The following is a 71,394-nucleotide window of genomic DNA, read 5'->3' on the forward strand; positions in this document are numbered from 1 at the left end:
CATGTTACCATATATTTTAACTTTTTTTACCTGTTTTGAATGCTTAGTTTATCTTGTTGGTCAGTGTTTATTGATGGATAAAGTGGCTATTGCTTCCTAAATAATAACTTCCATTGGGATTGTACGACAGTTCTCTCATACTTTTATCTATGGCGAGATTGCACTCACTGCTTATTAGGGGTGTGTGAAATGGGCCATATTCGATTTGGATTCAGGTTCGGCCTCAATCAGGGACAGTAATTCGATTTGGCCCAATCTGAATCTGAAGATTCGATGCTGATTCGGAGAATCAGAGATTCGGCCATAGACACAGCTTTAAATGTTTTTTCTACATACCTCGAGGTACCAGGTGCAGCTCATGAATGCTGCGATGCTGGGGCAGATGGAGTGTCCCACAGGACCTTGGGTGGGCGGGCGCGTGCTTGATGGCAAACCTGGAAGTGGACTGGAAGGACTTCTGGTCCACTTCCAGGTCTCCTGGGGAGTGCGTGCTCCCCCCCCCCCCAGCTTGGCAGTTGGCCATGGAGGGAGCCAGAATGCCCCCTGCAAGCCAGGAGGCACAAGTCGCTGAGCCGGGAGGGTGTGGGGGGCCCCCCAGCACACTCCCCGCAGACCCAGAAGTGCTTCTGGTCCACTTCCGGGTCTGCTGCTGAGCGCGCTGGGGACCCCCCCATGCTCCTGTGGGATGCTCCATCCACCCCACCATCACAGCATTCATGAGCCACCTGCTACCTTGAGGTATGTAGAAAAAACATTTAAAGCTGTGTCTATGTCCGAATCACCGAATCTTTCCAAATGGATTTGGAGCATTCTAATTCGATTTGGAGGGATTAAAGGGTCTCCTGATTCAATTCAGATTCAGGGATTTGGCCACCAAATTGGGCCAAACCTCTGCTGAATTAATCAGGAACCGAAGCTTCACACAGCCCTAGTGCTTATATGGGTGAGCTATATGCATGTCAGTGAAAACACTTTGTACACTTTACAAAAGTGCATGGTAAAGTTGCAGTTCCTGTTTATCTAGAAGGGTCTATAAGAGAAGGGATATAATAGCTTTGCACTATCCCTCACCTGTGAGCAGAAGGGAAAAAGTGGTACTCACAAAAGTGTCTAGTGGCAGGTATGCAATTTCAGTGCAACCATTTTCAATCATGACTAATGATTTTGGGTGTCTCCATTTTGTGATATCTGACTTGCAACATCTCAGCAGTCACCATTAGAAGAGCAGGCAAGCTCTTTCCTAGTATTGCAGGTATGAACTATTCCCCAATCAGGCCTGTTGATAAATGGAATATTTTAGTCCCAAGGTACTTAGTTTTCCTAAGTGCTGTGTCATTTTTCTCTTATTTCTCAACATACGCCTTACGAACACGTACTCTGTTAATTTTATGGAAACCTGCTGTGAAGTACATTTGTAATATTTATATTAGACCCATTAGTTTTGTCTTTCATGCAGTTTATTTCAAACAAGCTTTTCTCTTAACTTGTTTGTGTATAGTAGCAAGCCTGATTCTCATTTTCAGTTAAACCCCTCTGGCCTTGTAGAGAGGTCTAAATATAGCCATAAATGATGTTTTCATTCTGCATTTTGTGAGATGCTGCACTCTTGTATTTTGTCTGAAGTGCCCTTAGTGTAACTAAGAGTTGGTTCCATTAATGTCTACAAATAAAGACAAGGAGCATCAGTAGGTTTTCACACTGCTGTTTCCTAAGCACCTGGCTTTGCTATTCCTCCCCCTTCTATTCGGCACAGATTAGTGCCTTCAGGAAATGCTGAATATTTTCTTTTCCTTTTCTTCTGTGGTAGTTGTTGTGCCTTTTGAAAGTTTTCAGCTGCTAAAGGTATAGAACTATTAGATAGCTTAATATGTTTTCCCTGTTTCCTACTCCAGTTACTTTTCAGCATTATTTGTCCAAGATATGTTTAAAAAAATCCTTTAAAATTAAAAAAAAAAAAAATGTGTGTGAAATGAAAACATCGGACCTTCAACTTTATTTATGAACATTCTGGTGTGATTTTGATGGTGAGTGCTGTGCTTTCGGGCAGGATTTGCTCAATTAACTCTCACTCACTAGATTTTCTTGAATATATATGTGGCCCATATTCACAGATTCACAGAAGTTTAGGGCTGGAAGGGACAGTATTGCCAACCCCACTGTGCCAAAAATCATGAGATGAACTCTTAAAAAAACAAGAAGACTTGCATGTAAATCATGAGATGTTACTTTTGAACTGTGGGGGGGGCGGTATTTGTGAGGGTGTGGGGGTGTGTGGGGTTTGGAGCCTGGAGAGGGAGGTCCCCGCACACCCTGGCAGGATGCGGGTACTGCGGGTTAGGAGTGTGAGGCAGCAGCAGGGCTGGGGGAGGGGGTGCTGCAGCTTGGGAGTGAGGAGCAGACACACAGAGACAGCACCCAGCTGGTAAGTGGAGAGGAAGGGGCAGGGGGAGAGGGAAGGGGCGGGGGCAGATTGAGGCCCCCACAGTGAGGGAGGGAGTAGGGCAGGAGCAGGGGCTGGGATAAATGGAGCCCCAGGGCCGGGGCCGGTTGTCCAGAAGCAGAGAGGGGGAGGGGTTGGTGTACATCTCCCCACAGCAGCATGTACCCCTGGGGGAGGGAGCAAGTTTGACAAAATTTACTCTAGTATTTAATAACATTAATGTACAGTAGGACATTAACCCCCATTTCATGCAATATATTAGTACAGGCAGTCCTCAGACTTATGACACAATTGATTCCTGAAAACTGCATCTTAAGTCGAAACGTTGTAACTCAGAACTAATTTTCTCATAAGAAATAATGTTATAAATGTGGGATTAGTTCCTGAACCAAGGCCTGATACCCTATTTTCACCAAAAATACCCCAGAATTTTGCACTCGATCAAATGTAGATGAGTAATATAGCTACATTAATGTATTTATATTGTAAATATCAATCATATTGATTTGGTGACTTTGCTGGACATTTTGAAAGGCTCTTTGCTGGACTTTTTGAAGGGTTCTTGGCTGGAGTCTTCTCAGGAGTCTTGGCTGCAGGTTTTTCTGGAGTCTTGTCTGCTTTCTTAAAGAAAGTGTCCAAGGAAGTTTGGACAGATGTTCTCCAGGGAGGTGAGTGATGCAGAGAACTTGTTTGCTGATGTGGTGTCACGTTAGATCAGGCATTGTAAAGTCAAAACTGATGTCATAAAGTCAAAACAGGCTGTCAATTTATAAATATAAGTGTGAAATGTTGTAATTTGAAACGTTGTAAGTTGAGGATTGCCTGTAATTGATCAAGAGATAATAATATTCAATAAATATTGAATGACACTCAATAGAAGTAATACGCAATTTACCACATATTTAGTGTTATCGACAAGTGATATGTACATAAAAAGCTACATAAAGGCATCTGGAACATGAATCTATAAACACAAGTATAACTGAAACATGATAACAGAGGCTCTTCGATCTAGCAGACAATGGTACAAGAAGAACCAATGGCTAGAAAGTAAAGGTAGACAAACTCAGAAAAAAGGCCTAGTTCTTTAACTTGAAAAACATTTCCAAGGATTGCGGTGGATTTTCAGTCACTGGAAATTTTCAGATCAGGACTTCATGGTTTTCTGAAAACTATGCTCAGGTTTGATCACAACTACTGTATCTGGAACAAGAGTTAATTCAAGGAAGTCCTAAGGGGAGAGTTTCGCAGGATCACGACAATGGCGATCATCACAATATATCATCACAATGGCACCATCTGATCTTAAAATCTATTAACTTAATAGTTGAAACTATTTTGAGAAATTATTCAAAATTCTGATGGCCCAACCAACATGGTAGTAGCTTTGGGATGTTTTTAATTTTACTCCTAGATACTTTTGAATTTGGAACTGCAGTTAATGCTCTTGTATCACTGGTGGTTACCGCTCTATTTTCTATAACAGCTGCTTTTTCTTGCATCTTTTTTTGTTTCCTGAAGTTGAGACCCTGTTGAGCAAGGTAAGTTTGAGGAGAAGGGCTAGATTTGGAAGCTGCTCTTCAGCTATCTAACAAGAAAAATGTGTGTAGTCTGAAAAAGGAATGATTGATCTAGATCCACTTCACAGATTGATTACACTGAGAAGATCTCAGCTGATCTTCAACTACTGAACAAGGACTAGAGTGTAATCAAGGGCATATTTTAGGAAAGCCTTCAGGACAAAAAAATGCTAACAGATACTGTGGGTGGGAGCCAAGTGCTATACTTTGGGTAGTACTTGTTTGCTACTTCGACACCCATTAGCTATTTAGGGATTTTCGCTTTGTAACCCTTTTACTGACAGGTTTGGAAGACAAATGTTATAGGAGGGTCAGAATTAGTGAATGGAACTGTCACTGTCACAAGATTTCCCCTGGCTTCGAATTGTTCATTTCCATCATGCCAAAAGCAAGAATGAGTCTTGAAATCCCATTTTAACTGTTCACAGCATTTGTGATGTCCATCTGTTCTTAATGCAGTAGGAGTTATTGCTTCTTGAGAGTCTCATTGAGCTGCTTTGCCTGTGAGATTCCTTCTTGTTACATATTTTGTATAAAATGTAAAAGACACAAAAGGCCTACTTGTGACTTAGTGTAAAAATAGAGATCTCCTTGTGTAGTAGAGGGGTGTAGGTTGTGCCGTGTTGGTCTAAGGACATAGGCAGACAAGGTTCTTTGGGTGAATCTGGGATCTTTTATTAGACCAACTGAATAGTTGGAAAAAAATATTTAAGCAAGCTTTTGAGTTCAAAAACCCTTCGTCAGGCTGAGGAAGTTTCAGCAGTTGGAGTGTGCTCTTCCTGGATGGAATGACAAGTAAAGGAGCCAGAGGCTGGGCTGGTGTGCATACATCTGCACTAACTGCCTATCTTGTATGCACACCAGCCCAGCCTCTGGCTCCTTTACTTTTCATTCCATCCAGGAAGAGCACACACCAACTGCTGAAACTTCCTCAGCCTGACGAAGGGTTTTTGAACTCAAAAGCTTGCTTGATTTTTTTTTTCCCCCCAACTACTTAAGTTGATCTAATAAAAGATATCAGATTCACCCAAATAACCTTGTCTGCCTTGTGTAGTAGAGAGCACTTTTGGTAGCAGACTTCAGAGCAAACATTTTCTAAGGTAGCTCACAACTCTGGGTGTGTGTCAAGCTTTGGGCGTCCAACTGAAAAGATTGTACAGGGCCTGATTTTAGAAGGCATTGGATATCCACCTTCTGAAAAATGTTGAAGGTGATTCCACTTGGGCACTAGTTGTTTTTGAAAACCTCAGTCTGGGTTTCTGACAGCTTTTTTTTTGTAAGTGACCTTTACAACAAATTGGAGCATACTCAAATAAGAAGCCAGTGGCAGTCTGAAACTAAGCAGGCAATCTATATAGCGAAAAAGACCACTCTGGGGACCCAGTCCTCAGGCATATCATCTATCACTCTAATCCTTGCTCCCCACATCCATACTTTGTTTTGAGCTAGCCCTTGCAAGCCATGGCACACATTGAATTCCCTAGTTTTACTCCAAGCTCACTGATTGCATTCCTCTCCTTATTGTACCTTTCCCTTGCTCATCTTATTTCCTGGTTTCCAGATCTATTTGTGTAAGCATCTGAGGCTGCAAAGCCTCCAAAACTGGGACATTAACCACAGCCTACAGGTGCAAAGTCAGAGGCAGGTGATGGGAGGCAGAATAGGGTTTATTGTGGACATGCAGAGGTGGGGGTGTCATAGGGGAGAAAGCTGGATGGAGGCTTGTATTACACAGTATTCTTGCCCAGGTTTCGACAGAAATAAGTGTCAGTCCTGTTAGGACCTGCAACCACTAACGGAAATAGTTCTGTATATTTAAAAAAAATACAGGATGTGCTGAGATCCTAGGGATTAATAAATTTGTACTGTGCCCTAAATTTAAAAGAAAGTTAAAAAAATGCAAATTCAAAAGCCACTCTGGATGGAATACCACCAGTGAACATGCTAATGTCATCACTAGTTAGAGCTAGAAGGCACCTCTGTACAAAATACTGGTAATTCTTGAAGGTTTGTGGATTTCCCCCTTTCTCTCTTTTTCCTTTTGTGTGTGGCTGAGTGAATGTAGTAGTGGTAAAGCATTGTATTGACAAGCGTAGGGACCAAGTCCATTGTTTCTCTACAGAGTACATACAGCAGAGAAAATAGATCAAGTTTCTGCACCTCTTCCTAACTGATGCACTGCTACTCAAAACTACAAGAGCAATGTCACTTGGGTGCACTGGTTGTCTGCATGTACAGAATAGGAAGATTGTTGAAGTCAATGGAAATATATGGGCTCCTATACATGTACAGGGAGGCTGCTCTGACTCACTGTAATTACAGCACATTGGAGCAGACTCAATTAACTGAGTCTGCTGGAGTGTGGTAATTACCACACTCCAGAAGACTCCAGCATCATGTGGATCAGTGTCCCCATGCTGAAAATGGCTGTGGGGTACTTTAAACTAAAGCTCATTCCATGAGCTTTAGTTTAAAGCGTCCTGCCACCGTGATTTCAGCACGGGGATGCTGACACATGTGATGCTCCAGGCACTTTAAGTAATGCGACTCTCGCAGCTTCACTAATTAAAGGCCCCCCCCACCTCCTGGAGCATGTCTATAAATGCCCTTTGTGTTGACTTTCTGCTGATGCTGATGCTGTTGCCATCAAAGGCTGACAATTAAGGTAGGGTTTTCTGTCACGTGGACTGGCAGTTAGACTGAAAACATGATGTTATATCACATTGGCCAGCAACTAGTCATTATATATGTCAAGACAAGTTTTCAGTCTGCACCAGCCTGAATCAGATTCAGTTTACCATTTTTTCTGATAATACCCATTATTATTATTTTTTACCATTTTGCATTTTCTCAGAGATTATCCACATTGCAGTTGATTAACCAGCTTTTAAGATTTGTGTTAAGAACCTTATGTTTTGTATTTGCTCCAATAGAAGGTCCTGATTTTGTTCTTATTGAAGTTACACCAAAATGCCTATTTACTTCATTGAAATCAATAGCAGGAGCATATCAGATCAGCAAGCACATGGGGGGAGAAAATGATTCAACTTGACAGTTTACTAGTAGTATGAAAAAGACATACAGGAGCAAGGTATTTCTTTGTTTCCTAATCTCAAGAAGACATGACAGTAGCCTAGTTGTTTTTCAAGCTTATACAGTTTTTTTTTATAAAGGGTTCGCTTGCGTCTAGTTGAAAAAAAAAAACTTGTCTGACATGCCTGGGCTAAGCTGACAAGCATGCTGCATGGGTGATTTATATTTAGAGCAGAGCCCCAAGGTGTCCAGAGAAATCTAGTTTCAAAAGTAAATATTGTCATATTTCTGAACTGGTCCTTAAAGAAAAAAATGGACTTCAGTTTTCTGGGAAAAGGTACAATAAAGAAAACTATGACGGTCACAGGGGAAGATATGTATGACATTTAATGTTACTGTCAGTAGTAATTTTAAACCATGGTGCGGTTAATATTCATGGTTGAACAGGTATTACAATCTTAATTTAATAAGCAAATTGGGAATTTATTTTCTGCAAGAGATTGATGCTTTCCTACAGGTTACTGACAACTGTACTGTTCCCAGGTTGCTGGCTGTTCATGTATGTGAATCATCTCTATCTTGTTTTTCATATACTGCTCATGGCAGAGCTGTGATGCTGCGTGTTTTTCTGAAAGACCAGTGTTGTCATCACAGTTCTCAGAACCATATGTCCCTGGGGCACAATGTCTAGCTAAGCCCTTCTCCTGGTTCTTTATTAATCTGTAATTACTGTCATTTCAAGGACTTCATGTCACAGTACATGGGGAAGGAGGGAGATGAAAGGGCCTCCTCATAGGACATTGGATTGCTTGAGGTTAGATTTTTTTTCCCTTAAAAAAATGTATATCCTGGCTGGATGTCTGTTCAAAGATTCTTAAGTTTCAAAGACTGATGTGTTGTCTATCCATTCATCTTAGATTTTGGGGATCTTCCAGTGGCAAAAGAGGTTTTTACATTATTGTAGGAGTGGGGTGAGGCAAGGGGAAAATGTTTTTACTTCCCTGACATTAGTTCCTCTTATAAAATTCTAATCACTTACAGCTTTCTCTTTATGCAATATCCAGTGTTCATGACTCAAGAAAGGATTCATCATCTTTTAGGGGTGGACTTCAAAGATCTTGTCAAGAGTGTTTTTTTTCTATTTCCTTAGGCCTACTGCATGATATATGAATGCCTCCTCAGAAACTCCTCTCTTCTCCGAAATCATGTTCTTTCAAAAGATCAACTTTGCCTGGTAATTCACTTCTCCTTTTATTAAACAAATATATGGAGTGAAACAGGGTGAAACCAGGGATATGTCTTAGCCCCCATGCTCTTTAATATCTACTTTTCATTCCTGCTTCTTCATTCAAGGACAGCAATGATGGCATTTATCTTTGAATCAGACTAGATGGAGGCTTATGATTACAAAGTTTAGAGTGCAAACCAAGGTGAAAGAGCTTGTTCTGCGAGATTTCCTGTTTGTGGATGATGCAACTTTGGTTGCCAACAGTGAATCTTTCCTGCAAAATTTCTTAGACAGATTTTCTGAGTCACGCAAGAGCTTTGGGTTGACAACTGGTCTCAAGAAGACTGTGATTGTGTACCAAGGGGTGGCAGAACCAATACTTGACATCACTCTGGAGAGCAAATCTTTTGGTGTCGTTGACAGCTTTTTCAATTTGGGTTTTATGATCAGCAGAAATCTTGGCCTTCAGACTGAACTGACTAAAAGAATTGGAAAAGCAGCTAAGAATTTTGGGCTATTACAGAAATTTGCATGGAATAACAGCAAGCTGTTAAATGTGAATCTATGAGACTTGCATGTTGGTTCAGAAATATGGACTACATATGCTAGGCACATCAGGGGATTAAACAGCTTCCACATGAGATGCTGGTATAGGATCCTGAAAATAAAGTGGGAAGACAAAATACCAAACACAGGTGCTAGAGTGCACAGGACTGTCAGACTTAGACACCACTGTCAAGAAGAGGTTGTGATGGCTTGGCCCTGTCAGGAGCATGGGAGAAGGCTGTATCCCCAGTGGCAACGCGTAGAGGGTACACAGGGATGCGCGTGCACCCCCTGAGAGTGCTGGTGCACCCCCTGAACGGCCATGCTCCCTGCTTATGCGATGGGTAGTGGGGATGCCCCCACCTGTGAGTGCTGGCCGGGAAGTGTGAGAGCCAGATGTAGGCTGCAGCTGCTTTTGGGGGCAGCACAGCCGCTCGCTGTACGGTAAGTTTTGCCATGGGGGGACCCTTTCCCCCCTCAGCGAGATTGGCTATGCCCCCCCCCGTCACTGACTGGTTGCTAAGGTGGAACCAGTCGCCCATGTGTATCCCTATGACAATTTTGTACAGTGAGATTTGAGGTGGCTCCAGAAAGTTGTATTGCCCTCTCGGGTGGTGTCCCTGTGCAAAAATGATGATATAAAGTAATTCAACTTCAATGTAGAAAGCTGCAAGGAGTCTGTGGAATCCCATCTGATTTGGTGGGAACATCTGGCACTGGGTGCAGCTCAACATGAAGCGGCTTTCATCCAGAGGGTGGAACCAAAGGGAGAAAGAAGAAAGCAGCAAGCTGTAAACTTGGATTCCAACTTAGACAACACTTGTAACAAGCTGTGGCACTCCTGCATTGGGCATGTCAAGCAGATTCATCAGGCATCTGACTAGACCCCTTACACAGAGATTTCAAATAGGAATCTATAGTCTCAAAAGCATTCAGATCTGGTGTGGTCTTTCTGAGCTCTTTGCAAAAGAAGAATTGCTCCATAATTTTTCCATAGTCAAAAAAACAAGTGAAAACCAATAGCTGGCATTTTCCAGCCTTGAGCATGTCGAGGGAGTGCCTTGAGTCTGAAAAGGTGGAGAACCACTGTTTGCCATGAACAATTTCCGTAAAATGTCCAAGGAGAAATTTTGGACAGGGTGGGGTAAAAAGAGTGCAACAACTCCATTTTAAAGTATTGGGTCCTGGAAGCAGCCATAACTGTTTGACTGAAAGCTGGAAACAAACAAACAAACCTCTTTAGAAGTTGATTCAATTCTTCATTAACCTCTATACTGCTGAGGCCACAGTCTATCTGCTATGCAGCTGGCACTATAGTGATGATGACTTTCATAACAAAAATGAAAACTAAGTTAAGCCCAGATTTCTGTGCTGAATTGATCCCAATATCCAGCCTGTGAGGGACCTTTGTCAGAGAAAAAAAAATGTATCTAACCATTTTAAAAATACAAATTCCCCCTCTGTCACTGACACTTCATACTATTCTGATGATAGCTCAGAATGCAGTGTGTGAAATTATCTCATATATCACATGGGCTACCCTGAGACTTCTGTAAAATGGAGCCATTCAGCATGCTATATTTACTCACATACCACATGTTCCTCTTTCCCAAAATCAACCATTCAGAAAACTGGGATGTGTCTTAAGTGGGAAAGCTGATTTTTCCTAGTTAGAATAGGTAGACCCCTGCGTAGAGAGGAATCCCAAATGCTGTAGAGGCAACTCAAGGCCCATACAGCAGTTGCAACACAGAGCTGTTCTAAAGCCATGTTTACAAAATTGATTTACCGTTCTTTGCAGCAGCTCCCTGCAGCTCACAGCAATGCTCCACAGAGACAGTGGCTGGGGTGGAAGCTGTTACTGCCCCCTCTATTTGGGCAGCTGGGGCTGGGGCCCCAGTCACCCACTGTTTATTATGCTACTGCTGCTCTGCATAGCCTGGTTCCTAAGCAGGAAGCTAACTATATCTACAGAACAAAGTAAGCAGGTGAATTTGCACTCGTTCAGCATTGCTTCTTTTCGTGCTCAAAGTATCACACTATACTTCCAGTGCAGAGACAGCTTATTCAAAACAGTGCGGTTTGCTTGAGCATGCCACTGCCAGGAATCACAATTTACAAGGCTGATGTATCCTAATTTGTGCTGGGATCAAATTGCTGTCTGGCCATCCCCAAATTATGTGGAGGAAGTATAGAGAAGAGATAAAGTTACCTCTGATCAGTCCCCCTTAGTTCCTACCCTAAGATGCCAAAAACCTGGGTCTATGTTAAGGCATGTAACATTGCCTACCACCACAGGAGGTCTGTGAGACAGTGAAAATATATATATATTGTATACACACGTGCGCGCACACACACACACACACACACTCATAAGTGCTTCACTGGTATAAGAATACCAGTACACTCTTAGTTTGAATGCAGCTCTACTACTGAATCTTTACTTTATACCTCTATAGTAAAACTACCACCATCTCTCTGAAGAAAACAAGCTACACCAATACAAGCCTCATTTTGCTTTTATAATTGCAATAAGTGCTTCTGCCAGCACAACTGTGTTGCTCAGGGAATGATCATGACCCATGTAGCTACATTGATAGAAGCCTGTAGTTTAGGTCTGGCCTGACATAGTTCAATTATAAGTGCTATTGAAGTGTCCAGAAAGGAAATATAAAAAATTGCAATATAGGGAGATGCACAAAACCTATAGGTTACAGAATTCTACATGATAAAGTATTAAATAGCTGTATCCAAGGTTTCTAAACAGAGTCAATAATAAATATGTTGCAGAAATTTAACTATTGGGAGACTATTAAGAACCCCAGACTTTGCTCCTTGGAAATTTTGAGACATTTCCCTTGCTTTTTACTGATACCCCTCTAGAGCTGGGGTGCAGTTATTTGGGCTGGTGGGCCACTTAATAAGTTGTAGTGACCTGTTGAGGGTAACACCTCTCCCCCCTCCTCCCTCTCCCCTCTTTCTTGCTGGAAGCTTTGCTGGTCCCTTGTGTCCAGCCTGGAAGCCTGAACCTGCTTGCAGTTTTAGCATGCCTCCCCACCCATGGCTGGAGTCCACCCACCCACAGCTTTACTGAGCCCCACACCTTCCTGAGTTTGAACCTGGCCACTGCCAGCCATGTCCAAAGCTGTCCAAATGCAGCTGGCAGCTTCCAGGTCAGGGCCCTAGATGTGGAGTGGGTCAGGGTGAGCTATATCTATGGGCTGTGACCAGCGTGGAAGCCTGAATCCACCTGTAGCTATAGCACATCCCACTGTATCCCCACCCCACTCTCCCCCTGTGCACCCAGAGCCCTGACCTGAAAGCTACCAGTTGTGTTTGGGCAGCTGTGGACATGGTGGGCAGCCACCAGATCCAGACTGGGCGGTGGGGGGGGAGGCGGACAAGGGAGGAGGGGAAGAGTGGCCATGCTACACCTATGGGCAGGTTCACACTTCCATTCTGGTGGCAGCCTTGATCCAAAGAGAAAGAGAAAGCGTTCCCAACATGTTGGAAGGAGCTCTGGCCACCTGGCATAACATGGCTACTGAAGCTGGAGTCATCACCCATCTGTGGGCAGGATCCATTTACTTGGTGGGTACCCACCCCCTGGCCAGATCCAATCAGCTGGCAGGCTGAATCCGGTCTGTGGGCCAGATTTTGCCCACCCCTGTGTTAGAGAGTTAGGAATCTGGACAGTAGCATCAGCAGAGTTTGAACTGTCTCTGTTGCAGTGAAAAAAATCAGAAAAAATTCCTGGAGTGGAAAGGTTGTACATTGTGGGAAGGAGTGTTTGGTTTTGGGGTGGTGTTATGTTTTTTACTTCTGGGAGATTTATAGAGACATGGAATAATAAGTACAGGTTGGTAAAACATCCTTCCAGATTCCTCAGCTTTACTCAGATTCTTGTTCCCAATCATTTGCATACAAGACATGAGCACTCCTTATTACACATCACCTCTGAGTTTGGCTCACTGAGTATATAGCTAAGTTAAATGGAATCTAGCTCAGTGTAATGCCAGGAAAAGGGATATGGTAAGAAAAACAAAATAGGATATGTAAGATAGTGTAAATTAAAGCCAGACAGCCTTTTCTTTACTACCCATGTTGTTACTCCTCCTTCCTCTTCCTCAGTGTACACAGTACACTAACTTAGCCTGCTTTACACTCATGTACAATCTAGTAAATGGGCTTAACAGAGTATAAAGGGGTAAAGTTTAATGTACAACACCTTGAAGCTCATTTTTGAATGTGCCTCCTTAGAGCATTTACATTGATTGCACATGACACCAGAGTCTTCTGGAACTTGTTTATTTCTGTGCTCCAGCAGACCAAATTAATTGAGTCTGCTCCAACGCACTAGATTTCCAGTGTGTCTGAGCCAGCTCCCTGCATGTGTGTAGGAGCCCAAAGACAGTGAATTCAGAAGCACACTAATGGCCAGTGCAAATAATGGAGAATTGATATAGGGAAATGGCAGGATAGGTATGGGGGCATCATTCTTAATAATGATATACAAATCAGTCATTATTTCCATGTATATATAACTGGAGTATATGCAAATAGCATAGAATGATGTATGTACAACATTTCCAGTCTATGGTTCAACTCTGCACAGTTCTGTTTCCTGCATCATTCTCCTTTGCTGAGTCATGACATGGGTAGAAGCTGCAGACTGAAATTTGCCAGAATCCTGATTTTTGAGTGGCCAGAACTAACAACCAATTGATGCTTTTCTGATGGAATGTTTTCCACTGGAAAATGCTGTCCCATCAATACTTAATTTTCCAAAGGAATGTAAATAACAGAGCCTTTCCATTTTCAAAAAAAATAATTGAACTAAATATTTTGATGATGTTAAAGTATTCCCTGTTCAGAATGGAATATTCTGAGTTTTCATTTTGAAATGACTTTTCATTTAAAAATGCTCTTATTTATTTATTAAACCTTCTGATTGACCTGAGATTTATTGTGTCACAGAAATGTCAACATTCTAAGAATGAAAATAAATTTTGAAATCGCCATCTTTTTTTCCTGCAATAGAAATTCTAGTTCTGGCAGAGCTCTAGACAGTGCTCCAATACAAGGACTCATTTCTGCCTTCACTTATCAAGGATAACAAAAAATCCTTTTTCAGGTATGTAGGAGTTAGAACAGAAACAAGGCTAACATTGGACCCTTGCTGAACCAAATGGAACAGCTGACACCCAGGAAAAGGCCAGTCTCCTTAATGGGTACTTTATGTCCGTCTTTCATTAGTCCAATGGGACCACCCTGCCTAGCAAGATGTGGGACGGCCAGAGTGAGGGCGTAGTTATACCCAGGATCGGTGTTGATCTAGTAAAGGATCACCTTGAGAGGCTGGACACTTTCAAGTCAGCTGGTCCTGACAGATTACACCCTAGAATAGCCCAACCATTGGCAAAAATATTTGAAAACTCGTGGCACTCAGGTGAAGTACCTGAAGACTGGAAGAAGGCCAATGTGGTACCCATCTTTAAGAAAGGGCGAAAAGTAAATCCTGGGAATTACAGGCCAATCTGTTTGACCTCAATCCCCGGTAAGATTCTGGAGAAAATGATCAAGAAAACCCTTCTGCATAAGCTGATTGAGGGAAACATCCTGAGGGTCAGCCAGCATGGGTTTATCACAGGTAGGTCTTGCCTGACCAATCTCATCTCCTTCTATGACTAAATGACATATCACTTGGACAAGCGAGAAGAGATTGACGCCATATATCTGGACTTTAAAAAAGCTTTTGATCTGGTGTCCCATGACCTCCTCATAGAAAAATTGGCCAACTGTGGCCTCGGCTTCACCACAGTCCGACAGCTGGGTAATTGGCTCCGAGGTTGGACCCAGAGAGTAGTAGTTGATAGTAGTGAATCATCATGGCACCCCATGTCCAGTGGCATCCCCCAAGGCTCTGTCCTTGGACCAGTTCTTTTTAACATCTTTATCAATGATGTGGACATTGGTGTCAGAAGCGCACTGGCTAAGTTCGCCAATGACACTGAACTTTGGGGCATAGTGTCCACACCAGAGGGCAGGCTAGCAATCCAGGATGACTTGGATAAACTTAGTAAGCGGGAGGGTACAAACCTGATGACGTTTAATATTGATAAATGTAAGTTACTCCACCTTGGGGGAGGTGTGTGGGGGGAAACCCACAGCATGCTTATAGGCTCGGCAGTGCTATGCTTGCTAGCACTATAGCTGAAGGAGACTTGGGGGTCATGATTGACCACAAGATGCACATGAGCCATCAATGCAATGTCGCAGCTGGGAAAGCAAACAAAACTCTGGCTTGCATCCATAGATGTTTCTCAAGTAAATCTCAGGATGTCATCATCCCGCTGTACTCAGCCTTGGTGAGGCCGCAGCTGGAGTACTGCATTCAAGTCTGGGCTCCACAATTCAAGAAAGTTGTCAAAAAGCTTGAGAGAGTCCAGAGGAGAGCCACATGCATGATCAGAGGGCAAGAGAATAGGCCTTCTGAAGAGAGGCTGAGAGCCATGGGACTCTTCAGCCTGGAAAAGCACAGGCTCAGGGGAGACCTGGTGTCTGCTTATAAGTACATAAGGGGTGTACATCAGGATCTGGGACAATGTCTGTTTACCAGAGTGCCCCAAGGAAAAACAAGGACCAATGGTCATAAACTCCTCCAAGACCATTTTAGGTTGGACATAAGGAAAAATTTCTTTACTGTCTGAGCCTCCAAGACCTAGAATAGACTTCCTCCAGAAGTGGTGCAGGCACCTAGCCTGGACTCATTCAAGAAACGCTTGGATGCTTATCTTGCTGGGATCCTTTGACCCTAGCTGACTTCCTGCCCCTGGGGCAGGGGGCTGGACTTGATGATCTTTGAGGTCCCTTCCAGCTCTAACATCTATGAAATCTATGAATTTGAATTAATAGAAGGGGAGACTCTTCAATTTCTAAGAAACCATTTTGTTTATGCCACTCTTCTCAGATTTTACATTATTAGGTAGATTTTAGTATGTTCCACAATGCCCCTAGCACCTTCTCAGGTGGACTCTTTTACAGGTAAAGTCATTCTAATTGGAACCCTGAATACACCTGAAATCGGAAAGGATGCCAGCATTACCCCTATGTGCGTTTGATTTTCACAGCACTATCTTGTACCACTTTGCCAAGGCTCTGTATCCACCAGCCAGACCACTGTTTCTTTGAGTTAGTGTCCCTTCTCATCACTGCTAGACCCCTGAATTTTCAGAGAGTATCAGGTAGCTGTCTCCTCTTTCTTTAGCTATGATGGGGATTGCTGTTGTCTGGCTAAGTCCACCAGCTCTTTTAGGATGTCAGAAATCAGAGTAAACCCCCCTCTGACAGAGGGAGAAGGAAAAAAGAGAGAAATAGAAATCACGGAAATGTAGAACTGTAATAGACCACCTGGTTCATCAAGTCCAGTTCTGTGCCATCTGAGGCAATTGTAATTTACATTTAGTCATGAAAGGTCTGCCAGAATATTTACTTTGCCTTATTTCACTATCATTGCCCAGGACAAACATAGAGCCTTTAGTGCAAAAAACTCCTGAGCCTTGAAAAACTATCATGTCCTACAGGAAGAGCGCAGAAGACCAGGGTATGACCAAGGCCTTGGACCCCTGCAGTGGCAGGGAATTTGTTGGGCAAAAGATGCTTAGATGGTTCTAGGAAATGGATCACGTCCCCTGCTGTTGACAGGCAACCCCTTGCTCCTCCTGCCCTTGTCTTTGACACCCTGATCATGGGGAAAATTATTTCCTGTCCCCAAATGTGGTGATTGTTTAACCTTGACTGTGAGTGCTAGGTATCTGTGAGATTGCTTAGTAACTCTAGAAGTACTAATCCTTAAATTAACTGGAGATACAATTGTACTTGTTCTGAGGGCTTCCTCTAGAATTATTTGCTGATCTGAATGTGATAACACACAAGTCATCTAGTCCAACTCCCAGGTAGATGCATGAGGCGCTGTTTCTAATCCATCCTGGATATAGATGTCTGTCCAGCCTCTTCTTGAAAATCGCCAGTGAAGGAGATTCAGCTATTCCTGCAGATAGTTGAGGAGTGCAGTGCTGTAGGAAAAGAACATTTCTTCTTTCCTGTTGTTTCTCCAGGCTGTTTCCTCTCAAGTCCTATAGCTCTTTGGATGCTGGAATAAAGTAACCAAGGTGAAGTGGACTCCCACAGCTAGATGGAGAAGGCAGCCACCTGGTACATCATGAAATCAACAGAGATTGGGCACTGGTGTTCAGTAGCAGCCCAGCAGGAAGGGAAGGTCCTCCCCAGAAGGCAAGAAAAGTAAGAATTGGGAGTCCTAAGGCCTGGGTGGCTAGGGACCTCTGAATAGTGAGGTTCCTGTGGGATGCAGCTTCCAGAAGATTCAGGTTCTCTAGAACAGTGGTTCTCAACCTTTTGCACCTTATGTCCCATCTACTTAAGGTAAAAAAATCCTGGTCCCATCGGTCAATTGGGGGAGGGGGAAGGGGGAAGGGGAAAAGGAAGGGGAGGAATTCCCCTACAGCCGATTGAAGAGCACAAAACCAAAACCAGAAGTCCTGCTGTGGCACTTCCAGTCTTGCCGCCACAACCTGAGTCCCACCTAGAAGATGAGTCCCACTGGTTGAGAAACGCTGCTCTAGAACACATACCTCCAAGTGAGCTACAGCATGTCCGAGAAACCCCGCACACTTCTCAGCTATATTAGCAGGAGCTCAGCTGGGAACTCTCCAAGTTCCAGTTCATGAACCCATATAAACCAGCCTCTGCAGGATCATTAAGTCCTAGTTATTTTCCTTTTATTGCTGTAAGTTATTGATATTTGAAATGCTGCATCATAAAATGTAGGACAGAGAAGGTACTTTTTATGTATTCTATTGACCTCAGCCATCATTGTTTGGGTATGGAGAGATATAGAGAGAGGGGAAGGGCTCCAAGGAGACAATGCAAAAAGACCAAATACAGAATAGAAAGCAGTGGGAGACGGACAAAAAGTTTATACAAAACAAAAGAGAACAAGTGGAGACAACACTGAATGGAGATGCAAAAGAGAGAAAGGTCACTGCTAAAATGAAAATCCATGCCCCAAAATAAAAAATGATTGTTTTTTCATCTTTTGGCTTCCCTTTACTCCTCCCTGTTTCTACCTGGCTCTCCACAATCTTCTTTCTTGTTATCTTTCCTACTGCATATCACTTGCCCTTCCTTTGTGCCAGCTATTTATGACCTAGCCTCTGGTGTTTTTCTGATTAGCAATAATGATCATTAACTTGTATGCACTGAAGTTAAATTGCATTTGAATATACTTATCACATCCTGACACCTGATTTGACAAAGACATTGCATGCTACCTGTATTACTTACTGCAATACTTTACCAGAGGGAGTAAATAGAGAGAATTAATGGGCTCTACACAACACTACAAAGATAATTTTAAATAAAATGAAAATAAAAATGAGTGTATATAGTATGTATCTATAGTACTTCAAAACATGCATTAATAAGCTTTGATAAGGCTCCTTTCAAAGAGATTAAAAATATTTGTCTCATGCATTTATGCTCATTTTACAGATCTAAGCCAAAGGACAGAGCTATTAGTAGGCTAATTTTCTGAGGTGTAAGTACTCACAGTTCCTATTCAGCACCTCTGAAAATGAGGTCATAAAGTTAGTTCCTAAAAGGGACTTATGTGCTTAAAGGAGGACCTAAGCAGAATTAGGAACTCAAGTCCAGATCTCCAATCCAAAAAATCTTTGCTTAGCAGCCCACAGGTCCATAGACATCTTGCTTTTTGACTAGGCCCTGGTGCCTAAAGCTGCATCTCTGTGTGTGCCCAGAAGGGCCCCAGTCTTGACAGGGCTGAGTGGCCTTTTTCTGACACCTAAGCATAATCAGGAGGAAGTGCTCCTTTACTTAAGTCCTCTGAGGGACCTGATTCAGGAGGCATTCTCTGGGCACATCAGGGCTAAGCACAGGCAGTCAAAAAGCACAAGGCTGAATTGATTTAGTTTCTGTGGGTTCACAGATTTCATAGACATTAGGGCTGGAAGGGACCTCGGGAGATCATCGAGTCCAGCCCCCTGCCCAAAGGGCAGGAAGTCAGCTGGGGTCATAGGATCCCAGCAAGATAAGCATCCAATTTGCTCTTGAAGGTGTTCAACGTAGGTGCTTGAACCACCTCCGCTGGCAGACTGTTCCAGACCTTGGGGGCTCAGACAGTAAAGAAATTCTTCCTTATGTCCAGCCTGAAATGGTCTTGCAGGAGTTTGTGACCGTTCGACCCCGTCATCCCTTGGGGCGCTCTGGTGAACAGACGTTCCCCCAGATCCTGGTGGTCACCCCTCATAAACTTATAGGTGGCCATCAGATCACCCCTGAGCCTACGCTTTTCCACGCTAAAGAGTCCCATGGCTCTCAGCCTGTCATCGTAAGATCTGTTTTCCTGACCTCTGATCATGCACGTGGCTCTCCTCTGGACTCTCTCAAGCTTCTCCACATCCTTGTTGAATTGTGGAGCCCAAAACTGGACGCAGTACTCCAGCTGCGGCCTCACCAAGGCCAAGTACAAGGGGAGAATGACGTCCCGGGATTTGCTCGAGAAGCATCTATGGATGCACGCCAGCATTTTGGTCGCTTTACTAGCCGCAGCATCGCATTGCAGGCTCATGTTCATCTTGTGGTCAATGATGACCCCCAAGTCTCTTTCTTATGTAGTGCTAACCAACGTAGCACTGCCGAGCCTATAAGGGTGCTGCAGGTTTTTCCTCCCAAGGTGGAGAACCTTGCATTTATCGGTGTTAAACACCATGAGGTTCTCGTCTGCCCATTTGCTGAGCTTGTCCAGGTCAGCCTGGATCACCCGCCTGTCCTCTGGCGTGGATGCTTTGCCCCAAAGTTTGGTGTCATCGGCGAACTTGGCCAGTCCACTCCTAACTCCAATGTCCACATCGTTAATGAAGATGTTGAACAGGATGGGTCCCAGGACAGAGCCTTGAGGGACCCCAGTGGTCACAGGGCACCATGATGAGTAACTGCCATCAATCACAACCCTCTGGGTCCGACCACGAAGCCAATTTCCCAGCCAGCGGATCGTGGTGGAGCCAAGGCCACAACTGGGCAGTTTGGCCAAGAGGTGATCATGGGATACCAGATCAAAAGCTTTTTTGAAGTCAAGATATATAACATCAATCTCTTCTCCCTTGTCCAGGTGATAGGTCACCTGGTCATAGAAGGAAATGAGATTGGTCAAACAAGACCTACCAGCAATAAACCCATGCTGGCTATCCCTTAGAATGTTAGCCTGGGCCAGTCCCTCAAGGATGGCCTCCTTAATAAACTTTTCTAAGATCTTCCCCAGGATAGAAGTCAGGCTAATGGGCCTGTAGTTAGCCGGATCCACTCTCCTCCCTTTCTTGAAGATCGGCACCACATTGGCCTTCTTACAGTCTTCGGGCACTACACCAGAGTGCCAGGAGTTTTCAAAGATCCGTGCCAGGGGCTGGGCTATGACGCTCGCCAGCTCCTTGAGTACCCTGGGGTGCAGGTTGTCAGGGCCAGCTGACTTGAAGGTATCCAGCTTCTCAAGGTGTTCCTTCATGAGGTCAGCATTGATGGAGGGTAGGGGATCCCCCTCACCCAGATTTCCCTGTCCCATAGCAGGCATGGGCATCCCGTGTGACTGATGAAAGACTGACGCAAAGTACCTATTTAATAGGTTGGCTTTTTCCTGGGCGTCAGTTGTCAGTTGCCCCATCTGGTTTAGCAGGGGTCCAACATTGCCCTTGCTTTTCCTCCGGCTCCCCACATATCTGAAAAAGGACTTTTTGTTGTCCTTGATGCCTGAAGCTAGTTGGAGTTCAGTTGCAGCCTTGGCTTTCCTGGTTTGCTCCCTGCAGGACCGGACCAGCGCGGAGTAATCCTCCTTGGAGGTGAATCCCGTCCTCCATCCTTTGTAGGCTTTCCTTTTTAGCCACAGGAGGTCCACTAGGTCTCTGGAGAGCCAGGGGGGCTGCTGTGCCTTCTTGCTGCCTTTCCTCCGTGTTGGAATAGATTTAGCTTGTGCACTGAGGATCGCTTCCTTGAGAAGCAACCACTCTTCTTGAACTCCCATCTCCCTGGGGTCATGGTCCCTGAGGGACTGACTGACTAGCCTCTTGAGCTTATCAAAGTCGGCTTTTCTGAAGTCAAGGACTTCTGTGTTGCTGACTGACTTGCCAGCTTTACGGCGGATGGTGAAGGTGATCAGCTCGTGGTCGCTGTCACCCAACTTCCCATCAATCACTAGGTCGCCGATTAGGTCATCCCCCGTAGCCAGTACCAGGTCGAGCAGCGCTTTGCCTCTCGTTGGCCCATAGACTTCTTGAGTCAGGTAGAGGTCATCCACGCACGAGAGAAAGCTTTGCGCCCGCTCAGATTTAGCTGAGTGATCTTCCCACGAGATGTCTGGGTAATTGAAGTCACCCATGACAAGCAAGGTCCTGGAGCAAGCGGCCTCAGTCAGTTCCCGGGCGAACTCCTGGTCAAGCTCGGGACTTTGAGTGGGAGGTCTGTAGTAGACTCCCACCGTTGTGTCCCCTGTGCCGAATTCCCCACGAATTTTTACCCACAGGGTCTCTAGCTGTCCATGCTGGTCGCCAACATCAGCTTGCAGGGACATGTAGCTTTCCTTCACATAGAGAGCTACACCCCCGCCCCTTTTGCCAACACGATCCCTCCTGTATGGGGTATAGCCCTCTATACCTGTGGTCCAGTCATGAGTGGAGTCTAAGATGCACAGATTCAATTGAAACAGAAATGAAAAGACATTTACCTTTGATTAAGGAAATACAGCAAAATGCCTGCAGTGGCTTAGGCCAGAAGCCAGGGGGCACTAGAGCACAGCTTTCTGGCATGCAGCCAGCATGGACTGTGTGTTTGCTTCCTCTTCCTGCTGCCCCTGAGGTCTCTGGGATTTGCAGTCCAGATTCACAGCAGCAGAATGCTGCAGGGTTGCTTATCACTTCCTCTTCTTGATTCCAGGTGTCTCTGGGATTTTTAGTCCACACTTGCAGCCAGCAGTAAATCTGAGTGAGGGAAGGGGTGTTTAACCCTGCTCACTGGTCTCAGCCAGGGTTTGCTTGGGGAGGCAGTCGCCCCAACCCCCACAGACTGAAATCAGTTAAGTCTGATACTGGTTTATGTATGTGAGCTTCTGTTTTGTTACAGGTTTAAATCACATTCAATTAGTTTCTGGTTCCAGGCCCTAGCCACCCTGACTGTGAAGTAGCGCCTCCTATTTGTGACCGTTATTCCTGGTCACTCTTATCCCCCCTGACCAGTTTGTACCAGTTCATCCCTGCTGACATACGAGTGGCCCTCCTCTGAACTCTTTCCATATTGTCCACGTTTCCAGCTGCGGCCTGACCAGTGCCGCATAGAGGGGGAGGATCACCTCCCTGAATGCATCTGTGGACATGATAGGGTACGATTGGCCTTCTTGGTTTCCTTTTCCGTCTCCGTGCTGGCATGTGTGGTGCCGGTTCTTCCTCCCCATGTGAGCTTTGTAGCCTATTGCACCCTTCTAGTGCACCCACATCCCCCCACATCTTAGTGCTTTCTACCCCCTCATCCAAGTCACTGATGAAGATGTTGAACAGTGCAGGCCCGAGGACCGAGCCCTGTGGCGACCCATAGGGTGAGAGACAGGTTTGCGTCTAATGATTTGGTGACCTGATCGTAAAAGGCCACCAGGTTGGTCTGAATTCCCCCGCAAGGCCCTCCTGGACGTGTGCCAGGATAATTTTTTCAAAGAGCTTCCCCGGGATTGAGGTCAGACTAACTGGCCTGTAATTTCCCGGGTCCTCTTTTTTTCCCTTTTTGAAGATAGGGACCACATTGGCCCTCTTCCAGTCCTCCGGCACCTCGCCAGAGCACCACGAGTGCTCATGCCAGGGGTCCCGCAATGACCTCAGCCAGTTCCTGTAGAACCCTAGGGTGAAGATCGTCCGGACCAGCGGACTTGAACACGTCCAGCTTCTCCAGAAGTACCCTAGTTTGGCTGAACTGGTCCCTACTTAGGAAGACAGAGGCAAAGAAATCGTTAAATATGTTAGCTGATCACTTAAACCATTTTATGTGCAACCTCTGTCCCTAGCCTTAGTCCACTGGATCAGACTCACTAAGCCATGGGGGTTTATGTGCCCTCCTGCTGCAATTGTACAGGCGACCCTTGCCATTCACAGGGGATACATTCTTGAGATCCCCATGAATGGTGAAAAATCCACGAATACGGCACTGCGTTTATGAACATCATGAACGCAGTGCCCCCGGTGGCTGTGGGGGGGAGAGGGCATGGCTGTGCTGGTGGCAGCAGGAGCCTGGTGGTGGCAGGAGCCCTGTAAATGTATTTAAGATATTTGTGCCAGTTGGAGGGGGAAATGTGTATTTAAGATGCGAGTTCGGCATTCGCAAATATTTGAAACTGCCAATGCTGAACCTGCAAATAGCGAGGGTTTCCTGTTGTTGCTTCCTCATTAAGACTGCAGTGGTGGCAATAAAGGTCTTGAATGTCCTAACCAAGTGAAATCACTGGAAAATGAGACACCCAAGTTCAATTCCATCTTCTCCTGAGACCATTCAAAACTACACCTTCTGCCTCTAATGGGAGAGTCCTGACCACCAGGGCTGAGGCTAAAGACACTCGCTGTATCTGGTGAACCTAGACAACTGCACACCAGTGAATTCAAAGACACTGTCCTGGGAGAGTTCCAGTCCTCAGGGACTGTTTATCATAAAGCACAGAAGCAGTCCAGTAAGCACTGCCCCCAGTCGGTGGGACACTGTGCCTCTGTTACTTGTCACCAGGGAATGCCTGTGCCACGTGCACAATGGCACCCCAGATGGGCTAGCAGGGGCCAGGGCCAGCAACTGTGTTGGCCCCAGCAGCCTTACCTGGGGTCCTGGGGGCTGGGGAAGTTGTAGCTGTGGTGCTCCTACAGCTGGGAGTCTGGCCAGCCACTGGAGTGTGACTCTGGTTGGCCAGGCTCTGGTTTTGGATGGCACATGCTGCTGCCACATGTGCTGCTCTTATCTTTTTTTGGATGTTTTTGACTCCAGGATCTCCCAGGGTCAAACCCTGCCCCCATGCTGCAAGATGGCAGTGGCAGGTGCTGCAGACCTCATACCACATGGCCACGCTTATCTGGATATGGTCCTTGAGGTAGAGGAGGGAATTTAACTCACCTCCCCCATTTCCTGGGTGACTGCTCTAATGATTTCATAAGCAGAGGCATTATAATGACTGTATATTTTAAAAGAAACAGGAAGATATACTCAACTCCAATAGTGTAAGCAGGTATAGGAGATCAAAGCACTAGGCCCTAGTATCAACTTAGAGGGGGAGCAATATTGGTGGCTGCTGCTGCCATCCAAGATCCAAAAATAGCTTGTTATGCCTTTTCTCAAATCTTTGAACAAATTGTGGCAGGACCCTACCCTTAGGAGAGGATTCTGGACTGTGAAACCCAGATGTCCTGAAAGAGGCACCTTAACTGCAGAGGAAGTCATATATCCCATATTGCAGACATATTCAGGCTCTCTGCATCTTTTATTTGATAACTCTGAGTGGTTCCCTCTTCAGTGTGTTCACTGCTTTGCATCCTATTCTAGGGTGCTGAGGGGCATGTTTTATACCACCCCAGTATGGCTCTAGGGAACATCATGCAAATACAGCCTTCTTTATGAAAACTGCCAAATGAACCCAAGTAGCATAGCTGGCTTAGTATAGCACTGGGCACACTTCAAGAAGCTCTCCTGAGAGGCAGGATTTCTGGCTACTCTACTTCCTCTTTAGGAGGTAATGTGCACAAAATGGGCATGACATGCCCCAACACAGCACTCCCTGATGCTGCTGTTATAGTGCTTTAACTTTTCCCATGCTTTGTTGAAGCCTAGATGCCTAACATTAGATTCTCAATCCTAGTTTGGTGGAGCCATGCACCTAAACACTAGGTGCTACTGTATGAAATTTTGGGGCATCTAAGTATTTCATTGGATCTAGTCCAGAACGTAATGGTGACACAAATAGGTCCAGCTAATCATATATAGAATTTTGAGCATGTGAGCAGTCCTTTTGAAATCAATTGGTATGTCCCTATGAGATACTTACTGTGGAGCTGACTAATTAGCTCTGCAGTCAAACATCAGGGTCTACACACACCATGCTATTAGGATGGAGTAAACTAATAACTCCACCATAGAATAGCACTGCCAGACACAAGTACTTTCCTACGGTGGAGTTTATTTTGCTGCAACACATGGGTAGATGCAACACGTGTAGACAGGGCTAGCTGTGGCATAAGGGTACTTCAGTGCAGGGGCTGCCTGTCAGCTAGCCCCACACTGAAGCACCCTTATGCCTCAGTCAGCACCTCCACAGCACACTGAGCCAGGGTGGAGCAGCCCCAGGCTGGCAGGTTGGCCCCCAGAGCCCCCTGCCAGCCAGGGCTTCTCCACCCAGGCTCAACATGCTGCAGTTCCAGGTGCACATATAAATGCTGTGCCTGGGAGCAATAAATTCCTGCATGAGTTTTTTTAGTCACCTTAAAAGCACATGTAGATGTGCCAAATAGGATTATTTTAATAAGTAAAATCCCATACACATACTTAAATATTTCCTGCACCTGCTAAAATCTTTCCTGGGGGGTTATCTTCTTTTTCTACTTGCAAAATGGTTATGAAAAGAATCCTCTTGCATTTACTTACCATTCAGAATTATTCAGTGATTTTTTTTCAGGTTTTCCCTCCATGGATTGATTGTGAATGGTTTGTTTCTGTATGTGTATATATAGGGGAAAAGAAAGATTACAAATGATGATGAATTACGACTTTCTACTCCAGTTTTTCATTCAATGACAAAATAATGTATTTGCAGTTTATCAATCCCATTCCTTTCTCACCACACACACACATCAAATATGGGTGTGAACATACATGTGTGGATCTAGGATTTTGAAGAAGGTGCAGGTGGTGTGGTGTGGTGCATCACAATAACACAATACACATTTTTCTCCAGGTAAAAAGAAACTCGAAGCTTTAGTAATATGCTAGGGGGTCTAGGGCTATATTATTCCATTTATGATGAAAGTAAAAACAAATATAACTTTACAGGAATGTGCATTAGTTTGCTATAGCTTATAATATATATAAAACACAACAAACTAGATAAAAACATAATCAAACTATGTTTTTCCTTTAGTCTTATTGACATTAGAATTAAATGTACATCTCTTTCAGTTTCATAAAACAAATTTAAACCTGTTTGAACATCTTGACAGTGCATTCAATGCTTCATTGAAAGTTATTTCCACACCTGAATTGACGTTTACTTGAGTCAAGTTTCCACACCTAAGTTGATGCTTTTAGCAAGAGTTAAAAACATCCTGCTGGGCTGTGAAATAGGAGTTACATTAAAAGGAGCAGCTAATAACAGAAGGGCAGAAGAAAGAATTGGTTCATTAGTGGAACATCAAAACTATTAAAAAAAGAGAAAGGGTCATTAACACCTCTCCTGTAGGACAAAGAGTGTAGAAGGAACTTTTTTTTTTTTTTTAAAACATTTTATTAGAAAAACTGACACTGGGTAGATTACAGTGAGCCATGAAATCAAATGATTCCCTCATTGTTGCCTGAAAGAAATGCTGTTGCCATTGCTAGCGATTGGTTTTAAACTTTGGGTGGATCAGGAGTCAGAGCTATAAAACTGCACCCCCTGCCCCTGCCCTTGTGTACACACTGATCACATTCTTATTTCTGTCTAAATCTCTTAATCTAAAACAGTGGGTTCATTTAGAGCTTGTATCACCCTGAACTGTACTGGGAAGCAGAGGTGCCTAATGATTTTGTGTCTATGCATGACATTTAAATGCCTGGGGAAACATGATAGAGATTTTCCTTGTACGACCATACAGACAAGTTTAGCCAGCGCTTACTCCAATATGTCAACACAGGAGGGAGGCATCATGATCATACTCTTGCTTCACTCACCCTTATTACTACTAGCACTTCTGATAGTGCTAGGTATAGGCAGCTACCTCTGCAGTGCCTGGAGCCATCCAGACTATGTTTTGCACCAGGATGTACAAAACGCAGAATGGAAGAGCTCCTAACACATCTCTTCTACTTCAGGTATTCCCAACCAGAGGAACATGCAGCTTCACCCAGAATGTCAGGATAGTTCCCTTCTTGTTGCCTTAACACAATTCCTGAATACATCTTAATGAAAAAGGGTTTTCCCAGTATGCAGGCTTAAATTTGATTTTTTAACACTTAGTTCACAGCTTTACCCAAAATTTTAAGTGTAAATCCTGACAGTAGATCACATCAGTTAATAATGTAATAGTGGGCCTTGGGATTTACACTTCTTTCCTTAGTTGTAATGAATTATTTTCCTGTTAAGATTAATACATTCTTCCCAGGATCAGCCTGGGAAAAAACTGGGTTGGAGTTCTTTTTGGATTCTGAATTTTTTTGACCCATTATTTTTTACTTGAGGCTCACTGTGGTACTTTTGAAGAGTGATGCTTTTAATGAGCTTTATTGTAGGATATCTAGATTTGTAGTTTTGTAATTTGAGTGCATCCTGTGGGAGGCTGAGCTCCCTCTGCTTCCACTGATTTCAAAGGGAATGAAAAGCACTCAAAACCTTACAGAATTCAACTCTACCTTTTCAAAATAGTGCAGTGTAATAGAGTTCCCTTCTCCCCACACCCTTTACTGGGAAGCCTTTCATTCTTAGTGAAGGGTGGGAGGAGTAAAGATTACATGAATTTCTATTGCTGAGACTGACCCAACCCATGTATGAACAGCTGGTTTTGAAATACATCATAGAAACTGATTCACCCACACAGTGGGTTCAGGAAAGGTTACAAAGAGTTTCTAAATTGGCTTTCCAGGTGGATGTTGAGGGGAAACAGAGACCAAGGAAAGACACTGGATTTAACAAACTGAAACTGTTTGTTACTAGATTTAATTACCCCTTTTGCTTAGTACTTTCTATGTTATTATGTTCGTTCTGATTGAGTTATTAGGTTGTTTCTGATTAAGTTTTTAGGAAAGGTCAGGAGGAAGATGGTCATTTTCAGTCACATCTAAGAGCACATGGCAACATCTTTATCTCAGCCCTTGGAGATGCAGAGGGTGCATGGGAATAGGACAGAAGAAGAATGACCCATCGGAAGAGAATAATTTCCCTTCACCCTCTGTCTTACCGTTCATCTTCTCAGGAATCCATGTAGATTAAAGCTCTATCAACCACTGAGAAGAAACAACCATCTTTAGACATGGAAACCTATTTTACAAGCTTGTTCAGAGGTGGCTGTTGCTAGAAGTCATGGACTTCATAGAAAAAAGGGGTGAGTACCAGCAGGCATGGGTGACAGGCAGCACTGCGGCACAGCTCTGCATGAATTTCCTAGCTTCATTTAGACCCAGAGAAATCCATTCAGATTTTAAAAGGTCCCTGGGATTTGTATCTTTTCTTTATTCTTCTGGTAAGCAATCTCCTGCTGCCCATTCTGATAGAAAGGTTTGGGAGTGGAATCCATTAGGAGAACTTCCTGGGTTTTTTTTTTCTTCCTGCTTCCAACCGAAAATTGATCTTTCAGGAGGAGTTAATCAGGCCTCAAGGGCAGCAGAATGAAGCCTCTCTGTCTCCTTTCCCCCTGCCCTTTACTTACTATATAATCTTTAAACCTTTCTTCACTTCCTTTCTCCATCTTTTTATTCCCTTCATTTTTCCATTTCACCTTCATTTGTTTCTACTTGTCTTCTTGCATCTCCTCTGCTCATTCTCCCTTCCTTCACTGTTTGAGGTATATTAATCTACATTTCATATATGTGGCAAAACAAAGAAACAGGACTTGTGGTAAGGGAGTGGGAGATGAGAATATTTTAACAACCCTTGTGGCAACAGGACATTGACTTCTGTTGTTCTCCTGCTTTACCTGTGGCAGATTAGGGTGCTATACTCTGTGATTGTATGATAGGGTTGACTGTACAGTTTTATGAAATAGTTTGGATAGGGATTATCCTGCCTCAGGCAAGGGGCTAGATTAGATTGGGGTGTCAAACATAAAGCCTGTGGGCTGGATCTGGTCCATGGACCCTCTCTTCTTCCCCTTCCCAGCTCAGATTCCAGAGTGACTGCAATAAGCAGTGCATGAAGTGCAGTGTGGCTAGAGCAGTAGCTGTGCTGCACATGGCCAGACTGCACTACATGTGGTGCCCACTCTGGAACATGCATCACACAGTGCCCACTCCAGCCAGTCCAGGACCTGCACTACATGTGGTGTTTGTAGGTGCCATATGCCATGCAGGTCCTGGACTGACTGGAGTGGATGCCATGTACAGCCCAGTCTTGGATTTGTGGGGGAGGCTACTGTGTATGCATAGCAGCTGCTGCTCTGGTCAAAGTGTGCCTGTTCCAGTTATTCTGGGATCTGTGCTGCATGCATGGATCCTGGACTGGCTGGAGTAGTCACGGGATCAGGTATGCTGGCGGAGAGGTTGGGGAGGGGGGTGGGGGGAGTTTCTGGGAGGGACCTCTGGAGATGATGTAGTCCAGCGGTGTCAAACTTATTCAGCCCTGTTTGACACCCCTGGACTACATGATCTCCAGAGGTCATGTAGTCCGGTCCTTCCAGTCCTACTTTTCTATAATTCTAAGAATGAAGAAAAGCAACCAAGCTGTTTCTGTTCCTACTGCATGATGGACCAGACTTCTGCTGCAGATGGCCGAAGGAATGTTATAGACTGTCCTTATATAACATGCTAATTTTCAGTGTAGCTAATTCTCAGTGTAACTAATTCACTATGGAAGTTAAAATATTTGTATCTGACTCTTTTCCTCTTACATTAGTTTTGTACCAGTCTTACTTCACAGACAGTAGCAGTAGCTCCTGATTTACAGCACTCTAACTGAAAGCAAAATGGGACCCTTTGTCTCCAAATTACTCCATGCAGAGAGCTTACACAATAATAAATGGTAAAAGGAAAAAAAATCTAATATACTTGAGAACAAAGTCTGGAAAAAGAAATGACAAATTGCAATAGAGGGAGATCTGGCACAGAACACTTTCCTTCATCATCTGTGCAAACTAAAATGAATGCACAGACCGAACATTAGTGCTACGTGACTTGGGGGGAAATATAGAGGTTAAGAAAGATCTGAGGTGGAGGGATGGATGGTGGGCATGTCCTGTGATCTGAATATACTGGATGGAAATCTCACAAAATAACTTTAATAATATAAGAAGAAAAATTACTCTTTGTCCTGCAGTCTCATATAGAACCTTGGAACATGTTTTTAGGGCATATTCATGGACCAATAAAACATCCCTTGTTGTATCTTAATGCTATAATAAAAGTAGCAGCTTATGCATTCTTAGAGAGAAGTATGACCGAATATTTGAAAACAGAATAAACTGTGTGCAAGTAGTTTAGCTGGAATACAGTATAGCTGGAGGTTTATGAATGCCAACAAATACTTGATCCTTACAAGCTACTTTAGCTTTGCACTGTATTCTTACCAGTGCTAATGCACTTTCTATAGTTCTATGGCAAGAATTCTCCTCCGCACTCTGAATGTATATATCAATAACAAAAGCGCAGCTTTATTTTTAAAAATTATATTGGAATATTATATAAAACTTCCACTGCAATAGGTATTTCAGTGAGAAAATAATATTTTTGGAGGGGATAATAAAAGATGATGCATATCAGCTTCAGAAAGTAAGACTTGATTCTGCTTACACAAAAGCAATTGGAAAATTTCTGTATATTTCAGTGGGATCAGGGTTCTAAAATAATTTCAAATCAAATCTCGACCTTAGGTCTGTGTCTCTGTTCCACCCAAATCCTGCCATTTACAATCACTTATTTGTAACAGTTTCATTGCAATTCCCCTTTCTATATGCCAGTCTTCAGAGAGGCCATAATTTGCAATTAATACTGATTAAAGGTACTCATTGCTTCTCAAGAATTGTTGATATGTCTATAATTCCTACAGTACCATCACTGTAGCATACTGTGGTATGTTGATATGAAGGCTGAGGTGCTCAAAGATATTTAGAGGCTTAACTCCCATTGATGCTGTTGAGGATCGGAGCCCAAATATACTATTAGGCAATGCAGCATTCATCCAAAAGGATAGCACTCTCCAGCTCTCCTCTCTATGATTTTGCCATTGCTTTCTAAGAGGGGATGTTCTCCTGGTTCTTTCTTTCTAAGTAAAGAGCTGTCAGCCATTTAATAATCTTCACTGCAAGAAGAAATGCTTGAACAGAGGTATCTTCCATTGTGCCTGAAAGTGTTGAGACAGGCTTATCCTGATCCCCAGGTTCACTCTAGACTGCATCAGCCACAGTCACCGTATTGATCAGAACTGTCAAGGTGGATTGGACAGAGTGAGAGAGAGGCTTTAAATTATCTATCTGGCCCACTGGGAACTTGAAAAATTAGCACCAAAATTGTGAAGTGGATACAGAATTGGATGGGAGCCAGTCACTGATGTGATGTGCTCTTTTTTTTGGCCTGCCTTATCTACCAGATGGGGCACTACGTGATGGATCAGCTGAATCTTAATCTATGCGGTTGTACGGTTGGATAAATGAACTGCAGTAGGCCAGCCTTAGATGACACGGGTAAAGTGCACCTGTTAGGGAGACAGACTCTGCCCTATCTTGCTGAAACAGGAAAAAGCCCTATTTGGCTTTTCTGAAGTTTGGATATTTGGAGGAAGCAGTGAGTCCAGAGGAACTTACAACTTTCTCTCCCCTTGACAAACAAGCCAGACACCTTTCACAGAAGTGAAGTCAGAGCTCTTGCTAGTCCTGTGAAGTGTTTCCCTTGTTTCAATATCACTTCTCTCTTATCTGGACTGAGTTTGAGCCAGCTGCATTTTCATCCCAGTACTTATCTGACTTACACTTATCTCTGCCTCCATATATAGGGATGCTGCAGTTCTCTGGACCACTCTTTGGAACTCTAAGGCATTTCATGGGAAATATTCCCATGGTGCTGACTGTTTGGGGGATTTGCTGGTATGAATTATGGGACCAGAGTGGTAGTCAGACACCAGCTTCATTTTGAAAGCTTCACTTTTTAAAAGCTTCATCGGACAGCTGCTGTACAAACAGGATTCTCTTCTAATCAGTTTCCTGCTCTGCCAATAAAAGAAACATTTCCTGGACCATCATAGCTACCACACCACTCCAGACCTATGTAAAAGAAAACTCATTTAGATCACTGAGATAACATGTTACTGTTATTTTTACATTCACAGATGTATCTCAATGTGGTTTCTTTCTATGGGCTGTGAAGAGAGTGTGTGAGGGGCAGTGAATCTCTTTTGTAATAAGGGGAAAGGTCAGCTGTGTGCGAGAAGGAAAAGGTATGGTCATTTTTCTGTGTATGGCAAGAGGGGAAAAGGAAAGTATCTTTTTCTCTGTACCAATGGGGGAAGGAGAAGGGGGAGGTCTTTGTGCATGTTTGTGCCCCTGGCAGTGGAGGACAGAGGGGGAGGGGAAGGGGAAGACATATCTGTAGCAGTGGGAAAAGGAGAGGTTTGTTTTTACTTCCCTGTGAAAGGGGAGAAAGGAAAGGATGTCTGTCCGTCTGCCTACCTATCAGCATTTCATCAACAAATGTACAGCATCCAGAAAGGGGTGAGTGCAGGGGGGAGAGTTCACTAGCTCAATCCCAAACTGGGCAAATGTTCAGATATCAATTTTTCAAACTGACATTGAATCTACAGTTCAAACTGACATTGAATCAGGAATCCTTCTGATTCATGTGATCTCTACAGCATACATAGGAAAATAATAATAATAAAAAAATCCCTTGCTCTGTTAGTCTTTTCTTCCCCCCCTATTCAAATTGAGGCTTTTTTGGTATGTTTCAGAATCTGCTTTCTGTCAGATGTGTTTTTTGGTAAGACTTTGTCCCTATAAATGTTTCAATTTATTTTCCCCTCTGAAACTCTCACCATGGCCCCTGGCAGCTGTTCTTCTCTGTTTTCTGTCTCATTGCAGCTAGTGTTTGTCCTGCTCTGCCCCCAGCCCCATTTCCCCCTTCCCCATTTCTGTTACCCACTCCTGGCCTCTCCCCACTGCTGTCTTCTTGGCCCATGCTCTCAGGAACGACGGGGTCTGGATGATGCCTTCTCCCCTCCCCATTCCAGTGAGGGGGTTGAGGGGGCTGGCTTTTGGGGGGAGGTGCGGGGATACCTGGCTTTTGAGGGTATCACCCTCTAAGATGCAGGCATACCAGGCTTTGGGGTATTGGCCTCTGTGGTGTGGGGATACGAGGCTTTTGAAGGTATTGCCCTCTGCAGTGTGGGGATACGAGGCTTTTGAGGGTATTACCTTCTAAGGTGTGGACGTACCAGGCTTGGGGGCATCGCCCTCTCCGTGACTGAACTGCCTGCCCCTGAGAAAGCGGAGGACGACTTCTCCCCCTCTCGCAGGAGCCGGCCCTTGCCTTGCCCGGCGGAGCCCAGGCGAGCGCGGCGCGGTGCCGGCGGGGCAGAGGAGGGAGTTTTTGCCCGGCCCGCGGGACGCAGGACCCGCCGGCCCCGACACGGGAGGCGGCGGGACTGGGCGGGAGCGGGTTTCCGAGGTGGGAGCCGGCTCCTCGGCCCTGCACGTGCCAGTCCTCCGCGGGACTGGGGGGTCGCTGCTCCGCCAGGGGGAGGAGAGAGGCGGCGGCGCGGGGCGGGGATCGCCCCTCGGCCGGGGGCGGGAGCGGCTCCGGGCGCGCGGGGATGCGCCGGGGCTGGGGGCGCGGGCGGCCGGGGGCTGTGCCCGGCGGGCCCGGCGCCAGGGGGCTGCGGCGGGGCGTCGCCGAGGCCGCAGCCGCCCGGCCAGGCCGAGCCGCCCGGCGCTGCTGACATGCCGCTCCCCCCGCCGGCGCCGCAGCGGCCATGTTAACCAGGAAGCCCTCCGCCAGCGCCGCTGCCGCCGCCGCCTTCCCAGCCGGTGAGCAGCGCGGGCCGCCCAGCCCTGCACGCCGGGCTCCGGGGGGAGAGGGGAACCCGCGGGGCGGGGCGGGCCGGGCCGGGCCGGGCCGGGGTCCCTCCCCTCCTCTCGCGCCGCCGCTCACCGCTTGCTCTCCCCCCGCAGGCCGGGCAGGCGAGAGCGGCCGCCAGCCGCAGCCCTCCCCGGGGCTGGGAGCGCGCACGGCCGCGGGCGCCGGGCCGCCGTCTCCCATCGCGCTGCCGCCGCTCCGGGCCAGCAACGCCGCGCACACGGTGAGAGCCGGGCCGGGCCGGGCCGGGCCGGGCGGGGGGCGCGCTGCAGCCTGGCCGCGGGGCGACACCCCCCTGCCCCCCGGGGCTCCTGGGTTCAACAGGTCTCGTGCGGGAGCGGGGCAACATCTGCTCACATGTGGGCGCACGGTCAGGGCCGCTGAGAAGCTGCTTTGTTCTTGACCCCCTCCCACCCCTCCATGAATCCGTTTTTAGCAGGGATACATGAGCCCTTCCCTCGCCGCTGGGTGATGTGCCAGGGCTGGGGGCTGGGGTTGGAGGCCTGACCTGGAGGCTGCTCTTTGCTCATTGATGTGTCTCATGAACCGCCCCAGCTCTTTCCCGAAGGAAGGTGGCGGGAGGGGAGGGGAGGGGAGGGGAGGGGAGGGGAGGGGATGGGGGGGGTGGTTAGCTCCCATCCTCGCCCAGTCTTGGCCGATCCGCCAGCCATGGGACTTCCCAAACAGGCCGCTATTTCTGGAGGGGTGGGTCTCCCTCTCCTGGGTGGTGCGTGAGCCCCAAATCTCTGCCACGTCCGTCCCTCTGATTGCCTTCTCGGTGGCAGAAGGTGTCCTTATCCAAAAGGCAGCGCTCGCTCCTGCGTTTTGCTTCAGACTAATGATTGCCCGGTTGGATGCTCACATGCTATCTCCGTAAACATATGGCAGAGCTTTACACTGTAATGTGATTATGGGCTGGTGGAAGGTGAAACTGTCTGTGTTCAGATGTCGGCGTTGCAGCAGCTTTCTGCATAGCAGTTGGGATACAGATATCTTACTCCGATCCACTTACCGTAAGAAGAAGCTTAAGGCTTTCATTTTCTGTTTTGTTTTTTTTAATTGGAGATTATATTTAGGATGCTCCATAAGAGAATGACCTGATATTCTACAAATCAAAGATGGGTCTGTGTTCAGCATCAGTATGTTTTACACACATGCACACTCTCTCTCTCTCCCCGCAGACCCATCTTTCATTTGTAGAACATCAGCTCATTCTCTTATGGATCATCCTAGTATACATAGAAATTCCAGGAACAATTGCAGGTTCCTATGGACAAGGTGTATACTTTATCCTATAGTGATGAGCATTATGGTATACATTTATATTTTTACTGGGCATTAGCTACAGAAATAAATTCAACTGGTAATCTATTCCCAGTTTGAGCACACTGGACCCAATTTAAATAGTATAACTGCTACAAGTGCTATATATATCATTATATTTTACACATGCATGCATACATACAAACACACACACATATATGTATGTCATATATGATTATATTTTTATATATATAGCATGTGTATATACTGAAGCTACTTCTGTACAGTACTATATGCCTGTGTAAACACAGAGGCTAAATTTTGTTTGTAGTTTAACAGATGCAGAGCTGGTAAAGTGCTGGCTGAGTTAAAACAATGTGGAGGAAGTTTACATTTTTCTTTTGAAGGAAAATATAAGACATAATAGTAGAAACATAGAAAATGGCCATGCAAGTGTCCTTGAACAGACATGTGCATCCACCCATGGACTGATTTAATGTGGGCTTCATGCAGATATAGTAGTCTTCATGTCTATCTCTGCTTGCTGGCCTAGGATCATGGTGTTGATAGTACAGACCCCTGATGGGTTTTTTAGCAGAAAAGAGCAAGCACAATTTTGTGGCATTTCAGGTCCCTCTAGCTCTCACTGTTAAAATCTGTCTCTATGATATGCCACTTATTTAGCCTTGAGTACTATTTTAGAAGTATTGTAGGCTGCCTCGCTGAATTTCGCAGGTTGTTATTTTGTGGTTGGTAGAAGATGTGAACATAACTTTTTATGGTAAGAATCAGATGTTACATCAGAATGGTGGATTGTAACTTTTAAAACCATTTGGATATGTTGGTTGCAAGATCATCTAGGATCTGCAGTTGCAGTGACCTCCCTTAACACTGCCTGACTGAACTCCCTTTAATTTTATTTCCCACCACTTCCTCAAAACAGAGCCAAAAATGGAACTTCTAATTTTTCTTTCTAAATTGCCTCCCCTCCCACTGTGCATATACTTACATGACTCCCATCACCGTAGTTTCTGTACCTCCCATGCAGCTAAAAATAAAAATAGCAGTCTCTTTCTTTTGCCTTTTAGGAAAAATAGCATGTTTAGTTTTACAAGATGTCTGTGTGCGCATGCATGCGCGCATATCTGAAGAACCTATAGAGGGAAAACAAAGTTGAAGAACTGTATAATGAAAGTGAAGGGGCCCCACTGCCATTCTTAACTGCTTACACAGCTGAGCCATATGCTATAGGTTCAACTTCTGTGAAAATCCTGTCTCGTCTTATTAGTCAGCAGGGTCAGACAGGGAGAGGTGCCTTCCCTCAGAAGGCTGTGAACATCAGGACAGAGATATGGCTTCAATCTCTGTCATGGCAACCTGTGTTGCTAAGCAGACAGACTTAGCAGTGTATTGCACCAGGTTGTGTTGGTTAGTATGTTTGTTTTTTAAGAGCGTGTGACTCCTTTCCTTCTCCATTTTCATCAATACTGCCATTATTTTTCTGGACACTGAAGCTTGAAAATGTTGGAGGGATCATCACAGACTCCTAGTCTTTTTCTCCAAAATCTGCCCTTTCGTATCTGTTTCCTACTTTCAAAATCTTTAGTTCTTGCTTTGTTTGCTGTGAACTTTTTTTTTTTTTACTTCAGTCTTCATCTCATATCTCAACCCTTGTATCCACTCTACGTGCTGCGGCAAAGATAATCTTTGCCAGCTACTCTGCTCATGTAAATCTCCATCCATCTGTGAGTACCTCTACTAGTGTCTTGTGTCTGTCCTCTGCTTCGCCTACATCTCTGTTCTTCCTGTTGCACTCACTCTTCTGCCCTGTACTCTTCCAGTTTCTCTTCCATTATTGCAGTTTTAGTCTCCTCCTGCTGTTTAGGCTGGGAACAACTGCCCTTATACAGTGCACCAAAAGACTTTGTCATCTTTGTTCAAGCCCCTCCTAATATTTCCCTACTTTCAGTTAGCTGTCTGTTGCTCACCAGCTTTCATTAACTCATGCTGTTTGGCCTCAACTCCATATCAGACAGTTTAGTTTACATTTCAGTATAATATCCTGAGTTTCTGAGACTCTTGTGATTGAAAGCTTGTGGATAGCTATGCTGCAAGTTCTGTTTATTCCCAGCACAGGTTTAAACCTATGACCGTTGACAAATACGATACATGTTTCCTTATTGCTTCCGACCCCCCTCATGGTGTCACAAGAATGTTGTGTTTTTTTAGGGAAATATCTGTGAGATCAGAGGCACTCACAGAACCATCGCTCTTGAGGTGAGGTTCTGCTATGACAGTATTTTAAAGCCATTGCAATGCAAGATCAAAGTTAACTTTTCAAAAAGGGATTTGGAGTGGGATGTGTGCCAGAAGTAATCAGTCCACTATGGGTGAATTTTGTTATATTTAATATTGAAAGCAAGCTCTCCAGGGCAAGGACTTTGTCTTCTCATGTGTAAGAAGTATAGTAATTATAGGATCATTATAACAATGGCACCATATTGCTAGTGTGATAATAAACAGCTATTTTTAGAAGTTATAAACATAGATACACTGTTGAATCCATTTATCCCAGAAAAAAAGACTTTCAACCATATGCACACTATAAGTTAAATAAGCTCTGAAGCATGCTACACCTGATACCTATATGCCTGTGGCATGACAGGCACAAAGCAGCTGAAAGCCAAGCACCTGGAACTATCCTAGAGAGCAGAGTATGTTGTGTAACACGCTTTCTGGAAGTGTGCTATTTATTGCCATGGCAAAACTTTCCCTTCCCTAATATTTTTGTCACATCAGACTGGCATGTCTTGTTCTACTGAATGTCTTTACAGTTAGAGCCCCTGTTCATCCTTTGCGTGGTGTGCGTGGTCATTTTTTATTAAGATTCATTTCAGGAATCATTTTTTGGCATTCTGATGACAGCATAAATAGCTGTTTATGTTTTTGATGGACCCGATTGATTGTAAATAATTATAGCTCATTTCTTTGCCTGGGGTGGTTTGCATGAGTACAATTCCTGAAGCTGAATGACTTTAACAAGCAAAGATAGAAAATAATTTCCTAGGTATTGATTACATATAGTCCCTTATTGTTAGGAAATGTCATTAATAGATGGAAATACCAAGGTTTATACTATATCCTACAGTGATGGACATAGTAGAAAATACTGGGATAGAGCTTTACGTTTACTGGGCCTTAGCTACAGAAATAAACTTGACTGCTAATCTGTTCCCAGTTATAGCACACGGGATCCAATTTAAATATAACTACTACCAGTGCTATAGTAATGATTGTAAAATATTTTTCATTCTAAAATCTTGTCTTGAAACATTCATAACATGCTGGAAAAATGGTTTCTGTATTCATTTTTTCTAAGGATGTATGTTTTTTAACCAGTTCTCTCCCCTTCCATAAATGAACAAATGAAGTAGTAAGCAAAATGGCAGTCACATTTTCAGAGTTATGAAATAATAGAGAAAACATGTTTATTTAAATATTCTTCTGTACTATTCTTCTATAGTTTAAATATTCTTCTATAGTTTAAATATTCTTCTATAGTTGATTTTCCCAGATAACTTCAGAAAGTAAATTTTGCAAGTTCAGACATGGTAGCCACATAAAACCAGTTTTGGTGAGAAATTCATGCTTTGATATTTGAGAAGAAATGAGCTTGAGAAAATGATAAACCTTTATAAATATGAATTGAGGGGGGGCAATAAACCATGATGTGAATGTACCCAGGAAGCTATATGGCTGTGCAGCTATTTGGTTACTCACCTGTGGAAGCAGAAGCTGATATTTTGTAAACATCTTAGGTTTACACATTCGTTTTAAAGCCATTTATGTTATGGCTTTAGTTATGGTTCAGGGAACTTACAAGCTCCACTAGTGAATCCAGTGGCGTTTGTAAGCTGTACAAGCTTGGACTTGATAAAATTGTCAGGACCCTGGGGCAGAATTCTGTTTCATTTAGTGGTTGTCCAAAGTGCAGCTCAGTGGCGACGCATAGGAGGTGCCACGTAGGGGGTGCACATGCACCCCCTGACAGCCGGCGTTCCTCAGTTAGGTGGCAGGTGGCCCTGCAAGCACCGCCTGGGGAGCAGGAGCACTGTGACTGTTTCCAGGAGCTCTGTGGCCACTCCCAGCCAGCAAGATCAGCAGCGGGGGCACTTAGGGTACAAACAGGATGTTGCCCATGTGCCACCATAATTTTTTTTTGTTGTGGCACAATTTGTGAGCAAATGATATCCTAGCCTTTTGCCATGCCTCAGGTCCCCAAAAATGTTTCTGGGACCAGAGGTAATCACAGTTTGTGATTCTTTAAATGGGCGGACATTTGTTTGCCCATTGTGCACCATATGAATGCTTTCACACCAGTAATGCTTCCGGATGCATGCCTTGGCAATTCCCCTGTACCAGTGAGGCTCACAGATACATGCCCTGGGAATTCTCCTGCGAGGTATTCTTGTAGCGCATGCATCTCTGCCACTCCTCAGCTCAGGGCCACATCTGTGCAGGGTGAAACCCTGGGAGCAGCATGGGCCCAACCCTGCAGAACGACAGCCTCGGTGGCATCTGTAGATGCTAGCGAAGTGGATCTGTTCTTCCAGGGCACATCCTGGCACAGCTGATCCCACTCCAAAAATAATGTCTGTTTATAGACTTGGCCACAAGCTGCCCTTTGCACATCCACTAGGTGAAACAATTCTGCCCCTATGACCAGAGGCTGAAATGTAGAGGCAAATCCCTGGGGAGACTTCAGTCTTCACCTCTCCAAACTGCTAGGTAGAAGAGCTCTGTGATACTATCTCTGTATTCCACTAGCCTGTGTGAGGGAGGGAAACTCCATCTTATATTTCAGCCTCTGATTGGTAGGCCTGATAAATCTGAAACCCTCTTCAGGTTATTTAAAGGGAGAATAAGCAGTTTCACACCCTGTAGCTGTGTGGCTACTGTGTGAGTAGGTTCTCAAGTTATCTTTCAGCCTTTTCCACTCTGAATATGTCCAGTACTAAATTCTGCTTCCTTACAAGTGTGAGCACAAAGTGCATGCATTGCTGCTATTTAGGATCAAATGTAGATACAGAAAACCCAGGAAGTCCTGGTAATTTCTTTCTGCCCCTTCTAAAAACTATGAACAGCAGCAGCAGAAATGCTGAAGAAGTTTAAAGACTCAGGCAGGCAGAACAGCTTTGTTTAAAATTTGAAGTGTTATTTGCAGTCATGCTCATTGGAAAAAGAATCCCTGCTCACTACCAATGGATGGATAAATTAATTTTGTTAAGACCTTTGTACAAGACAAAGAGTGTCAGTTTGAGGAATGTACAGATTCATCTAATGAAAACTGCAGTGCTTGTTAAATGCAGAAAACAATGAACTCTTATCATCCGGAGAATCAAATTAAGAAAATGAAAATTAATTCAGGTTTAGCACTTTAGTCAATAAATTTCAAAAAAGAGGGTGTCTTCTTTAGCACTGGCTCAGACTAATTGCCCATAAATGTTATTTCCTATTGTTGTCCTAGCTTGTTGATAATGTGCATCATTAAGTGTGGTTAAATTAACGTGCCAGAAGAAACTTTGACTTCTATAATTTCTTGGCTTGGGTTGTTCCAACTTGTACATTGCAGAATTTTTGTGCTAGTCTTATCAATATAGTCTTCCTTATGCATTTAATCTTTTTGCTCATCTCCTTCCAGAATCAAGCCAACTCCCATTAAGTGCATTTGGTTCTTATAGTTTCATAGCTTGTAGGGTTGGAAGGAACCTGAGCAGATCATCGAGTCTGACCCCCTGCCATGGTGGGAAAGAGTACTGGGGTCAAACAACTGCTCTGAGGACTAAAGTCTTCTTTTTGGCTGAGTGAGAAGAATAGATGTAGAAGAACAGGGCGCTCTTCCAGGAAATGCCAAACAAATATTCTTCAAACTTGACCTGGAGGAATTGCCTTTAGGAGTGACAGAGCACTTAAGTTTCCTTGAAGGCTTAATTCCCGGTGTTTCTGAGATTTCAAACAAGGGAGGCAATTAGTGTCAATATTCTATATATCTTCACTGTGCTTGAATGTTTCAATCTCCTTTGCTTCGAATGTTAGCATGTCATAACATTTCTTGCAAGATCAATCAAATTTGATTACCCATGCCCAAATGACTTTGCAAATAAACATATGCAGTTGAATCACAGTGATGAAATAAAACAGGTCTGTTATTAGAGCTGATTCAAAATGGATGCGGAAGAACAGTAAGCTCAGCAGAAACAACTCCCAGGAACTCTGGAGAGTTTCTTTGTTATGCAAACCTCAGATGGACAAACTGAAAGGATATGATCAAAAACGTGTAGATAGTGTCTAGGTTTTTCTATTTGCGGGGAGGGAGGGCATTGAAGAATTATTTTATTAAAAATGTCTTTGTCACAACACAGTAAAAACTGTGAATAGAATCTGACAGTATGGTATAATCTGCTCTAGATGGACAGACTTTCTCATGGGGGAAGTCTGTCATTCTTTCGTAGTTAAAACAGCAGACTTCGTTGCCTGAAATCAGAACCCACTCTAGTTATTTGTGAATTTAGTTTTAGCACATTTTTTAAATGATTAGTGAAGTAGTTTTTTTTTCTTTGGTTGCAAGAAGAGAAAATGAGAATCAGATATGCAAGTGTTCTTACTCTAATGAGGTTCTTCTGCATAATAGTTTCAGTGAACTTGTGTGAGTGATTTGGCATCAATACTGCAGCTGGTATATCAGGTGGAGAGATAACAGTAGAATTCTTCTCACACTTGTGTAAGACCAAACTGAAAGAAAGGAGGGTTGTTTGTATAATGGTAACATGTGGCCCCAGCCACCAGTGGTACTCCGTTTTGTCCAGAGCGATGCTGTACAAACATCTAGCAGGAGACATTCTGCACCCTGAACAGCTTATATTTTAAATAAATAGGCCAAGAGTAGAAGAAAGGAAAGATTTTCTCCCATTCTGTCAATGGGAAACTGAGACACAAAAATATTTAAATGTCTTGCCTGTGTTTACACAGGAAATATGCAACGAAGCCGGAAAGTCAATGGATAGGGATATATGAGATATATCTGAAAAACCTCCCTCTTTCCTATTAGTGGGAAGAACTCTAAGATGCTCTTGGTAACACTTGACCATCAAGACATTCGTCAGGTCATTTTTATCCAAAACATTAATGGGAGAGAGGGTAATTGGCCAAAGATGACACCCTTATTTTGCTTCTTTCCTGCCAGTATACTATCCAAGACATGCTAAGAAGAAGACCCTGTATTTTAGTTTGAAAAATATTTTGAACTGAATCCAGTAGTGAGCAGTTGTTTACAATCCATGGCTTGGTATCACAGTTGTGAAGTTACCTTAAAAAACTGATGCACTGGTGATTTTTTTTGTTGTTGTTCCCATTTTTGTAAATGCATCTTCAGCACCGGTCAGTCCCACAGCTATAACTTCACTTACTTTCTTGTGAATTCTTTGCAGTAAATTCATGTAGAAAATTCAGGCCTCATATAGTCATACCTAATATTTCTAAGTTTGCCACATATGGTCAAGGAGCCAAGAGAATGAGTTTAAGTTCCTAAGACCTGTTTTTTATTAATGCCAAGAACCTGCAGCATGTACACAGGAGAGCATTCAGAGTTGTGACTATTCACACTTGTTAGGTCAGGCCCTAAGAGCCAGAGTAGCTCCTTGTGTAACTATTGACTGTTACCACCATTGGAATCCATAGTTTCAGTAAAGCTTAGTTTTATTACTCTGTTATTCTCAGATTCATATGTGTTCCCTCATTGGCTTCAGTGAATTACACAAAGGATAAATGTAAGTTAAAAAGTTACAGAAAAATTATTTTTATGTTAAAGATTTAAATTTATACATGAAATTAATGTGTTTAAAACTGCTGCAATCCTTTCTTAGGGACAGAATAACTATCCTCTGCATAGAATAAATAAGGAATTCTAATGGTGTCTATTTAGGTGACAGGTGTATGCTTGCATATTGTTTGCTTCTCTTTACAAAATGTGGTAATGCACACTAGTTGTTTTTACCCTTCAGTGCTTCAGGTCTTTTATTGTTTGAGATCACTGAATGCTCATGTTTGATCTATAATTAAAACTAGAAAACCAGACCTATTTTCTAAATTACAGAAGTATCAGATTGTGTTTTCTTTTTTTTTTTCTCTGTACCATGGCTAGTACTTCATGCTACCTAAGTGCTATTGTAATAGGCCTTGGTTTGCCAAATTGCTTAAGCATACACTTAGGTCCAGTGAATAAAAGCTTTGCTGAAAGAAGGCTGTGGCATTTCCATGTGTTAAACTTACTTTCTTGGATTTTTATAACTTCCAGATTCTTTCTTTTTTTTAAATGTCAAAGCATATTCCTTGTAGCTTAAAATTATATGTAGCAGCTGGTTTCCTACTGCAGGCCTGTCCAGCCAGCAGCCCATAGACCCCTGCAGCTGTCCTCATGGGTGGTTGGTGTGGGGGGTCCTGTGTGCTGCCAACACTGCCCGTGTGCCAGGCAAGGGGGATTCTGCAGGGCCATGTCATGCCCACATGGTAGGAAATGTGGGGGACTTCCTAGGGGGTGGGGGTGGGGGAGGGGCTGTGCACGACCGGAAGATGGACAGCCCTGTCCTACACCAGATTTTGAGTTACAATCCTAATTGTTATGAATTTATACTGAAAGGGAACAGAAAGAGCCTTATCAGTAGAATTGCTGGCAGGCATAATGTGAATCTCAGGCTTAAGTCAAACTGCTACTTGTATTTTGTAGCGTCAGGTTTAATTTCCCTCTAACATACTTCTTGATATGACTGGACTATTGCCATACCGATTGCCCAGAGAAATACTTAGCTTATGGTACTACCACATCTTTGTTGCAAACCTTTAATTTAAATAGTCGTGGGAGAGGGAATCTTGCAAATGCAGCCAGTATTGAAAACATCACGACATATTGATCATACATTAACCTAACTATAGACAAATGACTTTTAGAAAAATGGTTAATAGAAATAATTCTGACATAGTGGGGTGGAAACATGGGGAGTTTTGGAAATCTAGATCCTTCAGTTCTATGTTCTTTTTTTAATTGGAAACATATTGTTTTGAATTTTAGGCTGGAGGTAATAAGCACACAATGAATGAGCACCTACATGTTGGTAGCCACGGCCAGATCCAGGTTCAGCAGCTGTTTGAAGACAACAGCAACAAGAGGACAGTCCTAACGACACAACCAAATGGACTTACAACAGTAGGCAAATCTGGATTGCCAGTGGTTCAGGACAGACAGCTGGATAGTGCTCACAGGCGACAGGGGAGCTCCAGCTCTTTAAAAGCTACAGATGGAACAGGGAAGGTAAAAGCCTCCCCTATGACACCAGAGCAAGCAATGAAGCAATACATGCAAAAATTAACAGCCTTTGAACACCATGAAATTTTCAACTACCCTGAAATATACTTTTTGGGTCCAAATGCAAAGAAACGGCAAGGCGTGATTGGTGGGCCAAACAATGGTGGATATGACGATGACCAGGGGTCTTATGTGCAAGTACCCCATGATCATATTGCATACAGGTATGAAGTCCTGAAAGTAATAGGGAAAGGAAGCTTTGGGCAAGTTGTAAAAGCCTATGATCACAAGATACATCAGCATGTGGCATTAAAAATGGTGAGAAATGAAAAACGTTTCCACCGCCAAGCTGCGGAAGAAATCCGAATTTTGGAGCATCTAAGGAAGCAAGATAAGGATAACAACATGAATGTCATTCATATGTTGGAAAACTTCACATTCCGCAACCATATCTGCATGACATTTGAGTTGCTGAGTATGAACCTTTATGAACTAATAAAGAAAAACAAATTTCAGGGCTTCAGCCTGCCTTTGGTTCGCAAGTTTGCCCACTCAATTCTACAGTGCTTGGATGCTTTGCACAAAAATAGAATCATTCACTGTGACCTTAAACCAGAGAACATTCTCTTGAAGCAGCAGGGTAGAAGTGGTATTAAGGTTATTGATTTTGGCTCTAGTTGTTATGAACATCAGCGTGTCTACACTTACATTCAGTCACGGTTTTACCGTGCTCCAGAAGTGATCCTTGGTGCTCGTTATGGGATGCCTATTGATATGTGGAGCTTAGGTTGCATTCTAGCAGAGCTTCTAACAGGTTATCCACTCTTGCCTGGAGAAGATGAAGGGGACCAGCTGGCTTGTATGATAGAGCTGCTGGGCATGCCCTCCCAAAAACTGCTAGATTCATCCAAACGAGCCAAAAACTTTGTAAGCTCTAAGGGTTATCCCCGTTATTGTACTGTTACAACTTTGTCTGATGGTTCTGTAGTGCTCAATGGTGGCCGTTCCCGGAGGGGAAAATTGCGTGGCCCACCGGAGAGCAGAGAGTGGGGGAATGCATTAAAGGGATGTGATGATCCCCTCTTCCTTGACTTTTTAAAACAGTGTTTAGAATGGGATCCTGCTATACGTATGACGCCCAGCCAGGCTTTACGTCATCCCTGGCTTAGGAGACGTTTGCCAAAGCCTCCAACTGGGGAGAAGACATCGGCAAAAAGAATAACAGAGAGCGCTGGTGCTATAACGTCAATTTCCAAGTTACCTCCAACTTCAAGCTCAGCTTCAAAACTGAGAACTAATTTGGCTCAGATGACAGATGCCAATGGGAATATTCAGCAGAGAACAGTGTTGCCAAAACTCGTTAGCTGAGTTTGAAAACCCCCACTGCTGGTTATACAAGAGATACTACATGGCTGAGCCTTACTCATATGAAGAAGTAGCTCAGATTTCTATTTTTATTTGCTCAATAACTTTATTCATTTGTATCTTTCAAGCACTCATTTTAAATGTAAGAAAAGTTGATTTTCTTTTTATAAAATATGGGGACGATGCTTTAAGTTTTTGTACTTCTTTTTAAAAATGTTTGTCTTCTAAAGTACAATTAGCCTTACTGTAATTAGTGTGGCACAGTAATAAACATCAGTGGCAGGCCACTGGTTACAACGTGATTGTCATGCATTACAGCTTGGCATCAAAGATGTTAACCTTTCTTTCCATGGTTTGGATTAGTTTTTCTTTAGGATAATTTTGTAATTCTCTTCCATACTTACAGATGATGGCCCCAATTTGGCAAAAAATGAACGTGTGCTTGACTTTGGTTTGCTTGGTTTGTTTGAGATTACTCAGATGAGTAGTTTGACACCTGGGTAAGCACTTTCAGAATTGGGGCCATAGCATCTAATATTGTCATTTTCTCCATGATGTTTTGAGGAAGCTGAGACTTCATAATGATACAGCCACATCCTAGAGAATTTTTAAAAAATGAGACATAATGTTAATGATTAAAACAAATGTGCAGGCATCAGTGCAAAAAAAAATTGCTGGGACTAAAAATACCATATTAGCATTCATACCGTGTATTAAAAGGAGAGGAACAGACCAGTGGGAGGATGAATGAGGGTGGGATTGTATGTGTTCCTCTAAATCTTAATAAGACAGATGAGCCACTTTCTGAAGATGAAGAAATGTAAAGGAAAATGTTTTGCACTTAATTTCAGGTGTACAGCCAACATCGCTCCCTTTTGGTTTCTTTCTTTTTTTTTCTCCTCCTATTTTCTCCTCTCTGCTTAGGTGAAGCCAGGGCTCTCTACATCACATTTGCAGTTGTTGTCATCTTTATACTGTACCTCCCAGACTGTTAATGCTACATAGATTTCACAGATATTTTTTTCCAGACAATCTCTAGTTGATGGATTATGACCTCATTGGTACATTGTAACCTTCTGATCAAATCTGTATGCAGGGACAAAACACTTTTTTGCTTTTCTAGAGAACTACCATGTGAAGATTGTTAAATCTTAGCATGTTAATTGCATCCTCCGTGGATGACATCAGCTTAATTGGTGGAATAGCTGGTACATCTCTAAGGGAGAAACATCAAGGGAAAGTTAAGTGATTTGAATTAATCTTTAGCATGATAGCTGAAGAGAACCTTGAAGGAACAGTAGAGATTTATGTTGATATGTGTGTGTGTGTGTGTGTGTGTGTGTGTGTGTGTTTGTGCGCACGCGCGCACATGTATGTGTTTTGATTGCACTCATGGAAAGAAAGTGGTCCTAATCAAGGGATGAGAACCAGGATTAAGTAAGAATTACTGTGCAGTGCAACATTTTTTAATAAAACTGTTTGAAACGTAAAATCAGTATTAAATCATATGCAGTGATAATAATCTACATTGGATTGTGAAGGACATGCAAAGGGAATTTTAAGGAAAGTAGAAAATAATCTGGAAGGGTTTGTGGATGTTTGTGGAATGAGTGACATTAGGATGGATTTCATAAAACTTCAGTAACTTTATTATAAACAATGTTTATGTGCACAGATTTCACTACGTTACTTGTAAAAATGGTTAAAAATACTTAAAGCACGGTCCCCAGAGAGGCTAAGAAAGTTTCCGGTTAAATTCTCTTACATATTCATTGAGATTTTCACTTTAAACTTAAATTGCTCTTAATTATTTTAATTTAACTTAAGATTCTGGGGGTGTGATAGTAATAAGAAAAGATAGAACTCTCAGGAAACCTATAACTGTTTGCCAAAAAGTCAATACATAAAGAAACCCCAAAAATAATTTGTGAAAAAGGATGATGTTTATTAATTGCTAACTTTAACATTAGAGCTTTGATAAACTAATGTTCTTACTATTTTTTTAAATTAGAGTTCTCTGTCCCAGTGTTAAATGTACACAATTTTATACAGTGTGTGTAAGTGCAATATGTAAGCTTTTATGGAATCATGTTCAAAACTGAGATACAATAATATAACTAAAATAAAAGTGGCATTGTAATCCAAATATCCATTAACTTATGATTGGTAATTTCTAGGTCTAGAAAATAGACTTCTAGGCCTATTAGCTTTCATATAAAATAAACATATTAGATTCCTATGATAACTATATTTTTCTGCAGTAACTGGGATTCTCCCCTCTCCCATTAGCTGTTTAGGAAATTCACAAATGTTAAAGCATGAAGATTGCATTATGAGGGAAGGAAATAGGTTTTCCCCATCACATTTTTGTTCCTGGTTTCAGTGTAAATATAAGGAGAAAACATTACATGATTAATGGGCTAAAACCACTACATTTTCTGTTTCATGTAACCAGTTCTTAAATGCCAATAATGCATTTGTGATTGACTTTATTCGTGAATGCTACCGGAAACTTTTAGGCCAAAATATAGTGTGCAGAGCTATTTTTTTAACCCAATGCATTGAAACTTCAACTATACCTAAAGAAGCAGCTATGTTATGGTTTTTAGTAATCTAGCTGCTTTTTATTGTAGCTTATTTCTAAATGTAAAAAAAAAGGAAAAAGGAAAAGGATGTTGCCTCTTGCTTTGATGTGATTTTATTATAAGGGCTCTGATAATTAGGCACATAGAAGTTGGCTTGGAAACAGTGCTTAGTCTCACATGTAACCATTGTCTAGGGATGTCTGAGCTATTTTCAGATTTAGTAATAGCACAGTGTTGTCTTGTCTTTGATTGCAGTCTCTTTTGGCTCAGTTACTTGCACCACTGGAGTGTTCATTACCACTTAAGTGTTTTGGAACAACAAAGTGATGCAAGATGTGTAGATTAACAATAGAGGATAAATTGTGCCCTTGGTGTTAACAATGTGCCTTTTGTTATAAATGCCATGTTGTAGGGCATGCATTGTGGCCTCTTTAACCCTTTGAATACTAGATAGTGAGGATGAAATCTATTTTTAAATGCTCTACCTGTCTTAAAAACATCCTGTACTTTTTCAAGGCCTTAATAGATACCATAAGGCAATCATACTACTATGCTCGATAGAACACTCTATTCTTGTAGTAACTTCCATGTTGCGTAAAGGGGTTAAAGATGGCACTTCCTCATTGGTTGTACCTTAACATCAGACTGGTTTTTTTTAAATACATTTTTGTTACGATAACACTAGAACGAAATCAACTGTATTTGTAAAAATTTACCTCAAACCATTTAATTTTATAGTGTGATTTAATCCCAGGGCATTTGGTATGAACCAAAGTGCATTCCTTTTATATGTGCCTGGCTCTAATAAAGGTGGCCAGGGATTTTTACAATTTGGGTGCAAGGCACTTAAGCCACTTTTAACTTGATAGGTGGTGTGGAGTTCTAAATGACTCCCGGAGAACGTTAACACACTTTAGGCATAAGTAGCATTGGGCAGTATTAGAATCTTTAAGAAGAGCGTGTATTATTTGCTACTCTCCATTTGGTAATATATATATTTTTTTCCATCAATGATGTTTCCAGTAAGTAGGAAAAGAACACTTTGTTCCATGTTGGTAAAGATTTTAATATTGCCCAACTTACTGCTCCGGTAGCATTTAAATAAAATATACATTTGTGAATTATTGTTTCTAGGGGCTTGTACATCTCTGCTACAAATTGTAATTAAAATCTCAGCTCAACTGCTACAACTGTCTAAGCAGTAGCTTGGGTTTTTATTGAGCAACGACTTAGACACGTGACTGTAATATGCTGCAACTGTGTGTACTGAAAACGTGAAAAACGATTGAATGTTGACTGTGTATATATGTATGTATAATTTTCTGTGAGATGCTGCTGTCGCCACTTAACATTAAAGATGTTGTAGTGGATTTTAATCCTAGTGGCCAGTTTTATGATACTGTATGTATTGTACAGCTGATGACAGGAGTAAGACTGTTTTAGTGAATATTTGTTACATTTTGTTGTTGTGGCCAGAGATCATTTCAGAATAAAACTTTATGTCCTACTTTACTTCTTTCCACTGCAGTTTGGATTTTGTTTGATCATACAGGTCCCTCAGATCATTGGCATTTCTTAACTAGGTAAAGCCTGATGGTATACACCTTGAAGTTAATAACCAAGCTCCTTGTACTGTAACCAGGAATGCAGATGCTTAGTGAGATCTATATACAGTATATACGTATTGATGGATGCAGCCTGTTTGGTTCATTTATGTTTAGACAATATCTAAAGGACAGGACAGGTCCATCAATAGCTGTTAAGAGTCAGGGATGTATCCTCTAACCTCCCCAAATCAATGATAGTTGATGGCAGAGAGGGTATAACAGGGCTTGGTTTACATTAGATATGCCCTGTACTTCTTCTTCTTCTTCTTGCAGTCCCTCACAGTCAAGGATGAATGCCTTCCATGACTGTGTTATCTGTGTGTCCAAAGATGGCTGATGAGGAGGACTTAGCCATCTCCTTTATCCCAATAAAGCACCACCTCCTTGCCATGGTTGGAGACAGGATACTAGTCTAAATGGACCTTTGGTCTGACTCAGTATGTCTTTTGTATTCTTACTGAAACCTTTGAATGTTGCTCAAATGTTTCTTGGCCTGAGTTTTCTAATGTTCATCTTAGGTACCAGGGCTTAATTTTTCTTTATTCTTTTAAACATCAAGTTGTTGCTACACTTTGAAGGAAACAGGTCTTCAGTAAGAGTTTTGTCTATATAAGGAAGACAGAATTTAGTTTTCAGTTTCTTTTAAAATTTAAAATAATCATACATTTCTATTGTCAAAAATCTTTTATTGAAATCAAGCCTTGTACTATCTTTTCATCCAAACTTCTGTAAAATAAATGAGATTCCTAACTGAGGGAACTGGTCAACATGACAACCACAGCAATATTGATACTTGCTCTCCAGTATTTGGCAGAGTGACAGGTAAACAGACCATATTGTCAGTATTAAATAGGTTCATTGAACTAAATTCTGCTTGCAGTAAAGTTGGAATAAGTCCAGAATAACTTCATTATTCAATACCAGATTCTGTGGGTCCCAATTATATTTTATTGGCTAAATTTTCCCAGTTATGCCAGTGAAATCTAGAGGATCTTCCCTGAAGAATCACACTTCACAGTGTTCTTTTTTCAACACGGATGGGGAATTTCTGCAACAGATTTATGTAGTTTCTTCAGGAAGGCCCTGCATTCTTAGATATGTGTGTACTGATGATAAACCAAGTATGCGTTCCCACATCTTTAGCTAACTATCCTAAGAGTGAAAATAAATATTTGTAAATAAAAACCAGACGTGTCTATCATATTTTCTGAGTTCAAGACAGATCTTGAATAAGGATCTGTTACGCTGTATAAGGATAACCTCTCTGTGGCTACTCCTTTCTTTGCAGTATTTCTCTTGGCCAGATAATCACGGTGTTCTATCATGACCGAGAGCTGGAGAATTAGTGATCCAAATAAAGAATATGAAGAGCATAAATATTTACAATCTGATACAGAATAATATTCCTCAGTGGCACTGCTTCGTTCATTTTAAATCCCTTTCAGGCTTTCATTTTTAAGACCTTTTTTCCATATAGAGTTGTTGCTTATCATATCTGAAAACATGAGCAGGCAAGCTTCTGATCTGTTGAGGCAGCTGTGGGTGCAAGGCACGTAAGCCACTTTCTATGAGAAGGGATTGGATGTGCAAAAACCAGAGAATTAACAAGAAGTTTGAGGTAAGTGTTTCCTAGAGTGAGGAATGTGATATAACAAATTATTTTGGTTTCACTGAAGGATCGAGTAAGATTACAATATGGTACTGAGAAAGGAGTCACTTAAAAGTTATTTAAAATGTTTGAAAACTATTTAGGACTAATTTAGTATAGTCTAAAGCTGTCTTTAAAATCAGTGTCACTCTTCTCTTTTGAAGCTTGTCATTTTAAACTCTTTGCTAATTAAAAGATAGCTTTCAACCATGATTTTTATGCCAAACTCTTATAGCATTGTTACAATTTTGCTTTAAAGATGTAATTGCTATTCAAGTAATGGGAAGAAAAGGAAAAGATTTGTTCTTTAGTTTCAAGTACTGCATAACCATGACATCAAATGATAGGAAAGAAAAAAGAAGAGCTAGTGGATTTGGATTCTATTGCCAGCTCTGTCAAAGACTTTCCTCTTGCTCTGGAAAATCCACTACTCAGTATATTTGAAAGCTGATTTTGTTAATCAGCTGAGAGAAGCTTGTAGTGTTGAGAACTTCCTCTATTTGATCACTAAAATGGCTCCTTAATGGTTAATGCCCAAGCCTAAGAATACAAGCTGAGTCTATCAACTTCTGCTTTCCGAGAAGAAATAATGTTCTAAGGCCAGGCTGAATTCTAAAGCTTATGTCCAGAGGAGTTTTTAAGAGCCAACTATATGCCTTGGCATCCTGATAAAATGGGTCATTTACAATACAGAAAACAAGATGACTTGATTTTTGGCAAACCCTCTTTACAGCCTCCAAAAGTTAAGATGTATTCACAGATATCTCTGTAGAGACATCACAGATCGTCCATGAGTACAAGATGGAACATGGAGTGCTCTAGACTAGAATGGGCATAAATGCCGATGCTTCTTGCCCAACAGCAAGAGTTTCTCTATGTATGTGCTATGAGCAATTCAGTCTGCCTCAGGATGCAAATGGAGGTTTTATATGAAAAAAATACAGGGTTGCAATAAGGAAAATTCTATTTATATACCAAGTAGCAGAGTGGTTAGTGATTCGGATTGGGATTCATGAACTCCTAAGATTTGTTATCCCTACTGGCAACTGATTTAGACCCTGATTCTGCAGGCTCCTCTGCATTGCTACAACTGCACATTTAGTGCTTTCACTGGGTTTCTCCGTTGGGACAGGTGTCCATCTGCACAGAGCAACTGCAAGTTAAATAGTGTGAGGACCTGATCCCATGAAGAATTCCGTATGTGCCTAAATTTATGCACTGTCAGTAGTTCCTTTAGGCTTAAAAAAGACTCCTCACAGCATGTGGAATTAATCAATTAATGACTCAAACCTTAGCCATGCGGCCTTTGGCAAGTCACTTATGCCAACGCTTTCTGACTTAGGTGCCTAATTTTATATACTTAAATAAGTGATCTAGTTTTCACACCCACTGGTTGCATTCACTGTGGCATGCATGGAGGTTCCTATCTTTGCACACACATTTGAAATGTTGACCCTAATTTCTCTGTCACTTGTTTCTCTATCTGTAAAATGGGCTTACTATTTACCTATAGATGAGTAGCTAGAATTAATAGAACTCTGAAGTTATACATTGCTATCATAGCAGCAAGCAATCACAGGAATGGCAGGATTAGTATCAATCACTTGTTTATGTTCTCAGTTAAGTCCCTTTTTGTGATTTGAAATAATCCTTTCTGGTTGGGATGTAGCTATTCTGTGCATAGTCTTCAAATATGGCAGGACCTGAAGAATTAATTTTCCTGCAGTACAGTTTTTTTTACTGTTGCCACCAGTGGAAGAACACTCTTAGAATACAAGATAATACCAGGAGCTGGCTTTATACAAGGTGGCTTATGCTGTTCTGCAGCCCTCAGCATAGTAGACATATAGTGAGTTTGGAGGCCAAAGGAACAAGGCTTGATGGCATAGATAGGGGCTGTAATGCATAGTGCTGTGGGGATTTGCAGCAACTTTTCCACCCATAAAAACAGCTGCAGACAGGCTGACTTTATCTTAGATCCCAGGCATGACTGAAGTTATGTCTGTAATCCTATTGAAAGTTGTTCCTAGGCTTGTCTTTAAATCAAGCCTGCTGACCATCTATATTACAAATCCCTTAGTTCCCCCAACAACAGTCCATCCCACCTCCAGTAGCTCTTCCCAGCATTGGACTTCAAGGTTGAGCTTCATCCTAGCCAAGCACTTGCTCCCTTGAGATGTGTTCAATACTCTCACAAGCACTGTTTGGCATAGCACAGGTCTCCCTCTGACTTTTTCTTCCCCCTGCTCTTTTCCCCCTCCCTTCGCTGCTTTTACTTTTGTCTTGCTTATCTCTATCTATTTACATTTTCACTGACATCCCTCCACACTTTTAGCTTCTCTCATTCTTTGGAGTCTCAGACCAGCAGAGATGCCATATGCCTGGCAAAGGGTGACTGTGCCCAAAAGCTTACTAAGAACTTTTTTCCAACTTCTCAGTTGGTCTAATAAAAGATATCACATCTACCCAAAGAATTCTACCCCTGGCACTTTTGCACCCTGCATCCTGTCTATCCTGCACATAATTAGAGTCAAACCTATAAGAAGAGGCAAGTAATGTGTGATCCTTACAAAGGCTTCAGTTGAGCTTCTTGTTCTTGGTCTGCCCATATATTCTTACTCTGACTGTTTTAATCCCAGTAGCAGCCAAAATCAGGAATGTAGCAAAAAAATCTCAGCCCAAGTGGGATTTTGTGGGGGGTAGGAGTGGGGAAGGGGTTCATTTTAAAGTAATGCTTTCCCTTTCTCCTAATGCAGTGTTCCATTTTTTTCCCCCAATCTAGGCATTTCAGGTAAAACAAGATCCACACTTGCACAATGGAAAGGCTATATTCTGAGTGACTAAATGATTTATAATTAGGAATTAACTAACATCAATGTTCTTCACACATTAGCTGAGAATTGCTTGCAGCTAATAAATCTGGGCAGAGTTGTCAGAAAGGAATGCTCGTGTGTGTTCACGGTTCCGGAGGGCAGATGCTTTGCAAGCCAGCGTTCCTTTTTCCCCCAGATCCTGACCGAGTCCACCACATTCACCAGGTGAGTGAATGGCTTTCATTCTGAAGACGTGTAATAAAATACTTGCCAGTTTATTTTTATAATTAGTGTTTGGGAAGCGGTTGCTTTGATGGCATTTACAGAGCTTGTGCTGGGGTGTGTGCACTCCATGCTTCACAAGACCCCAGACAGAGGCCCTGCTCCTTTCTGTTGAAAAGGAAGCTTCCCCAGTGCCCCCTGCTCAAGGCAAAGTTTATCAAAAGTGATCAAAAGTGGGGAGAGCACAAATTATTTCTCTTCTTGTATAGACTGGGTTCTGTGAACCTGGGGTGTTCTGACCAGGGAAAAGCCAATAACATGCTGTAGTCAAGTCAAAGCAGACGACTGAGAGTTAAGCCTATAATCTTTATTTTGGCTTCCCAGGGCTGAAGTAGTAGATCTGCCTGCGTTTGGCAGTGGATTCTCTCCTGCAGCCTAAGGCTTAGTTTTGACTCTCTGAAAGTCAAACCAGCGTTCCCTGACGGCAGGCCCACTGTGCATGTGCATAGTTTAAAAGGGCCTGCAAAACGGGGAAAACAAACAAACAAACAAACAAACAAAAAAAAACCACACTCAGGTAGGCTCTGGAGCGGTGAGAGAAGCGCGGGTGAAGCCCGCTGCACCCCCACTCCCCCGAAGGCCCCCAGAAACTCCCTCAGCAGCCGCCAAGCCTCCTGCTGACCCCCAGCACAGCCGGAGGTAAGTGGGCTCGTGGTGGGAAGGGGTTAACTCCTCGCTCCCTAGGAGGAGGCCGCTGCCTGGTGCTGGGCCGGGTCAAGCCCCCGCCCAGGCCCCTACTTGGCCCAGCCCCCCAGGGAGCCCCGCGACCAGGCTGCGTAAACAGGCACTCGAGTTAGCGTGGAGTTCACGGGAGGGCACGAGACCCTGCCTGCGACCCCCCCAGAGTAGTCAGCCCCAGCTGTAGCCAGTCTACCAGAGGCATGACATGGATGGGCACGCGCCAAACCCTGAGGGTCCCCTCGGGCTCTATGGCCCCTCCGCTGGGCACCTCAGAGACGGCCACCCAGACGGAGCCCATGGTTCCAGGCTCCACGCAGATGGAGCCCCTGGCTCTTGGCTGCGGGGGCTGCCTGTCCCTTTTTCAGGCTCTGGGGCCCGGGAGCATGGCCACCTCCCCTTGCGGGGTCTGCTCCCTACTGGGGTCTCTGGTGTGCCAGCTGGAGGAGCTCCAGGCCACAGTCCAGAGACTGCGTGCCATCAGGGACTGTGAGCAGGAGATAGACTCCTACTGCCAGGCCCTTCTCCCCCGGGAGCCGCAGGGTAGAGCACCGTCTCCCTCCAAGACTAAGGAGGACTCTGGGACCTCCCGCTCTGCCCAGTCAGGGGCATGGACCAAGGTGGTCAAGGGCCCCAAGGCCCGCCGCACCAAGGCCCCTCCATCGCCGGAGCTTAGCAACAGGTTCGCACCTCTTGCAGCCCCAGCAGAGCCTGCTCAGTTGCCAGCTCCCGCAGGCAACCCAGGCTCGACCGCAGCTACTGGCCCCGCTCTCCCCAAGCCAAAGCGAAAGGTGTTTGTTGTGGGAGACTCCATCCTGCGGGGCACTGAGGGGGCAATCTGCCGCCCCGACCCCTTAGCCCGGGAAGTCTGCTGCTTCCCGGGGGCCCGCATCCGAGACATTGCGGAGAGGATCCCGCAGCTCCTCCGGCCCACAGACCACTACCCCATGCTCCTTATTCGTGTGGGCACCAATGACACGGCTCGGAGCACCCCCAGCCAGGTCATGAGGTGCTACAGGGAGTTGGGAGCGGGGCTTAGGGGTCTGGGAGCTCAGGTGGTGTTTTCCTCGATCCTCCCAGTCTCGGGCTATGGGCTGAGGAGGGAGAGGAGGATCCACGCGGTGAACCAAAGACTGCGGCGCTGGTGTTATCGGGAAGGCTTTGGCTTCCATGACCACAGCCCGCTCTTTGGAGAGAGAGGCAGCGAGCTGCTGGGAAGAGATGGCCTCCACCTCTCTCCCCTGGGGAGGAGGCTCTTCTCAGCCAGGCTGGCTGACCTGCTCCGCCGGGCTTTAAACTAAGCCCACTGGGGGATGGGGGGACTACTGCCCCTGCTGACCTGCTGAACAGCCCTTGCAAAGCCAGTGGGCCAAGGCACTTAAGGGGGCACTTAAGGGAGCCCACCCCTGCCCCAGCCCTGGCACAATCTGTGGGCAAGGCAAGAGCCCCCAAGGACACACTTGCCTGCCTGTACACTAATGCCAGGAGCCTGGGCAACAAGCAGGATGAGCTCGTCCTCCTGCTCAGTGCAAAGAAATATGATGTCATTGGGATAACGGAGACCTGGTGGGACTCCACCCATGACTGGACCATGGGTATAGAGGGCTATACCCTATACAGGAGGGATCGTGTTAACAAAAGGGGCGGGGGTGTAGCTCTCTATGTGAAGGAAAGCTACATGTCCCTGCAAGCTGATGTTGGCAACCGGCATGGACAGCTAGAGACCCTCTGGGTAAAAATTCGTGGGGAATTCGGCACAGGGGACACAATGGTGGGAGTCTATTACAGACCTCCCACTCAAAGTCCCGAGCTTGACCAGGAGTTCGCCCGGGAACTGACTGAGGCTGCTTGCTCCAGGACCTTGCTTGTCATGGGTGACTTCAATTACCCGGACGTCTCCTGGGAAGATCACTCAGCTAAATCTGAGCGGGCACAAAGCTTTCTCTCATGCGTGGATGACCTCTACCTGACTCAAGAAGTCTATGGGCCAACGAGAGGCAAAGCGCTGCTTGACCTGGTACTAGCTACGGGGGACGACCTAATCGGCGACCCAGTGATTGATGGGAAGTTGGGTGACAGCGACCACGAGCTGATCACCTTCACCATCCGCCATAAAGCTAGGAAGTCAGTCAGCAACACAGAAGTCCTTGACTTCAGAAAAGCCGACTTTGATAAGCTCAAGAGGCTAGTCAGTCAGTCCCTCAGGTACCATGACCCCAGGGAGATGGGAGTTCAAGAAGAGTGGTTGCTTCTCAAGGAAGCGATCCTCAGTGCACAAGCTAAATCTATTCCAACACGGAGGAAAGGCAGCAAGAAGGCACAGCAGCCCCCCTGGCTCTCCAGAGACCTAGCCGACCTCCTGTGGCTAAAAAGGAAAGCCTACAAAGGATGGAGGACGGGATTCACCTCCAAGGAGGATTACTCCGCGCTGGTCCGGTCCTGCAGGGAGCAAACCAGGAAAGCCAAGGCTGCAACTGAACTCCAACTAGCTTCAGGCATCAAGGACAACAAAAAGTCCTTTTTCAGATACGTGGGGAGCCGGAGGAAAAGCAAGGGCAACGTTGGACCCCTGCTAAACCAGATGGGGCAACTGACAACTGACGCCCAGGAAAAAGCCAACCTAATAAATAGGTACTTTGCGTCAGTCTTTCATCCGCCACACGGGATGCCCATGCCTGCTATGGGACAGGGAAATCTGGGTGAGGGGGATCCCCTACCCTCCGTCAATGCTGACCTCGTGAAGGAACACCTTGAGAAGCTGGATACCTTCAAGTCAGCTGGCCCTGACAACCTGCACCCCAGGGTAGTTTCATAGTTTCATAGTAGCTAGAGTCGGAAGGGACCTAGGTAGATCATCTAGTACGACCCCCTGCCTTGGCAGGAAAGAGCACCGGGGTCAGATGACCCCGGCAAGGTGCTCATCTAACTTCCTTTTAAAAATCCCCAGGCTAGGAGCCTGCACCACTTCCCCTGGAAGCTGGTTCCAGGCCCTAGCCGCCCTGACTGTGAAGTAGTGCCTCCTAATATCTAATCTAAACTTACCCTCCGCCAGCTTGTGACCGTTATTCCTGGTCACTCCTGGCAGCGCACGGGGGAACAGGGACTCCCCCAATACCTGCTGATCCCCCCTGACCAGTTTGTAGCAGGCCACAAGGTCCCCCCTTAACCTTCTCTTGTGGAGGCTAAACAGGTTCAGGTCCCGTAGCCTCTCCTCATAAGGCCTGCCCTGCTGACCCTTGATCATACGAGTGGCCCTCCTCTGAACTCTTTCCATATCGTCCACGTCCCCCTTGAAGTGTGGCGCCCAGAACTGGACGCAGTACTCCAGCTGCGGCCTGACCAGTGCCGCATAGAGGGGGAGGATCACCTCCCTGGACCTGCTCGAGATGCCTCTGTGGATGCATGACAGGGTACGGTTGGCCTTCTTGACTGCCTCCCCACACTGCCGGCCCATGTTCATCGTGGAGTCAATGACGACTCCAAGATCCTTTTCCGTCTCTGTGCTGGCAAGAGGGGAGTTCCCCAACCTGTAAGTGTGGTGCCGGTTCTTCCTCCCCATGTGCAACACCTTGCACTTATCAGTGTTAAACCCCATCCTATTCTCATCCGCCCACCGTTGCAACCTGTCAAGGTCAGCTTGTAGCCTATTGCACCCTTCTAGTGCACCCACATCCCCCCACATCTTAGTGTCATCAGCAAACTTGAACAGGGTGCTTTCTACCCCGTCATCCAAGTCACTGATGAAGATGTTGAACAGTGCAGGCCCGAGGACCGAGCCCTGCGGAACCCCACTGCCCACGTCCTTCCAGGTCGAGAAGAACCCATCTACTACCACCCTCTGGGTGCGGCCCTCCAACCAGTTGGCGACCCATTTGACCGTGTGGGCATCGACACCACAGTCTCCCAGCTTTTTGATGAGGACAGGATGAGAGACAGTGTCGAAAGCCTTCCGGAAGTCCAGAAAGACTACATCCACAGCAGCCCCTGCGTCTAATGATTTGGTGACCTGATCGTAAAAGGCCACCAGGTTGGTCTGACAAGACCTGCCACTGATGAACCCATGTTGGTTGCCCCTGAGCATGCATTCCCCTGCAAGGCCCTCCTGGATGTGTGCCAGGATAATTTTTTCAAAGAGCTTACCCGGGATTGAGGTAAGACTAACTGGCCTGTAATTTCCCGGGTCCTCTTTTTTTCCCTTTTTGAAGATAGGGACCACATTGGCCCTCTTCCAGTCCTCCGGCACCTCGCCAGAGCACCACGAGTGCTCATAGAGCCGCGCCAGGGGTCCCGCAATGACCTCGGCCAGTTCCTGTAGAACCCTAGGGTGAAGATCGTCCGGACCAGCGGACTTGAACACGTCCAGCCTCTCCAGAAGTACCCTAACTAACTCCTCGCTAACCCCTGGCCCAGGCGTGTCTCTCCCGGGGCCCGAGGGGGGCCCAGCAGGGAGGTGGCTGAACTGGTCCCTACTTAGGAAGACAGAGGCAAGGAAATCGTTAAATATGTTAGCTTTATCATCTGGCGTGATGACTAAGTTGCCCATCGTGTCCTGCAGGGGCCCCACATTACCCGGGACCCTCTTTTTACCCCCTATGTATTTGAAGAAGGACTTCTTATTGTCCTTAATCCGGGAAGCTAGTCCTATCTCCATCTCTGCCTTGGCCCTCCTGACTGCCCCCCTACATCCTCGGGCGACTGTAACATAGTCCTTCTTGGTGATGACCCCATCTCTCCATTGGGTATATGCCTCCCTTTTAGCAAGGAGACATTCCCGGATGCTCTTAGTGAGCCATGGGGGTTTATGTGCCCTCCTGCTCCCTTTGACCCTTGTTGGGATTACCTCCCTTTGGGCGTGGAGGATCGTCTCCTTAAGGAGCAACCACTCCCCTTCGACATCTGATTCCCTTCCCCTCTGGGTCCTCAGCGCTTCCCCAACGATCCTCCTTAGCTTGTTGAAGTCAGCCCTCCTAAAGTCTAGGGCTGTTGCCTTGCTGCAGCCCTTTGCCACCTTACGCTGGATGGTGAATTCCAGCAAGCGATGATCACTGTCTCCCAGGTGGCCCATCACCCGCAGCCCCCTCACCAGGTCATCACCCGTGGCCAGCACCAGGTCCAACAAGGCGTCTCCCCTGGTGGGGCTGTGCACCTCCTGGGTTAGATGGAGGTCCTGCACTCTGGCTAAGAACCGACGTGAGCGATCAGACTTGGCTGACTGCTCCTCCCAGCAGATGTCTGGGAAGTTCAGGTCCCCCATGATGACCACATCCTTAGCCCTCACTGCCTCTGTGAGCTGACCTAAGAATTCCTGGTCGAGCTCTTCTCCCTGATTGGGAGGTCTATAGTAGACTCCCACCATTAAGTCTCTCTCCCCTGGACTGCCTTTTACTCTAACCCATAGCACCTCAGAGTGCCCCCCCTCTACCCCCTTGCTAATTAACGAGGAAGTATATTCCTCCTTGATGTAGAGTGCTACTCCTCCACCTTTCCTTCCTATCCTGTCCCTCCTGTATAGCCTATAGCCCTTGACACTCACCGCCCAGTCATGCGATGAGTCCCACCACGTTTCTGTGATCCCTACTATGTCAGGGCTGGTGACAGCTAGGAGGAGGGCGAGTTCCTCCTGCTTCTTCCCCATACTTCGAGCATTCGTGTAGAGGCATTTGAGGCCTCCAACGGTTGTGCCCACTGACCCCCTAGTCTCAGCAATGCCCCGTCCCCCATCACTTACCTGTTTTTCCCTTTTGACCATTGGTCTGGGCTCGCTGGCTGTTGCTGGGCCTGGTAGTTCATCATCTCCTCCACCCTCATCTTCCCCCTCCCCCGACGAGCCTAGTTTAAAGCCCGCCGAAGGAGGTTCACCAACCTGGAAGAGAACACACGCTTACCTTTAGGGGAAAGGTGGAGCCCATCCCATCCCAGCATGTCTCTCATCACGATGTGCCGGTCATGGCTGAGGAAGCCAAAGCCCGCCTCGAAGCACCATTCCTGTAGCCTCCAGTTGGTCTCCGCTATGCACATCTCGTGACGTCTGCCTCGACCGCTCACTGGCAGGATGGAAGAGAAGACCGCCTGTGCGCCCATCTCCCTCAGCACGCCTCCCAGAGCATGGTAGTCCTCCATCAGGCGATCAGGGGCTCTCCTGGCCGCATCGTTAGTACCCACATGGATGAGGACCATGGGGTAATAATCGGTGGGCTGGATGATGGACTGGAGCATCCCCTTCACATCCTGAATCTTCGCTCCGGGCAGGCAGTAGACCTCACGTGCTGAGGGATCCTGGCGACAGATGGGGCCCTCCGTACCTCTCAGGATGGAGTCACCAATCACGATGACGCGACGCTTCCTCCTCTTAGGCAGCTGGAGTACTGCATCCAGTTTTGGGCTCCACAATTCAACAAGGATGTGGAGAAGCTTGAGAGAGTCCAGAGGAGAGCCACGCGCATGATCAGAGGTCAGGAAAACAGATCTTACGATGACAGGCTGAGAGCCATGGGACTCTTTAGCGTGGAAAAGCGTAGGCTCAGGGGTGATCTGATGGCCACCTATAAGTTTGTCAGGGGTGACCACCAGGATCTGGGGGAATGTCTGTTCACCAGAGCACCCCAAGGGATGACGAGGTCGAATGGTCACAAACTCCTGCAAGACCGTTTCAGGCTGGACATAAGGAAGAATTTCTTTACTGTCTGAGCCCCCAAGGTCTGGAACAGTCTGCCAGCGGAGGTGGTTCAAGCACCTACATTGAACACCTTCAGGAGTAAATTGGATGCTTATCTTGCTGGGATCCTATGACCCCAGCTGACTTCCTGCCCTTTGGGCAGGGGGCTGGACTCGATGATCTCCCGAGGTCCCTTCCAGCCCTAATGTCTATGAAATCTATGAAAGTGGGCCTAAGCAGAAAGATTCTGCACAGACAGGTATGTGCTATAAACAGGCTGTATTTTATTTCTCTCTTTGTTGTGTTGACTGCTGCAATCCAGGTGTGCTCTTGTACAGGGACTTTAGTATTGGCAAACAGTTTTACCCATAATTACTATTGCCAACCTTGAGTGTTCAAAAAATCATGACTCAGGCCTCTTAACATCTTGAGATTTTATTTTATTAATGATAAATCTAATATGCATTTGATATGTCCTCAGGGTTTTCCCTTTTTATGTTTATCCAACTGTTTTTCACAACGATGAGGGGTAGAAACTTCTTTGAAATATAGGACTGAAAGGGACTTTCTGAATTATTTGGTGCAGTTCCTGCTATCACAAGTACTATGTCATACAATCCTTTAAAGAAACTGATCAAGTTCCATCTTCAGACCAATTAGCTTTTTTGCCCTCACAAGTCTCAATGAAGGCAGTTCTAAAACTTCACTCCTCTGATAGTTAGACATCTTCTGATTTCCAGCTTAATTTATTCATGGCCATCTAATGCCCATTTGTTCTTCTGTTAGCACTGTCTTTTAGGTTAAATATTTTTAATTTTGCTGGTGTTCACCCTGGGCTTATTTCATAGATTTCATAGACATTTGGGCTGGAAGGGAGCCTGGAGGATCATCGAGTCCAGCCCCTGACCCCAGGGGCAGGAAATCAGCAGGGATCATAGGATCCCAGCAAAATAAGCATCCAAATGTGTTTTGAAGGTGTTCCAAGTGGGTGCTTGAACCGCCTCAAGTGGCAGTCTGTTCCAAACCTTGGGGGCTCAGACAGTGAAGTTCTTTCTTATGTCCAGCCTGAATCAGTCACAGTGGAGTTTGTGACCGTTCGATCTTGTCATCCCTTGGGGCACTCTGGTGAACAGTTGTTCCCCCGGATCCTGGTGAGCACCCCTGATAAGCTTATAGGTGGCCACCAGATCACCCCTGAGCTTGCGCTTTTCCAGGCTAAAGAGCCCCATTGCTCTCAGCCTCTCATCATAAGGTCTGTTTTCCTGACCTCTGATCATGTGCGTGGCTCTCCTCTGGACTCTCTCAAGCTTCTCCACATCCTTTTTGAATTGTGGAGCCCAAAACTGGATGCGGTACTCCAGCTGCGGCCTCACCAAGGCCGAGTACAATGGGAGAATGACATCCCGGAATCTGCATGAGAAGCATCTATGGATACAAGCCAGCGTTTTCCTCACTTTACTAGCTGCAGCATCACACTGAAGGCTCATGTTTATCTTGTGGTCAGCCATGACCCCCAAGTCCCTTTCATCTGTAGTGCTAGCCAGCGTTGCACTACCGAGCCTATAAGCATGGTGCAGGTTTTTCCTCCCAAGGTGGAGACCCTTGCATTTTTTGGTGTTGAACACCATCAGGTTCTTGTCCACCCATTTCATGAGTCTGTCCAGATCTGCCTGGATCACCCTCCTGTCCTCAGGTATGGATGCTTTACCCTAGAGTTTGGTGTCATCGGTGAACTTGGCTAGTCTGCTTCTGACACCAATGTCTACATCATTGATGAAGATGTTAAACAGTATAGGCCCTAGGACAGAGCCTTGTGGGATCCCACTGGTCACAGTGCACCAAGACGACTGGCTCCTGTTGACCACCACCCTCTGGGTCCTACCGCAGAGCCAGTTCCCCAGCCAGTGGAGCATGGTGAGGTCAAGGCCGCAGTTAGACAGTTTAACTAAGAGGTGATCATGGGATACCAGATCAAAGGCTTTTTTAAAGCCAAGGTATACAACGTCGATCTCTTCCCCCTTGTCCAGGTGATAGGTCACCTGGTCATAAAAGGAAATGAGATTGGTCAAGCAAGACCTACCTGCAACAAACCCATGCTGGGTATCCCTCAGGATATTGCCTTCAGGTAGTCTGTTAAGGATGGCCTCCTTGATGATCTTTTCCAAGACTTTCCCCAGGATTGGGTCAGGCTGATGGGCTGTAGTTTGCCGGATCTACTTTCATTTCCTTTCTTGAAGACAGGCACCACATTGGCACTCTTCCAGTCTTTGGGCACTTCACCACAGTACCAAGAACTCTAAAAAATCCATGCCAGGGGCTGGGCTACGATGCTCGCCAGCTCCCTGAGTACCCTGGGGTGTAACACATCAGGGCCGGCTGACTTGAAGGTATCCAGCCCATCGAGGTGTTCCTTCACAAGGTCAGCTTTGATGGAGGGCAAGGAATCTCCCTCACTTGGGCCTCCCTGTCCTGTAGTGGGCAGGGCCGTCCCATGGGGCTGATAAAAAACTGATGCAAAGTACACAGTTAGCAAGTTTGCTTTTTCCTGGGCGCCAGTTGTCAGTTCCCCATCTGGTTTAGCAGGGGTCCAATGTTGCCCTTGCTTTTCCTCTAGCTCCCCACATATCTAAAAAAAGGACTTTTTATTTTCCTTGGTATTTGTAGCTAGCTGGAGTTCCACCACAGCTTTGGCTTTCCTGATTTGCTCTCTGCCAGTCTGGAGTTCATTGCTGCAGGGTGCACAACTGCACATGCCCCCAGAATTCCAGCACATTGAACCAGGGTAGAAAAGCCTCAGCTAGCAGGGGACCCAGGGGCTCAGCCTGTCAGCCCACAATTGCTACCCTGGCTTGGCATGCTGCAGAGGGGCTAGCTGTGGCATGAGGATGCTTTAGCACAGGGCTAGCCAGCAGGCAGACACTTCACGGAAGCACCCTTGTGCCCCAGCCAGCCCAGACAGCATGTTTATTGTGCAGCTAAGTAGCCAACAGCACAGCAAATGTCTCATGCAGAAGCACCCTCTGTGATGTATTTATAGGGAGCAATCAGATCCACTCTCATCCTCCATTTTATTAAGCTGAATAAGACAAACTCTTGTAGTCTCTATCAGTAAAATAGGCTCCCCAGTCTCCTAATCCTCAGGGATCCGGATTTTCCATTTGTCAAGCAGTAAAATCTGGATTTTCTCATTTTAAGGAGAAAAACCCAGATTTTATCCTTTAAAGGAGAAAAATGCAGGAAACAGTGGGTTGCCCCTTGCAGGCTGGCAGAGTTTTAGCTTCAAAGGGTTTGGAGGGAGTGAGAGAAGGGTGGTGAGGTAGGGGGAGCCACTAACCTAAAAGACAATGCTGACAGAAGAACGAATGGGCAATAGATGGCCATGAATAAATTAGGCATGTACACATGCACATTGTGGCCGGCAGCCTGGAGAGCAGCTCCTGCAGGTAAGTTTGGAGTAGCGGGTAGGGGAAATTGAGGCCCTCATAGTGAGAAAGGGAAAGAATTAAGCAGGGCTGGGGCTGGGGTTGCTGCCCAGCCCAGGCAGTGCATGGGGCTTGGGGTCCTGGGGCTGGAGTGCATGGCTGCAGGGCCCAGGCGGGGAGTGGGACAGATCTGTGGGTGGCTTGTCTGGGGGATGGGGAGGGGTCTCGCTCCCTGCTGCTGCTTACACTCCCGGGAGGGGGGCAGGGGAGCATGTGCCTCCCAGATTTGTGCTGGGGAGGGGAGCAGGGGGCTGTGGTTGGGGAAGGAGGGGAACTAGTAGGGTCAGGGGGTTGTGGTTGGGGAGTGATGGGCACCAGCAGGGCTGGGGGCTTGTGGGTCAGGAATGAGAGGCAATGGCATAGGCAGGGCACTAGCATATCAGGGCTGCTCAATGCCAAGGTGGGGGTTAGACAACTGCAGCTGGACCCACGTCCTAGTGGGTGAAGGGGACAGAGGGAGCTCTGATTTTCCATGATAAAAAACCCAAAATCAAAAGCCAGAAATTCTAGGTATTTTGAATGTATTTTATTATAGCTTCCAAATTGCTTTAAAATTGTAAATCTATCAATAAAACATTGTGTTCAACTGATACCTATGTATATAGTGGCGTTTCATTTTAACCACAGAAAACCGTGGATATCAGAAGTTTTAGCCGGAGAATCCACAATTTTTAAACACAGAAAACCAGGATCCCTGCTGATCATCCTAATAGCCCTGCTAGCCTGATTAATGGCACCTCTTCTAGTCTTTCTCTAACATGGGTGACCAGAATCCTACACAGTATTCCAGATAAACTCTCACTAGGGCTATGTACAACAGTCTTAATAATTTCCTGTCCCTCTATTAGAAAATATCATGCTTGATGCATCCTAAGATCACATATACCTTTTCCACAGTTGCTTCAGAGGTGGCTCGTAGTTACTTTGTGATCAACTCATGTGCCCAGATCGTTCTTGTTATTAGTTCCTAAATGCATGCGTGACCTCATACTTTGCACTCTTTCATCTCATTTTATTTCCTACAAGAAATTAAAACTCAGACTCAAGCATCACCATCTGTGATGAGACAAGAAAATAACAGAGAATTGCCAAAGGTATTCATGCTACTTTCTCCAATACAATGGAGTTCTAATCAACCTGGAAGCCTTGAGGCATTGCAGTTACATGGGTAAATAACAGAAGCATATCCGATACAGTGTTGCCAGCTCTAATGATTTTTATCAGTTTTGAGGGAGATAGATAGATAGTATCCTTTTTGATGTCCCAGCTCCTAGAATTTTATTACTATGCAAGAAGCTCTCCCTTTTCAATGAACACAAAGGTTCTATTCCTCACAGCTACATATAAAAATTTGAAAAGAGAAGGCTATAATTATAAACTACAACGCCAGAAAGCAATTTGTGAGGCAGCACGTATAGAAAAACTGAATCTCATGATTGTCAGGGTCCAAACTGTGGATTATTTTTGCTTTTTTTATGAGTGTTTGGCATTGGCAATATTGTCACCTGCATGCACAATGAGGAGTTTAGAGCAAGTAGCTTCTTCTGATTTTTCTGAGGGTCAACCTGCTTGGTCTCATTCAAATGTGGAAAACAGAGTGTGGGGGTGAATTTATTTAATGATTCCAAGGGACTAAGAGCCATGCAAAGCTTCACCATGACTATTTATTTCACAGTTCATGGGAAAGTGTGAAACAAAGCGCTCTTCTCGGTCGATTCGCACTCGTAGACCTCTGAAGAAAAGGTTATTCAGCAAGGGGCTTGGTGTGTTGACATATGAAATGCAATAGCTCTTTAATCTATGATTTCAGTCAAGGATTTGAAACTACCTCTCCACAAGTGAGATTTCAAATTGAACCCATGATCCCCACAATCTATATTTAAAAATGTGGGCAACTCTTCACAAACCAAATCATGCATTTTCTTCCTGGTGGCCAAGCAAGGGTTGTAACTGTCAGGTTCCACTAATTGTCTTTTTTTTGGTTCTGTTTTACAGCAAATCTCTATATGTGAAGGCACTTGATTTTGAATTCTCCACACATGGTTCTTAAACATTACAACCCCCCTCCCCCCGACCTACAATGCTAATGGAGAAGAAAAAATGAATCTGTGGGAGGAGGGTGAATGTGTTATGCCCAGAGTTGCTTTAAAACTGGGAGAAACATTTCATGCACATTCTGAAAGTTTCTGATTTGGAAAGTTTCTTATTTTTTAAGGGGGCATGTGCCTCTCCCCTCCCGCCCCCCTGCTTTTCTATGTTGCTATTAGAAAAAGGGCAGCAGCAAACTAGCTAACCTAGTTAGCATGTTTTTCAATTTAAATGTTAAAATGAAAGTAATTCAAAAGATTTTCCCATGAGCTTTCAATTTCACAAAAAAGTATTTTTTCAGTGAGAAAATGTTCACTTGTAGCAGTTGAATTAGTTCACTTAATATAGTACAAGTTTAACCAGCTCACATACTTCAAGTGCATGCTTATTTTCATATATTAGTATTCTCAATGGATTCATGAAGGTATTCCAAAATATCCTTCTTTTTTTTTTCTTTTTTGCAGGATTGGGGCATAAGGGTAGATGAAAAGGGAAACTGTTATGGTACAGTTGTGTGAAATTCTTTGGTTTTTGTAGGAGACTGTTTATAGGATTTATATTTGGTACAGTATTTCAAAATGCTACAATTTCAATCTGTTTTTTTATTATTGCCTTTATTTTTAGGCTTTGGAAGGTATCAGGAGAAAAAGAACCATCAAAGCAACAACTTAGTTAACTGGTGATGGAGTCTATAAACACCACAGCAGGGCAACTAGGAGTCTACAATAACCAAGGTCTTCCAGCTAACCAGTCAAGAGATAATAGTCAAGAGTTAACCTACAATAGAAGGAAGGCTTGGGTCATCTAAAGAGACCTGTGAAGAACTGGCATGACCACAGGCAGCCACTGTGAGAGAAGTGATTAGACCTGCAGAGAGTATGGAAAGAACTGGACTAAAGCCATGTAGGACAGGAAGTAAACTGGGGGATATAGGTAAGAATGAAGCTGCCATGAAAACTTGTCCTTGTGGTTCTGAAGTGGGACTCGGTGGAGTGCCAGTGTCTCAGGGCCCCTTATACCCACTAACCAGTGAAGAGGATTTAAATGGCTGTCTCTTTGGGAGTTAGACATGATAGCAAAGGGACCTTTAACCTTCACAGCCTGGTAGACTGATATTAGACTGAAAGTGAAACTGACCTTGACCAACCCCAGAAGAGGAGGACCAAGTACTTTTAACAGACATGAACAAGAGAGGTATGTCACTGTGAAGAGGTTTCAGTGATACAAGCTTTATTCCAAAGTCCTGTGTGAAATATTTAATTGTTCAATGCTTTAATATCTTGGAGAATTTTTACAAAGTTAAAAGGAAACAGATCCATGCATTTGAAATAATAAACAGTTTTCCTTCTGATACACCTTTTCCGCTACGTTTCTAGTATTGTCTAGGACAGGGGTGGCCAACCTGCCACAAATGGCACAGGCAGGCTCTGTGTGGGCAGATCATGGAGGGGGCAGGCAGCAGACTGGGTAAGGAGCACAAAGAGGGAGCAGAAAACAGCAGCAGATTGGGCAGGGGAAAGGGATGGGAGTGGCATCTAGGGAGGGTGCAGGGCTTAATTTATGGCACACCTGCCAAAAAGATCCCCCCCCCCATTGATCTAGAACATAAGAAAAAAGGTAAGACCAGATAATAGGTTGATTATCTGGAAAATAAGAACTAGAGCACACAATAATAGATAAATACTTACACATACCTATTACTTTGTATTTATTTAAGAGGTTAGCAAGCTTACCATGGTTTTGTCCTACCTAGGATGTTATTTGGATAAAGCCAAGCAAAGATCATGTGTTGATGGCTACGCAACTGGTAAAATGCCATGGTTATTATTAGATATGCTTTAGTGTGCAAAGGATTTTGTTTCTGGCATTTACATTTGTTCATCCAAATCCATACAAGTAGCAGAAGCTGTCTGTTTTTCACTGCTTTCCTTACCCAACAGGGTGATTTACAAATAATAGCCAACCCAACCTTACCCTCAAAACAGACCAGGGAATGAACCCGTAAGATGATCATCTTGATGATAGAGGAGAACTGGTAGGCTTGTGTGTGCTGAATGGTGTGAAAACCAAAGGTAAAGAAGGGACATGTTTTGATTACTGGCAGCTGCTGTCCAGCCGGTGAAACTCAGTAATTGCCTGTGACAGGCAGAAACCATAGAAGATACAAGTGAAACTCCTTGGGGAGTTGAATATATAAATAATTCATTAAAATGCATTTTATAGTAGGGGTCAAAAGAAACTGAAGACAGCTTAAGCATTACCTCTAAAGGAGAAACTACTTTGGAGAAGCCATGTGGATATGAAACAAAAGCAAAATGAAAAGCAAATGGAAAGGCAGTAAGCAGGTTAAGGGAATAGAGAAACAAGAAATAATGATGAAAAATGCAAATTTTCTTTGAAAACCTGAGAATTAATGATGGTGGATAATGGTCATAATAAGAGTAAGTATACTACTGCAGTGAGTTGCTCTATTTTAAAAATGACTGGATTTGGATAAAATTTCCTGACACTGTATTTCTGTTGGAACCTGTCAGTTGCTCAAAAGTAAAATGTTCCATGGGAACAGATCAAATTTGATTATATTTCTTTTTGAAACCAACATGAAGCATTCTGATATCTAAAACACTTCCCTTTGACAGCATCAGACTATGCCATTCCAACTTTCCATTTTGAAATGAGACGCTTCAAAAATTTTGCTTCTACTTTTTTTATCTTACAAAACGAATAACTAAAAACACTTTCATTTCACTCAAAACATTTTTTGGCTATTTCATGGAAAATGTTGAAATGAACTACTTTGTTTTGATTTGGAGCAAAATCTGCAAAAGGTCAGAGTGCTATTCAAAGTGGCAATTCCTAGTTTTGACCAGCTCTTATATGATATTGTACAAATCTAATTGTAATTCAAAATGTATAGTATGAATCTATAGTCATAAAATGTTGCAAGTGCCTCCCCAATAATCAGTTTTGTTCACTTTGTTCATAGTTTGGAGTTGACTTACCTCCCCAGATACCTTTGTTTAAAATCAATCAATAAAATATGGCTTGACTAATTCTGTGCGAAGAACAGAAACTGTAGTGTGGGATTTCCTCATGACTCTCAGGAAAACTGCTAGCTCATGAACTCTACATCTGATGTCTGACAAAGGCATCTCTTTGCTGACTGTTCTGTGTTGCTTATTCACGCTCATCATTACCCAGCCACATTCAGAGGCTCTCCTAGACCTGAATTTTCTCTTCCTTTTTATCAGTGTTACAGTGTTGTTCTAAAAATGTTTTCAGACTAACACTTAGTTGCAATGAAATCCAAGCGTGAGCCAGTATTCTTAACTCCTCGTTTCTAGGGCTCAACGTTATCAGCTGAACGGAGATCTTTTGTCCTAGTTCTACTCATTGTGTTCTGATACATAAGAAGTGTTTCTTTATCTATCAGAAAATTATTCTGCTGCTATGTGGGATTAAATTTTGTGTTTGGCAGTTTCAAATACAAAATACTATCATGATTTTTTTTTTACTTTGTCAGGATAAGTGCTTTCAACATCTTTCAGGAAAGGCTGGCTTAGAAATGTTGGTTTATTATTCCTTGAAAATATCATGCAGCCTGTTTACTGTCCATGAGTTTCCATTTAGGCTCATATTTTCAAAGGTGGCCTCTAATTTTGGTACCTAAATTTAGACACCTAG

The 71,394-nt window shown here is 44.3% G+C and overlaps 2 protein-coding genes across 11 annotated transcripts; one reads left to right on the forward strand and one right to left on the reverse strand.

The window, feature by feature from the left end:
* Positions 1–724: 724 nt before the first annotated feature.
* LOC149865811 (uncharacterized) lies at positions 725–34,444 on the reverse strand. 8 transcript variants are annotated; one of them, XR_016441787.1, is made up of 3 exons: positions 34,395–34,444; positions 25,568–25,635; positions 725–3,262 (listed from the first exon to the last, which is right to left on the reverse strand). XR_016441787.1 is itself a non-coding variant. In XM_090042486.1 (3 exons), exons 1-3 carry the CDS (start codon positions 33,750–33,752, stop codon positions 3,208–3,210), a joined length of 630 nt encoding a protein of 209 aa, XP_089898612.1. In that variant the 3' UTR covers positions 725–3,207. The 8 variants fall into 8 exon arrangements, 6 of the variants coding, with proteins under 6 accessions (XP_089898612.1, XP_089898615.1, XP_089898618.1 ...); XR_016441786.1 differs by lacking the exon at positions 34,395–34,444 and adding an exon at positions 33,962–34,097; XM_090042486.1 differs by lacking the exon at positions 34,395–34,444 and adding an exon at positions 33,246–33,752.
* DYRK2 (dual specificity tyrosine phosphorylation regulated kinase 2) lies at positions 33,599–51,220 on the forward strand. 3 transcript variants are annotated; one of them, XM_090042483.1, is made up of 3 exons: positions 33,619–33,837; positions 33,982–34,109; positions 44,274–51,220. In XM_090042483.1, exons 1-3 carry the CDS (start codon positions 33,783–33,785, stop codon positions 45,873–45,875), a joined length of 1,785 nt encoding a protein of 594 aa, XP_089898609.1. In that variant the 5' UTR covers positions 33,619–33,782; the 3' UTR covers positions 45,876–51,220. The 3 variants fall into 3 exon arrangements, with proteins under 3 accessions (XP_089898610.1, XP_089898609.1, XP_089898611.1); XM_090042485.1 differs by lacking the exon at positions 33,619–33,837 and adding an exon at positions 42,926–42,975 and having other exon boundaries at positions 34,034–34,109; XM_090042484.1 differs by lacking the exon at positions 33,982–34,109 and having other exon boundaries at positions 33,599–33,837.
* Positions 51,221–71,394: the final 20,174 nt, after the last annotated feature.

This window comes from Crocodylus siamensis, chromosome 4 (genome assembly GCF_052110815.1).
Source record: "Crocodylus siamensis isolate JL-2025a chromosome 4, ASM5211081v1, whole genome shotgun sequence".
In the NCBI taxonomy this organism is placed as follows: Eukaryota; Metazoa; Chordata; order Crocodylia; family Crocodylidae; genus Crocodylus; species Crocodylus siamensis.

Bases quoted from the DNA above. Each gene is read 5' to 3' on its own strand.
- LOC149865811 (XM_090042486.1), bottom strand. From the start codon at position 33,752: ATGTCAGCAGCGCCGGGCGGCTCGGCCTGGCCGGGCGGCTGCGGCCTC. The intron at 25,636-33,245 runs GTACGTCCACAC...ATACACATACAG, and splicing joins GGGCGATGCCCCCAAGCCTG to AAACAAACCATTCACAATCA. The intron at 3,263-25,567 runs GTAAGTAAATGC...GATCAATTACAG, and splicing joins TCACTGAATAATTCTGAATG to GCAATCCTCAACTTACAACG.
- DYRK2 (XM_090042483.1), top strand. From the start codon at position 33,783: ATGTTAACCAGGAAGCCCTCCGCCAGCGCCGCTGCCGCCGCCGCCTTC. The intron at 33,838-33,981 runs GTGAGCAGCGCG...CTCCCCCCGCAG, and splicing joins CGCCGCCGCCTTCCCAGCCG to GCCGGGCAGGCGAGAGCGGC. The intron at 34,110-44,273 runs GTGAGAGCCGGG...TTTGAATTTTAG, and splicing joins CCAGCAACGCCGCGCACACG to GCTGGAGGTAATAAGCACAC.